Raw genomic sequence first — 72,089 nt, 5'->3', positions numbered from 1 at the left:
ACTAGAAAATGAAACTCTTACCTCTTCTTGGATTTTGAATTTCCTAAGGCTTGATAGTTGTTAATACTCCTCCATAGCTTGAATCTATTCCCAATTCCTCAAACCACCAAAATCCTGAAGCTTGTTCTTGCCATTTTCCCTCTAGAACTAATGAGAAGCTAAGTGAATATGATGGAGAGAGTGTTTAAACGTGTATGATTTTTCCTTCAGCCAAGAGTTATCTAACTAATGCCCAAAGACCACTCTACCCCTCCCTCTAACTCACTTCTATACTAAATCTCAAGGGCAACCTAGTCATTGCACCCTTTTGCAAAAATACAACCTTTAACTTATTATTTCAGTAACAACACCAATTCCCAGGTTACTATTAGTTACCAGTCTCACAACCAAACACCAATTTCACGACTCTTTGCTAACACCACTGGACAGGATCTCCTCATGCAGAAAACACCGCACAAAGCATAAAATTACACCCTTAACGGGTTCAAATTACAAAAATGCCCTTAATAGCCAAAGGGGCCCACATGCATATTTAATTAACCTAAACATGCATTTCTAATAACATAATCATTAATTTCACAAATTACATAATTAAATCAATTATTGCTCTCCCGGCACGCTAATCAAGTCCCTAAGCCTTATTAGAAAAATTTGAGATGCTACAACTATCCATTTCTTACAAAAATTTCGTCCTCGAAATTTATTCAAACATCTCAGGATATTAACTCCATAACCCTGGCTATAATCCTAGAACTAGGTTCTTTACTTTGCCACTACTTGCAAAACTTTCACAAGAAGGATAGTTTGAGTTTGCATGTCTCTACCTCTAGTGCCTAGAGTTTCACTAGTTTTCCCTTGTACAACAAGTTCCCTTTAACTTCCAGGACATTTTCGCCCGATCAAGGGAAGTACTCACACTTCTCCCCTTAATATTGGCACCAGTAATAACTCATGAGACTTTACCCACCCATGCTGGGGTAAAGCTGAATTGTAGGCCCCCAGCCTAGTCCTTATTAGAATCTTTCAGATTTATACTAATTTAGTGTAAAAATTTCTTCCTCCTTTCCCAAACTCCTTTACCCTACCGAGTCCATAATATTCAGGGAAGCACAACGCCTGCATTCCTGGAATCCTACGTTCCCGTACACAAATTTGCAAACTCTATACTCTTCAGTAAAGTAAACACTCAAATCATGAGTTACTCTTTCGAGTGAGTCATTTATAACTGTAACCGTTAATTCTAGGTTCCATCCTTATACTCTTCCCCTTTTATGACCATCTTCCCAAACCTAGGAACCTAGGAGTCTCAATCTAACATTGTCGACTTTGATGTCCAGTGGGGAAAATATGGTCTTCTTCCTAGGAGTCTCAGTGTAACACTCCCTCTTTGCTATCGCTGACACCAACCATAGTATGTTAATCCAATAGGTACATTCACAACTTTTGTATTTACTTACCTCATCTGTAACCCAAGGTGGTCCACCCCCAGGGTTCATAATCATATCCCTTTATACTAACTCCAAGATACACTAGAATCATAATAACCCTTCTAGCCTCTGATTATTACCTCTAATTTACTAAATGATTTGGTCGTGCGCCTCCTGATATACAAAGTGTAGTTTCATCATCCATTCAACTTCTTGGATGTAATAACCGTAAGCGGTGACTTAAGGTTCATCCCGCATCTTCCCCTCAATGCCAGTATCCTTCACATCACTCATCTAATCTGCATAGTTTAACTCATCTATTCCAAAGTAGTAGGATTCTTAACCTTTTCTACAAGATCCTCTTCCTACGTTTCACTGTTCATTCATAGGAATATATTTTCCAACTATCGACAGCAAGTTCCAAATCAAACTCAGTCATTACTTCATTCTAACCGTGGTTAACCAGCATGACTATCAGCTTTCCATCCATTGTGGGGAACAAATGATCACCCTTTCAGTTACACACGATGCACCTTAACTCATAACATACTGCATCGGAACTCCACATTCTAAGCAAAGATGATGTCTCTTGCATCGTTGTTCTGTACCAGTCCATACATATGAACTTTAATACAGTGATATGTGAATCAATCTTTATACTAACTTCTGAAAATCTGATACGCAACCATCTAATCAGATGAACTTTATGTTCTCATGTTACCTTCGTCAAAGTATGGATGTCCTTGAAGATGCCTCCTATAGTAGTAGATGTGTCCCTCTGGTTTTACTATGCGTTCCTTTAGTAATTCCCTTAAGGTTTCCATCTTAATTACCTTATACATGATCCCATTACCTCCCATAACATGACCTTGAACATCTTCTTGAGAAATTAGAACTTGTCCCTCTTGGAACCTTACCTGTAACCTTGCTTCCTTAACTTTGGTACTATCAATGAAGGTGTTATTCGTGTTCTGCTTCTAGCTGGGAGTAGTCTGAAACACCCTTGATCAATCTGAATATGACTCATCAACATCATCCTTGTACTCTCTACTTATCGAACTTACCTGGGTCGCTGAAGCATTGGTCAGTTTAAAAGCCTTTACAAATAATCCATCATATCCTACTTAGTACAGGAGGAAATCCTTGAAACGCCTCTTACCTTGATCCTTAACTGGGCAATTCTTGAAAACATTGTCCTATCCTCGCAATCGAGTAATGAAACCTTTATTCTAGCCAATGGATATCTATCCCTTACAATCACTCTCTTGATTGCCCACATACGATACACATCCTCATAGACTTGGCCTTTTTTTTTGTCAAATCGTATTGACGTGTCCCATGATAAGATGCTCCATTTGATCAACCCTCAAGTCAAACACTTCCTCAACTGAACCCTAATTCTTCTCGCTAAGCTAATGCTCTACTTCATAATATCTCGGATACCCCTTCTATCTCTGCCTTAATCTCATTGCACGCAATTTTCCCTAAATGCGGCAATTATCCCATCGAATCCTCATGAACCCATCTAAAACCTTATATGCCGATCTGGTATTCATGTGGTCTATCTGATATAACCTTAATGGTGTCTTCCTCAAAAACTAGGCACCCAACAACTGTAACTGGGCCCTTTCCTTTTAACCTCAGAAGTCACCATCTAATTCTTCAATCCATGGTTGTCCCTTATTTAACCGGCAAATCCACATTCAAGATCACCTCATATATCTTGTAAAACCAACTCAATAAATTCAATTTATAAACACGAACAAGAACTATAAAGCCAACCAATCGCCTCCAAGGGCCAACCCCGGGCTCTAACCATATCGAAATGGTCAGTCGAGGTAGGGTAGGGTTATCTTTACTCTTTAGTTCTTTCGTCTTTGTCTTCGGGAAACTCTCCTTGATGAGCCCTATGATTCCTCATTAATAATATGCCTTCGCTCAACACTAACCCACTTGATGTCTCCTGCGCCCAATGCACACCATGTAACCCCTCCAGACCTCACCATCGTCCTAACAACCACCCTGAACACTATGTACTCTCTTGTTAGGACCAAGAGTAATAGAACCATCGGAGGTCTTTCTTTCGTGGTTACTCGGCCTCTGCCCCTACCTGCTCCTGTAAATGAGGATACCTTTGGACGAGATTTCTGCCCATCGGCACTCTTACTTCATGTCTCGACTCTGACGTCTTCTATAATAAGGGCCATCTATACTGCCCAAGTGTAGGTAACAATCTTCTACACTAGAGCGATCCTAACACACTGGCCATCCGAGGGTTCAATCCTCGAGTGGATCGCTGCTTTCGGGTCACATTCATTGGTACCAAACCAAATGTAGATTTGGAAAATCTACAAAGCTCACTAACATACTCTAAACCGAGTTCATAAAATCATCAGTCTTAGCAACTCAAACTGCGTCACTGTAGTGCCTTTCGTTGAACCATTGTCTGAGTTTCCTTCCAACTCACCATGACAATATTCTGAGTCTGGGATATAACTTCCCACCACGTTCGGGCATCCTCCCACAACACGTATATTGCAGAAGCCACTCCATCATTGCCTTTCACTCCTATATAGCCGAAGTCGAGGCTAACCATGCTCATCCACTGTTCAATTCTAAACGGGTCCAAACCTCCCTCAGAGACTGGAGGTTAACACTTCTGAAGTCTTTCATATAGTAATTCCCATCTATTTCCACCATTAGGTTAAGTCGTAAGTGGTGCCATTGTTGCTAACCCAAACAAGGCAGCGTTCCCTGACGAAACCCACTGTCTCAATCACCTAATCTCTTCCTCTTGCCTTTACAATCCTGTTTGTATGCCAGCAAACACCTGCCGCCAATCCTAGGGCCGGGGGATGATTCTGGGCTCAACTTCCATCATCCACATTGCCTGATCCAATTGATTTCCTCAGATACAAAACTTCCAAATCTATCTGCAGCCAAAAACCTGGCCTACCAGCCCTGATACTCTCATACAATGATAAACCATAGTAAGGCCAATCAACATAATAGCCATATAATACACATACTACAATACAAAACCGTAATGCTCCAGCCTAAATCATCAAACCTCATTCCCACAAAACAAATACATATTCATCATGCACCCTATTCTAGTAGACAAGGAAACTCACATAAGCAGTTACACAATTATTGCATTTAATACAAACCCTGAGTCAAGCTTGTAAACATTAAGTACAAAGAGTTGGTCTTTCATTGAAATTCTTAAAAATATTACATTGGGATCCCCAAAAAATGTTTTCAAATACATTTACAATCTAAAGGTACAGTACAGTCAACCTAAGCGACAAAACTGAACGTTTACCACGTGTTCCTTAAAATAACCCCAGCCGTGGTGGCCAGGTAGGCCAAACATGTATGCACCGCTCCACGCCCTCCAACTTATGGTTGTTCGACCCAATTTCCTTGCTCTTACCTGGACCACAGAGCACCCGTGAGTCGAGGCCCAGCAAGAGAACTTCAAGAAACAACATACAATAACAATATATCTTCACGAAACATACTTAATCACAACAACAAACCGATACCAGATCCTATTAGAATGCACAAGGATACAAAAGTTGAACAGCTAAAAAGCATAATGGAATAACAACCTGGTAGTACAACTGTACAATAACACATCTTTACCATAACACGACAGTACAATAACTCAATACGATAATGTAACGACCCAAATTCACTAATAAGGCTTAAGGGCCTTGATTAGTGTGCCTGGAGGGCATAATGGGAATTATGTGTGGTTTTAATGATTTAGGTGCATGATTATGATTTAAAACATGTTATATGATTACTTGAGTATTTGAGATGCATGACTATGTGTGTTAGTATGCATGTAGGCCTTGATTAGGTTAGAAGGGCATAATCGTAATCTTGGCCGTTATGGGCATAACTGCTTTGATATATGTGATAATTGTCGAGACCACATTATTATGTGGATATATCTTTGATCCGTGACTCGAGACGATCTTAGTGAGCAAAGTAGCGGAAAAGTCATAGCGGGGATTTATACCCGGCTCGGGGTGAGCTCAGGGGTATAAATGGGAATTTAGCGGATATACTGGAGTTTATTTTGACGTTGGGGAATATTATTGGCGATTAATTAGGTATCGGGAACTGAGCGGGAAATAATAAGGATACTCGAGGAATTAGCGGGAATTGGGTGAAATGACTAAAATGCCCATAAGTGGACTAAAGGGTTAGAATTAATAGGGAGGGCATAGTGGACATTTGCTTTACAGAAGTTAAATTATACTAAGGCTTTATGTTAGTGGAATTTTTAGAATATCAAAGAAGTCTGAAAAAGAAGGAAAAGGAAGGGAAAAGAAAGAGGGAAAAACATAGAGAGTTTCTCTGAGTCGGTTCAGGCTTTCTTCATCTGTTTCTTGAGGACTTTTTGGAGTAAAGCTCAGAGGAGAGCTGGGGTAACTAGACATCAAGGATCTTGACCTAAGACTAAGGAATTGGCAGAGGTTTAGCAGGGTTTCATTAACACTTGAGGTAAGATTCTAGAGTTCATCCATTTCTATTTCTGGTTTTTGAGTTGTGGTATTTAAGTTGAATTGAATGGAACTTTGGGGAATTCAGGCTTAAGGCTGAGGAGTAGCAAGCCAAGGAAGCCTAGGGATAGCTTGTGGGAGAAATCCTATCAAAGGTATAAACTCTAAGCTCTAACTCTGATGTTCAGCTGGTTTTTTTGTTGGGTTTTAGAGTTTAGAGGTGACTGTGGTGAATTCTGAGTTTGTGGTTGCATGTTCTTGGGTTTTAGATGTTTAGGGTGCTTGGGATGAGTGGAGTGTGTTCATGAAGTTGTTTTTAAGTTTGGGTAAGAGTTGGAAGAGGTTTGGTTGAGGTTGGTTCGAGAAAATCGCAGAAGAGAAATTTTGGTGCTGGGCTGTCTTTGACTAGCGCTACAGCGCTAGCCTTTGGGCACTGTAGCGCTAGGCCATAGTGCTGAGGGGAATTTGGCTTCTATCTGTAGCGCTGTAGCGCCCTCCCAAGAGCGCTGTAGCGCTACCCTGCCTTCTGAAGGGGATTTTAGGGTTATTTGCAAGGGTTTTTGACCTAAGGTTTGGGGTTTGGTTCCACCACCTTGTTTGGTGGAACTAGGACTTCCCGAGGGCTCGGGATTGGCCCCGGGGCTAGGTTTTGAACTTGAGGGTTGATGATGACTTTGGCAGTGATTGTGCTTAGGTGAGCGCTAGAGCTCGAGGGGGATCGTGCTCAAGGAGTCTAGGGATCAAAGCTTGTGAATTGAAAGGTAAGAAAACTGCACCCGGTTACATGATTGTGATGGGACTAAGTGCTCCCAAGAATTGTATCGTGTCAATGTTGGTATCACGCCATGGGACATGTAAAATTGGCCTAAGAGTGTCGTGCATACTATTAGCGCACAGATCGCGATTTGGCCACTGGGAGCCATGAACACTTGGATAACAGAGGGAGCAGCCTGTGAGCGCTAGCCCTGGTTATCGTTAAAAACTGTGCATGTTATGAATTGATATGCTTAACATGTGGAATACTTGACTATATTGAGTGGTTATTTGACTTAGGCTATGTGATGCAATGTGAGATATTGACTTGAGTGTTGAGTGCTTATGCTCTGTTGTTGTTGTGTTTTCTTGCTGGGCCTTGGCTCACGGGTGCTACGTGGTGCAGGTAAAGGCAAGGGCAAGCTGGACCAAGCTTGAGGTGGAGAGCTCTAAGGTGTAATGTACATAGCTAGCTGTTCGATCACCATGGTCAAGGAGTGGTCCAGGACAGGGATTACCTAACCACTTGTTTTGCCTTAGTATGGCTAGTTATTGTATCTGAGTCTTACAACTTTTGTAAACGATCTTCAAACTTGTATTTCTGGGATCCCGTGTAATCAGATAACGTTTCTTAATGAAAAACATGGCTTTGAGACCAAAACGCTTTTAACCCTATTTCCTTTGTAGCTTCTGTAACACAATTTTAAATAAATGACTTGATTAGCAAGTCTGGCACTTTATAAACACACAGTGTAACGGTCTTGGCTATCCAGGGCGTTACAACTTGGTATCAGAGCATCCTAGGTTTATGGGTCCTGAAGACTGGCTGGATATGTACATTCGCCGCGAGAGACAAGCTCAACTCAGGGTTTGGTAATTGTGTATACATGATTTTGTGTTTAAATGATTTGAGTGAGATATGATTGCTGATATCTGTCTGATGGATAGGGAGCATGAGATACTGATAGGGCCTGGCCCTTGACTATTGCATGATGTTATTGAGGCATGCTTATTAGCATTGTTGTGCATGTGAATGAATATTTGGATAAATTGCTATACTTGATTGCTTCTGAATGGTTGGAGTTCCAGTGATGGATTATGAGGAATTATTACCCTGTCATCATAGCCTAATTGCCGAGTCGTTGATTGCAGATTGACTTGAATAGTTATGCGTTCAAGGAAATCCACATGACTAGCCGGCAGGTTTGGGGCAAGAGAGGATGACCAGGGCCCGACCCCTCCGCCAGTCCCTAAGAACTAGCAGCAGTTAATGGCAGATATGCAAGCTAGGCTTCAGAGCCAAGATGAACATATCCGAATTCTGCAGCAGGCTCCATCTGGGAGTGTTGCCCCTACTGTGCCACCGGTAATGGTACCTGTGGTACAGCCAGTTGATATTGGGAATAAGTGGGAACCGTTGTATGAGCTGTTCAGGAAGCAACAGCCCCCGATCTTTGAGGGTGGACTAGATCCACTGAAAGCTGAGCAGTGGATGACTTTGATCACTACCATTCATGATTTTATGAGAGTGGAAGGACATGACAGGGTGGCTTGTGCCACTTATATGCTGAGAGAGGATGCCCTAATCTGGTGGGAGGTGGCATCACAGACTAGAAATGTTGCTGTGTTGACATGGGAAGAGTTTAAGGATCTGTTTAATCAGAAGTATTATAATGTCGCCATCAGGGCAGCGAAAGTGAATGAGTTCGTGGGGCTGGTTCAAGGCAGCATGACAGTTACAGAATATGCTCTGAAGTTCGACAGACTTGCGAAGTTCGCACCAGACCTTGTGCCTACTGATGCAGCTAGGCAGGACAGATTTGTCAGAGGGCTGAATGTTATGATAGCTCGAGATGTAAGAATTACCACAGTTCCTGGAGTGACTACTTATGCCCAGGCTGTGGAGAGGGCTCTTACCGCTGAGGAAGCGAAGAATAGGATATGGAGGGATAGTGCAGCAAGAAGGGAGGGCCGCAGGGCGGTGCCTCCATACTCTGGTTCTAGTAGGGGCGGAGGCCCCAGTGATTTGAAGAGAAAGACTCTTGATGCTCCAATCGCTCCTAGGTTTGAAAGGGGAGGTCGGGGTACTCAGGGTGGCCGTCAGGGAGGCGATGATTCGTGGAGGACTTACCCAGAGTGCACGAGGTGTAGGAGACGCCATCCGGGTGAATATCGGGCTAAGGCCTGCTATGTGTGTGGGGTGGTGGGACACCTCAGGAAGGATTGCCCGACGGTGAAGAAGGGGGAGACAGGAAAGGTGGACAGCTTGACTCCAGCTCGAGTGTTCACTTTGACGCAGGCGGAGGCCGAGGCTAGTCCCTCGGTAGTGATAGGTCAGCTGTCTAGTGCTAGCACTCCCTTTACTGTTTTGATTGATTCTGGTGCTACGCATTCATTTGTATCTAATAGGGTGATTGATAGACTATGTAGGCCTAGTGAGTATAGTGCTTCAGGGTTTGGGACTATATTGCCTACAGGAGAACTGGTAGTGTCTAGGAGGTGGATTAGGGCACTGCCAGTGTTAGTTGATGGTAGGGAGTTATCAGTAGACTTGATTGAGTTGAGTATGGAGGACTTTGATATGATTCTAGGTATGGATTGGCTGGTTAGATATGGAGCTACCATTGACTGTAGGAAGAAGATGGTGACCTTTGAGCCAGAGGGCGAGGATCCCTTTGTTTTCGTGGGAGCGGTGCATGGACCCTGCGTACCCAGGATATCTGCATTGAGAGCCAGAGATTTGCTACAGGGTGGATGTATAGGCTTCTTGGCTAGTGTGGTGGATACCACCAAAGTTTCACCAGTTGCACCGGAGGAGACCAGATTGGTTTGTGAGTTCTTAGATGTGTTTCCTGAGGATTTGCCTGGGTTGCCACCGCGTAGGGAGATTAAGTTTGTTATTGAGTTAGCACCAGGGACAGATCCAGTGTCGAGGGCACCATACAGGATGGTACCGGCGGAACTGAAAGAGTTAAAGATACAGTTGTAGGAACTTCTGGATTTAGGGTTCATCAGACCTAGCTACTCGCCATGGGGTGCTCCAGTTCTGTTTGTTAAGAAGAAGGACGGGACTTTGAGGATGTGTGTTGACTATCGAGAATTGAACAAGTTAACTATTAAGAATAAGTATCCCCTACCGAGGATTGATGACTTGTTCGATCAGCTGCAGGGTAAGACGGTGTTCTCAAAGATTGATCTTCGATCTGGTTATCACCAGCTGAGGATCAAGGATGAGGATATACCTAAGACGGCCTTCCGAACGCGGTATGGGCACTATGAGTTCTTGGTCACGTCCTTTGGTTTGACCAAGTCCCCGGCAGCCTTTATGGATTTAATGAACAGGGTGTTCAAGGACTTCCTAGATCAGTTCGTTATAGTCTTCATTGATGACATCTTGGTGTATTCCAGTTCAGAGACAGAGCACGAGTTTCATCTTCGACAGAGGTTGAGGGAACATCAGTTGTATGCTAAGTTTAAGAAGTGTGAGTTCTGGTTACCTGAAGTGACATTCCTTGGACACATTGTTCGCGCAGATGGGATTAAGGTGGATCCGTCTAAGATAGAGGCAGTTAGGGATTGGCCGAGGCCAAGGAATGCCTCGGAGGTGCGGAGTTTTCTTGGGTTAGCAGGTTACTACAGGTGGTTTGTAGAGGGCTTCTCGAAGATAGCAGCACCGATGACAGAATTGACAAGAAAGAACTTGAAGTTTATCTGGTCGGACAAGTGTGAGGACAGTTTCCAAGAGTTGAAGCGACGACTTATTACAGCGCCAGTGTTGAGTCTTCCTTCGGGGGAAGGAAAGTTTGTTGTTTATTGTGATGCGTCGAGGTTGGGTTTAGGCTGTGTGTTGATGCAGAATGAGAAGGTCATAGCCTATGCATCATGATAGTTGAAGGAGTATGAGCAGCGATATCCTACTCATGACTTGGAGCTGGCAGCAGTGGTTTTTGCACTGAAGATTTGGCGGCATTATCTATATGGGGAGAAGTGCGACGTATACACTGACCATAAGAGCCTGAAGTATTTCTTTACACAGAAGGACCTGAATATGAGACAGAGGCGTTGTTAGTCCTCTTTCTTTTCCAAACCATCTCACCCTTGTTAGTTCATGTAACGCCCTGGGTAGCCAAGACCGTTACACTGTGAGTTTATAAAGGTGCTAGACTTGCTACTCAAGTCATTTAATTAAAAACATGTTACTGAAACTATAGTGGAACTAGGGTTAAAAGATTTTGGCCTCAAAAGCCGCATTTCTTATAAATAACATTTTCTATTTACACGGGATCCCAAAAATAATAAGATTAGAACCATTTACAAAGATTCAAGATTTAAGTACAGTAATTAGCCATTCTAAGGCATAACAGACTATTAGGTATTCCTTGTCTTGATCCACTCCTCGCCCATGGCGGCCTAACAGCTGGCTATGTACATTCAGCCCGGCATCTCTCCATCTCAAGATTGGTCCAACTTGCCTTTGCGTTTACCTGCACCACGTAGCACCCGTGAGCCAAGGCCCTACAAGAAAACACAACAACAGAGCATAATTAATCAACAGACAATCCAATATCTCATATCACATAAACATGCTCTCAATAGTCTAAGCATCCATGGTAATCAAATATTCAACATACCAAACATATCATTTCATATCAATAATCAATTCATAGATGATAACTAGGGTTAGTGCCCTTAGGCCGCACCCTCTGTTTATCCCACTGACTCCAGCCCGCTTAAACCGAGCTCAGTGAATATTAAGCTGTCCTCAGCTACCAGTGGCTAAGTCGCGCCCTGTGTGCAAATATTGTATACAGAACCCTTAGGCCATTTATCACATGTCCCATGGCATAGTACCATCTATGACATTATACAGATATCGGGAGCACTTAGTCCCATCACAAACACATAACCGAGTGCAGTTTTCTTACCTTTAGATTCGCTAGCTTTGTTCACTTTGATCCTCGAGCGCGATCCCTCTTGAGCCCTAGCGTACACCTAGTCACAACCATAAATCAGAATCATCCCCAAACCTCAAGTCCAAAACCTAACCTCGGGACCAATCTCGAGCCCTCGGGAAGCCCCAATTCCACCAAACGGGGTGGTGGAATCGAACCCCGAACCCTCGGGCAAAAACCCATGAAAATAACTCAAAAACCCCTTTCTGGAAACATGGTAGCGCTATAGTGCTCTAAGGAGGGCGCTACAGCGCTACAAACAGAGCCCAAAATCATCCCAGGGTAAAAGGTCTAGCGCTACAGCGCCCAAAGGCCTGCGCTGTAGCGCTAGTCACAGAACAACAAATGTTGTTTTTCCCTCCTTCGATTTTCCCCGAGCCAAACCTTACCAAAACTTCTCCAAACTTCAACCAAACTTATATCAAGCTTAATAACATGTCTAACTCATGCCAAGCACCCCAACCATACAAAACTTAAGCATATGCACCCCTAATCCAAGATTTCACCATAGCTGAACCTAGAATTCAAAACTCAGCAAAACAGCCACTGAAACCACAAAGTTCAAACTAGAATCCCTTACCTTTGCTGGATGAGTTTAGCCTAGGTTTTCCTTCTCACAAGCTTGACCTTATCCTCCTCAAATCCTCAGCCTCAACTCTTTAGGATTCCCACAGAACTTTTCTTAGAAAACCAACTCAAAACCAATACCAAAAACTGAGTGTTAACCTCAAAATCTTACCTCAAGTGGATGGTTTGTTCTTGCTAAATCCCTGCAAATTCTTCAAGCCAGATCAAAGACCTTATCCTCAAGCTTCTGCTCTGATTCTTCCTAAGTCTATGCCCCAAAATTCCTCAAGAGATGGTGAAGAAAACTTGAACCGAGAGAGAGAGAAGAGTAGACTTCTAATTCCCTTTCTTTCCTTCTTTTTCTCTTTTTCTTTTCTTCAGAATTCCAACCCCTTCTACAAATTCCACTAAGTATAAAGCCTGATAATACTTATCCCTTATAATCCAAATGACCCATTTGCCCTCCCCTTTATTTCTAAATCTTTTAATCCACCTAGGGGCATTTTGGTCATTTCACCCAATTCCCGCTAATTCCTCGAGTGTCTCTAATATTTACCGCTTACTTCCCGACACCTAACCAAATACCAACTATATTCTCCAATTTCCAAATAGACCCCAATATATTCTCTAAATTCCCATTTATACCCCCAGGCTCACCCCGAGCCGGGTGTAAATCCCCGCCGTGACTTTTTCGCTAAACCACTCACTAGGATTGGCTCGAATCACAGATTACAAATATATCCACATAATAATGTGGTCTCTACAATTTATCACATATATATACAATTATGCCCTCAACGAGCCCAAAATTATGATTATGCCCTTCTAACCTAATCAGGGCCAACATGCATACTAATACACATAGTCATGCATCTCAAATATTCAAATAGTCACATAACATACTTTTAATCATTAAATCACATATATTCCAATTATGCCCTCCCGGCACACTAATCAAGGCCCTTAAGCCTTATTAGTAAATTTGGGTCATTACAGTTCATAATAATCGGAGAAGTACAAGGTCCCCAATCTTGAAACTCCAGGTTCCCATATTTAGATTTCTGAATTCTTATGTCCTTTAAATAACACAGAAACTCTTATCCTAACGATCCTTAATAATTTCACTAGTCCTCCGAGCCAATTCTTAACCAGCATACTTCCTGTCCCTTGTTTCATTTTCTCAGAATTAGTACTTATCGTTCTTTTATCCCACAATATCTTACTTAGAGCCACTGTAGCCGTCGACCGACATTCATTTCCGTGAAAATTCACTCCAGTGACCGTATTTACCTCAAGGTCCCAAAACTCACATATTCGATGTAAAACACTCAAAGTCTGAGTTATCCTTCAAGTTGTCATTCTGTCTGAAAGTAACCAATAATTCCAAATCCCAGTCTTATACTCATCGCTCTCTATGACACTTTTTAGAACCTAGGAACTAAAGGGTCTCAATCTAACACTATCGACTTCGATGTCCAGTGGAGACGTACAGTCTTCTTTCATACACACTCCCTCGTTTGATATCTCACTCACACAAACCATAGTGTGTTAACCCAATTTGTAAAGTCACAACTTTTTGCATCCACTTACCTCATCTGCGATCTGAGGTGATCCACCCTTACTCTCCATAATTATATCCCTCCATACTAACTCCAGGATACCCTACAGTCATAATAGCCTTTCTGGCTTCTGATTATCATCTCTCACATATTAAAAAAAATTAGGCAGTGTGCCTCCCAATATACAAATTTTTGGTCTTAACACCCATTCAAAGTTCCTGAATACAACAACCATAAGGGGTGGTATAAGACTCATCCAGAATCTCCCTCTTGGCGTCGGCATCCAACAGATCACTCATTCGATCTTCATATTTTAACCTATCCCTGCTAAAATAGTAGGATTCTTAACCATTCCTACACGATATTCTTTATGTATTTCATTGTTCATAGAGGTATATCTATCAACTATGCATCACAGATTCTATACCAAACCCAGTCATTACCTGACCTGACCTTACTGTAGTCCATTACGAATCATACAAATGGCACAGACTTTTCCCACCCTAGGTGTCAGCCGCCACGTTAGTTTTCTCTAAGTAAAAAGGATTCCAATGTGGGTCCTTCACTAGTTCCCACTAGCGCTTTTATCTCATGGTCACCCCCCTATGGGGGACAAAACGCTTTAACTTTCATGCTAGTGTACGCACTTCTTTTCCATAAGTGATGTCACCTCATCCTAACTGTGGCTATCTAGCATTAATAAACACCCCTTGTAGAACATCTATGTTATTATTCTTTCATCTACCATGAAGCACAAACAATTACCTTTTCAGTCTACACACGGGCGCACCTTAGTCCTTGACGTGCCGCACTATAATTTAATGTTTTGAGCAAGGATAGTGTCCATCATGTTGTCCTCCTGTATCAGTCCATCACATGCATATTCTAATACCATGGCATGCTAACCAACTTTTATTCCAACTTTGAAAATTCGGTATGCAACTATCCAAACTGAAAAACTCTAGGTGCTTATGTTACTTTAGTCAAGGTAAGGTTGTCCTCGAAGTTGCTTCAAGTAGTAGCTGATGTGTCTTACCAATCTCACCGTGCTTCTCACCCCTAAGGTGTTCCTTTAGTAATTTCCTTACGATTTTTATCTTAACTGAATCATACATAATCCCATCATTTCCCATAATGATGTCATGCAAATGATTTACATACGACTTTTGTCTCTTTTCTGGAAAACGTGAAACAAGGAGGTAAATATGCGCGCTTACCTTTCTCTTTAGGTGCTAAATCAGTTCGTATAACAAATTCAACAAGATCTAAACGACAAGTTAAACCATCCTTAGTTTTATCGAGAATATCAAGTAATGTACCTATAATACTTCACATACATTTTTTTTCTATATGCATGACATCCAAACAACGTCGAACAAGTAAATCTTTCTAGTAAGGGAGACTAAAAAAATTGATTCCTTTGGAAACATCCATTTAGTTTCTTGATTTTCTTCATTTTTCCATACATGAAATTAATTTTCTCTACTTCTTTTAGAATTTTTTGCCCCAAAAGTGGCAAAGCAGCAACACATTGTTCGTTATCACCATCAAATGATTTTTTTCCCCTATAACAATGATTTAGGGGCAAGTATCGTCTATGACCCATATAACACATTTTGTGCCCATTCGAAACACGAAGAGCCCTTGTGTTAGTGCAACATATTGGAAATCCTTGGTAACCTTTTGTGCTTAACCTTGATAGATTACCATAAGCCAGGAAATCATTAACAATCCATAACAACACATCTTTTAAGTTAAAGACTTCCTTCTTAATACCTTCATATGCCTCAACATCGTTTTCATGCAAATCATTCAAATCATCAATTAATGGTGCCAAATAAACATCTATATCGTGTCCCAGTTGTTTTGGGCCTAAAATCATTAATATGAGCATCAAAAACTTTCTTCTCATCACTAACCACGGAGGAAGATTGTACATAACAAGGAAGACATGCGACAAACTATGCCTACTACTTAGAGATTTATGTGGATTTACACCATCAGCAGCTAGACGTAGACGAAGATGTCTTGCTTCAGTTTTAAATTATGGATTTAAGTTATTAACTTTTTTCCAGGCCTGCGAATTTGTAGGATGTCGAAGTTTACCATCTTTCACTGGCCTAGTCTCATGCCATATTAAATTTTCAGAGTGTTCTGCACTTCGATATAACCCCTTAAGTTGCGGAATCAAAGGCAAGTACCACATCACTTTCTATGGAATAAGTGTCCTTATCTCCTTACTCTTCTTAGGTGTGTAGCAGGATAAATCACATTCTGGGCAACTGTCCACGTCTGCATAATCTTTGTGATATAACACACAATCATTCGGACATGCATAGATCTTCTCGTACTTCAACCCTATGCAATTTAAAGTTTTCTTCACTTCATACGTAGACTCAGGGAAGCAATAATCTGACGATAAAATATCCTTAAAACCAGCTAAAAATTGACTAAAAAATTTATCGCTAACTCCATTTTCTACTTTTATGTTGTAAAATTTCACCATCGTTGGTAATCTTTATTTCAGACAACCATTGAATAATGGTTTATCTCCATCTGTAACCAATTTATCGAATTTGAAGGATCTTCAACAAACTCTTCTTTTGCTTCATCGAGCAATTGCAAAGGATGATTGTCAAAATCATTATAACCCAAATCATCAACCCTTCGCCTCTTGAATGGATATGGATTATTATTTTTCTATGATTCTCCATGACAATACCATGTATGATAACTTGTATCAAATCCCCAAAAAAATACATGATTCTTTATCATGGGATTTCTTTTTGATCCATTACCACAATCTATACATGGACAATGAATTCTTTCCAAATCACTACAATTTGTTGGGCAAAATTCTAAAAATTGGTTGAGTCCGTCTTAAAAATTTTGTGTTTCTATATTCTCAAGAATCCATGATTTATCCATATTGATAATATCTACTTAATTCCTAAGTCAATAATGAAAAGAAAATTAATTTAATATTACATATATTAACCTATAAAACATGTTCAATTAATATAGTAATATTAAAAAAAATTAGGCAGAGTTTCTTCTGTTTTTATAGCATATCTGAAGTTATAGCTACCTATAAATTCAGTTCAAACAAAACATACAACAAACAACATGCATGTTCTCAACCATAAGCCACCGCAGCACACAGAATTCGTAGAGCCTACTTCACTATGACATACATGTTCCCAACCTTCTGTTATCTCCGCAGCACACAATTTTATCTCATAATCTACTTCACTATGAATGAATATCTAATATATTGAAACTCCTCTAACAATAGTTTGTAAATATATATAAAAAAAATTAAGTAGTAATTATTACTCACCTTCAAAATTAATCTTCAACAATTTCAACACACAGCAAATTCAAACAAATATTTCCTATAATAAAAGTTCAAACATTGGTTAGTAAATATATGGTAATTGAATTGATCCTAAAATAATATAATTAACAAAAAAAAACTTTTAAAAAAATTCATTATGTAAATAATATACAAAAGTATGCAAGAAATAATATTATAATATAACATAATTAAAACAATAGGTAAATAATATAAAAAAAATACCCAAAAAAAATGAAATATATTAAAAATAATAATCAACTTTTAGTGATCAATATCTATTTTGAACAATGAAAATATCGTCTAATCCTCTATAAACGTTAGAAAAATGCTTGAAAACCACCCTATAAAAATACATTGAAACCTTATTAAACTCACTCAATATTTCTTCATTTTTTCCCTAAAACTTCAAAATAAATTAATATTAGATATATTTACATGATTTAAATCATTAATATGCAAGAAAATGAAAAAAAAAAAACAATGAAGGGGACTAAGGGCGGAGCCGTTCTCTTCTTTCGTGTATCTCAAATGGAAAATGAGGGGAAATAGGTCTCGGGTTTGTTTTGCAGGGAAAGAGGACCTTTCTCGGCGATTCTTTAGCCAAAACTGCTGAGAAAAGTGTATTTTCTCTGTGGTTTTCTCTAAAGAACTGCAGAGAAAAGTCATACACTTTTCTATGTGTTTTTTTCTAAGGAACCACAGAGAAAAGTCCCCTCCTCCCTACGCTTCAAACTTTAGAATGCATTTTTTTTAAACCGCAATAAAATAGTACGCGTGTATTAAATGTGATATTTTTTACTCATTCGAACTTTTTCTCTGCTCTTTTTCTTTAAGGTATAAAGAAAAACGTGGAGAAAGCCTATATTTATAGTAGTGAGAAAAGTAAACAATTCACTTTCTTAATTTTGAATTAAGACATAAATGACTTGTTTCAGAAAATTATCAATTAACAATTTAATTGGCAATAAAACAATTAATTAATATAGTTAAATTTTCTAAATTTTATTTTTGTAACCATTACAAACTTCTCTGTTTTTAAGGAGGAGAATATTCTCTTCTTGTTTCTTAAACAAAATAATAGAGTCATTCAACTAATAGCCCATATATTTCTCATTAGTATCATAACATCAAATATTATAATATATATTTATTTAAATTAAATAACTAATCTTATTAATAAATAATATAAATTAAACTCTCATTGTTGCATAAAACAAAACTCATGGCAACAACTTAACAAACTCAAGTCTGGGATGGTGCGCCGCGACGCTCAGTGCCATGACTAAACCTGGAATCGCATTAGCGTTGCAGTGCTAGGGGTATGCACCGCGACACTTAAAGTTGCAGATGCCCTTTTCGCCAAAAAAAAAAAGTTGGGTGCTATTCAATCTAATTGAACAACATCTCATTCAGAAAACATAATTCAAATTATAAAATAATAAAATTAAAGAATTAAAAGAACCTAAAACCCAAGAAACACAAGATGGGTGTACATTGAATCTAATTCAAAAAATTAAGAACAAAACCAAAAACAAAGAGAATCATATAGTTAACGATCAATCCCATTCATCACATTCATTCAACATATTCAAAATATAATATAAATAAGAACAACCCGTAAGCCCACTCATAAATCATGTGTTCTACGTGTTCATATATTCAAAATAAACACAGATCAAATTCATGACACATGAAGACAACCATGGCTCTGTTATCAATTGTTGGTTTTTGATCATGTGATTGACAGTGTAGCGGAAGCATGAGATAACATTTCAATGCGATAATAACAATTATTAAAGCATAAGAATGAATCACTTTGGGAACCATAATCTGAATAAACTAGAAACTTACAAATACCTTTTCTAGATGTAGAACACATGTAGATCAAATAGCGTCTTAGCCTCCTAACCCACCATCTTCCATTCTATGACTCGTACAAAGAGAAAGAGACAGGTGGATGCCTATGCTATTTGCTAGGATACACAAGAACACAATTTTGAATCTCAACACATGAGAGAGTCTTTTTCTCACAATTCAGAGTGAACAAGTTATCTACTTTTCTCTCTTGGCAAATAACGTTAAATGCATCTGTTGTCTCTATTTCTTTTCTTGATGTTATATTCTATTAATATAACAATAGAAATAAGACCTAGCCTTAATCTCATTGGGTCTTTGCGTGGGCCACAGTCCATTTGGATTGTGGTTGCTGCCAACTACGAGGCTTTGGGGCTTGTGATATTTTATCTCTATAGAATGCTATTTGTTGGGCCTTTATCATATTATTTTATGCAGTATACAATTATACCACAAAATTAAGTATGAGATTTCACAAAATTATAAATATAATTTTATTTTCCATTAAATATTATTTCATAAATAATATTTTAAATATTATTTCACAAATAATATTAATTTGTGAAATAAAAAATATTACTTTATTATTTTTAATTATTTCATTTCAATACCAATGTCCTACCTCTATGTTATTGAGCTAGTACGGGGACAGTATGGACCCGTAGTTCTAAGCTCCAATAATTAAATTATTTCCACTAATTCTTAGTTCCATTAATTAATTTATTAACTATGAATTATTCCATTAGAAATTATTTGTTGAACTCTCAAAATTACAGTCTTAAATTTTTAGAAGCAATAACTATAAAGTCGTCCATTGATTTAGTCATTTGCATGAGTTATGATCCTCTGGTAGTTGTTCATAATTAGAGCTAGGTCTGAATTTCCATTAACCTTTCTAATTATGTCTTTATAAATTAGTTCAATTGATCCTCTAAGGAACATTATTATATAAATTTAATTAAAGAATGAAATTTCTGTTCTCTAAGAGAAATTAAGCGCTCTATGATCTAGCCCCAAATCAACACTAAAAAGAACAACTAATCTGCTTTCATTTAAGTAAGGAGCCAATTCCATATCTGTGAAGTATGTGTCTAGCCACTTGTTGTTCTTTAACTCCAAGATTTCAGGAATTTGGTCGTAAGAATATTGAACCTTACCCGATAAGTTAAAAGTAAAAAAAGCACAAATAGGAGTTCATTACTTATTTCAGGATTGAGGTCAAGTCTCAAATGAACTTCGATTAATGAATGTTGAGCTTCTGTATTTTAACGAAGATTATCAGAAGTTCTTTCTTTTATCGTGTCCCAGTCCAATACAATCTATATTGTAAACGGTACCTCTATCTTTTTGTGTCACTAATCTTAAAAGTCTGGATAAACTGATACATCTTAAAGATGAGATAGACCACGCTCATAATCTTTATTAAATAAAGCCCCCACTTTATTTAGCAATTACGAACAATTTTTATATCATTATCTTGAATTAAATCCTATTGTGTATATATATATATCATTATACATATATTTAATTCAAAACCACATCAATAATATTGGATCTTTATGATAAATGGCATGTATAATTAAATACAAATATGATTGCAAAGTATTAACTTTGTTTAATTAACAGTAATCGTTCATACAAAAATACGCTTTAAGGGCGCAAATCCCAACAACCATACCCCGCAAGACCTGGTCGCAAAGACCAATGCACTCACAGAGCCCAACTTGTCCAAGCGATAGGCACAACCCACCTCACTCAAGGAGTAGGTAGACTATCACAAAAATTGTTTTTGATAGCCTTGACCATCCTAGCAATGTTTTAGATGGGGATGAGCGGGCCAAGCCCATGCATGGCTGTAATGACTCAAAATTCTAACTTGTTGACTCACTAGAATACAACAGTTGATTCTATTGGTCAACACCCTTATACAAGTTCAACTCTTTTAAAAATTCCGTCGTTAAGAGACTAATACATGCATTAATCTTAAAAAAGAAAATTTAAAGAAAATGAAACTTAAATGAATAAGTGTTGGGATCCTATATAGTTTAAAACATAAACATAGTTGTTCAAAGTGCACAAAAGAGTAAGGCTTAACAATCAAGTCACCTCATAAGTTTAAAAAGGAAAGAAACATAAATTTAGTAAAATGACTCATTGTGGATAACATTGGAAACCCCGCCACCCCTACAGGTTGGTTGATCACAGTATGCATACGTAGATGAAATCCCCTGCAATGCACTTACACCGAGATATTTAGTCTTTATTCTTAGATGCACACATAGTAGCTGAGTGAGCTATGAAGCCAAGTAAGGAAGCAAACCAGTAACAAACAATTTCTTCAACAACATACCATATCATTGTGATCATGACTAGTATTCTCAAACTTAGCATGTTATTGTGACCTAAGAAAATTACTATGTACATGCCCTTAGTGAATCTAACATTTGCAACATTTGATAGCATATCCCATGCTTTACATGATACATAACATTATACACATCATCATACATATAGTGATTGTGAATTCCTTTCATTGAGATAATCAGTCTCTAGACCTCTGCGGTCAAGAGTAATACCACTGTCCATACAAAATGATAAACTCCACACTTCCCATATGACTGTTCTATAAAGTGGGCATACAAAAGTACGACTATATAGATAACCTCAATCTACAGAATCTATGAGAAAGCATGAAGGCATTGCACTATATTTAAACCAAATAGGCATATAAGCAATGTTAATATTAATATGAATCAAATCAAGGACGCAACAAAAGGTGGTGGGAGGGGGATTTTGAAAAATCATAAATACCAGCCAGGATCAAGACATATAAACACACAATAAATCAACACATACAATGAAAAGTAGATTACCTCTTGAAGCCTATCAAGATTTCTTGAGTCTTTTAGTATAATCAACGATCTTCCTATCCAATGAAGACTCACACCTTAGCCTTCCAAGTCGTTCCTCTAACACACAAGGACGTGTATGGGCACGTAGGATTCACAGGTTGATCATTTACGCTTTCTAGATGTGCTCAATGCATGAGATATAGAGTGTTTGGAGAAGAGAGAAGGCTTGTAGAAAGTTCTAGAATTTTGAATCGTAGAAAATGCTATTGGTACTTTTCTGAGAGAGCTTGATAACAACAATCAACAACTTCTTAAAAGAATCACTTTTTTTAGGTTTATAAAGATAAAATAAACTAATTTTATTTTTCTTTAAATTTATTATATCAAACTGATCAGTTATAACTTAATTTAATTATTTATTTTAATCAAATTAAAAATAAATAATTACATAAGAAAATAAATTTGAACTTTAAAATTCAAATTCCAGAGATAGTCTGGCACCAAAGTGGCGGCACTCACTTTGGCAGACAGTGGGTGGCGTGTGCCACTATAATGGCATCCCTAATGTTATCCAAAAAACTGGCATAGATGACGTGGCAAGTGATTCCTGGACACGTGGCTGACACTTGGAGGAACTCTGCTTGGATATCGACCAGAAGACACATTATGACCAGTAGGCGGCCTAGTCTTACCTGCGACCAGTCTGGTCGATGGTTCCGCATGCAACATGACGTTTCCATAAAGATCTTTGTAAATCCCGAAATTGACTCCCATAATCTCCTGAATATCTGATTATTTAGGAGAGAATATCTGTAACAAATTCATGTAATCCCCCTTGAGCCTATAAATAGAGAAAGATAGCTCAAGGAAGGGACTTTTGGCTTTCAAATTATTTGAGACTAGAGTAATTCTATCTGAAATATTGTATTGTTCTTCAGAGGTTAGTGAAACTCATTGAACCCTAGTTCTTTGATCACTCCTTTGACTCTCATATCAATAACAATCTAAGTGGACGTAGGTTATTACCAGACTCTGGGGCCGAACCACTATAAAATATCACGTTCTTATTATTTTTGCTATTACGTTCATTTCAACGCATTTACCTACGTCAAGCGTATTTTGAATCATTGTCAGTTGACTAAAATCAGGGTCAACATTCTGGTGCTTTCATTGAGAGCTTGATATATCACCATTGAAAAAAAAAACCAATGGCGAAAACTACAAGGAAAACTGGATAGACGGCCCCTGCTGCACCATCAAACCCGCCTCCTCCTCCTCTTGCAAGCTTGGCTGAGGATGAGCCACATTTGGAATTTGAGGAGGAAGAAATGGATGACGCGATGCTGAAGAGTACTCTGGGGGCGTTGCATGAAGAGCTGGCCAATCTGAGGGCCAGTCAGGAAATTGCTGCCGAAATCATGGCGCGGCAGCAGCAAGAGATTGAACGGCAGCGCGCGGAGTTAAGTGAAAGGCAGGCGGAGATGGACCTTCGCCAGAGCAAAGCCATGGCAGCCCTAGAGGTAGCCTTGCAATTGGCTAGGAATTAGGCCGCACCTGTCTCGTAGCCTGATCAACCTGCGAATGGGCCACCCCACAGGGGTCCCAATCCTAGTCCGCCTATCCAATCCTCGAGCCCGCAAAGGCCCGAGCAGCCTCAGGTGCCTCATGACGATGTCCCACAGGACCCTAAGGCACAACCTCCATCCCAAGCTGGTCACGGCAATCCCCCGCATCAAAGGCAGAATAGGACCGAGCGTCAGCCTCGCAGTCCTAGGCGCCATAGGGGCGATGAGCCGAACCTTCCAAACAGAGGTCAAAATCCTCCTGGCAACAGGAGGAACTCAGAGTTAGGCTCTGTGGTCCGGGGTCCCCCACGGCATGATAATGCACAGGGACACAACGACCAGCGCAGGCCACCCTCTAACGCTTGGGACGCTTCAGCCCGGGATGGAAATCGAGGGAACAGTCGATCCCACCATAGCCAATCAAGATTCAGAGATGGCCATGGGTATAATGAGGCCGACTCAAGCAAAGGAAATGCTAGTCGGAGGAATGAAGAAAGAGGTGGAGGCAGGAGCCAAACACCTCACGATGACCAACCCAATAGACGGGATGCTGGGGGGCAGCCCAGGCAAAATAATGTCTTCAACCGGCTCGAAGCTAGCGAGCAGCGGAGAAGAGAGGAGGACTTGAGAGATGTACTCAACGATCGCCGCGAGCGACATGGCGAGAACATCCCCCCAGCAACAGAAGCCACATCGATTCCTGCCACTGTGCAGGCCCAGATAGATGCCCTCAACCAGGCGGTGCAACAGCTGGTCAGGGGAAGAACATCTCATATCGACCACGCAGGAGGAAAGGCACTCCTTTCGTCCAAAGGATAGCTATGGCAGAGACTCCTAGCAAGTTTAAAATGCCTACGCTTCCGAACTTTGATGGGTACAGTGACCCGATATCTCACATTAATAAGTTTGAGATACAAATGGACATTCAGAAAGTGTTCGACGATGCCCGGTGCAGGATCTTCCCTGCAACACTTTCTAATGCTGCACAGGAGTGGTTTTTTAAGTTCCCTCCTACAAGCATAGTTTCCTGGGAGATGTTCGTAAGGGAGTTTTACGGACAATTCTATGCAGGTCGTGTGCATTCGACCAAGGCAAACCAGCTGGTTGAAATTCGCCAGCAGGATGGAGAATCGCTGAAAGACTACATCCAGCGCTTTATGCGAGCAACGGCTGGAGCGAAAACAGTGGGGGACGAAGGCAAAATGATGGCCATAACCGCAGGGGTTAAGCGTCGCTCCCCCCTCTGGAAGAGCCTCCGCAAAGATGGGGTTAGAACTACCCAGGAATTCTTGGATCAGGCTGATCGTTACATCAAGCTCGAAGATGCCATAGCTGATGATGGAAAGCCTTCAGGCAAGGATAAGAAAGCGGCCGAGCCCGCCAAAGCCGCCAATGGGTCCAAACCTAACGGCAACGTCAAAGGCAATGGGAACGGTAACGGCAATGGCAAGAATGGTGGAAAACGGCCACACAATGAGCCTTCCACCTCCGACAATAAACGAGCCAAGGGTAACCATTATGAACCTCGGTTCACTAACTACACTACCCTTGTTGAGTCTCGGGGTGAGGTTTATTAGGCCACGAGTTCCAGTGTGCCTTATAAGAAGCCTACCCCCATTCGAAAGGATATTTCGAAGAGAGACACTACCAAGTTCTGTCGTTATCGTAACGACTACGGACATGATACCAACGAATGTAACCAGCTGAAGGATGAAATCGAGTTCCTTATTAGACAAGGACACTTGAGAAGATATGTACGAGCCTCGGGAAACTCCCAACGAGAAGCTCCAGGTGGCAACGAGCAAGCGCCCTCACGCCAGCGCTCGCCACCTTTGCAGCCTGCCCTTGTGACTGGCACACTGTTAACAATTTGTGGAGGCCCGTACCTCGCGGGAAATAGTGGAAAGGCCAGGGAACGATACGCTCGGACTCTGCGCCACGACTAGGACATCGAGATGATGACTGTGGAGTACCGCGCACCAAAAAAGGCTCGGTCAGAAGAGGGCGAGATAACCTTCTCTAATAGCGATGCCCAACATGTCTTGTTCCCACATTCTGATCCGCTGGTCATGGATATCCAAATGGCCAACATGATGGTGAAGAGAGTACTGGTCGATACAGGAAGTTCGGTGAATATCCTATATAAGTCTTCGCTGGAACGCATGAAATTATCCTTTAAGGACCTGGAGCCTTGCAGCCAAACAATATACGGCTTCTCTGGTGAGGGACTCGCCCCCGCTGGATCAATCAAACTACCAGTGACGACAGGTACAGCGCCTGCTACCAGGACAGTACTCGCTACTTTTGTGGTAGTCGATTGTCCTTCGGCGTACAATGTCGTCATTGGGAGGCCTATACTGGTTGATCTACGGGCCCTCATCTCTATGTGGCACTTAGCCATGAAGTTCTCGACAGACGCAGGGGTAGGACGCGTGTTGGGGAACCAGAGGGAAGCTAGAGAGTGCTATAACGCCCCAGTCACGAAGGCAAAAAAGGGAACATCAAAGAGCACTACCTCAGATAGGCTGCAAATGGCAATTGATACACAAGCCCAATCCGGTGATGAGGTCACCAAATAGGGTGTTGCCCAAAGTGAGGATAGAGATTTAGATCCTCTCTTTGGGGATTTTGAAGAGAACGTTGGACCCATCGAGGACCTGGAAGAGGTCCAACTCGACGAAAAAGACCCGACCAGAGTCGTGAAGGTCGGAAAATACTTAGAACCAACAACGAAGCATGCACTGGTGGAATTTTTGCGAAAGAACCAGGAGGTTTTTGCCTGGTCACACAAAGACATGGCTGGGATAGACCCTGCAGTTATCAGCCATGTTCTAAACATAGACAAGACTTTTCCATCCGTGCAACAAAAAAGAAGGCTGCTTGATAAGGATCGGTCGAGAGCCTTAAAAGAAGAAGTTGAAAGATTAAAGGAGAATGGGTTCATCAGGGTGGCATTTTATCCATCGTGGGTCTCCAATCCAGTGCTAGTTCCCAAGCCTAACGGCAAATGGCGAACCTGCGTGGATTTTATAGACCTCAATAAAACCTGCCCAAAGGATTGCTTCCCACTCCCAAGAATCGACCAGCTGGTCGATGCTACCGCAGGACATGAGATCCTCTCGTTTATGGATGCATATTCAGGCTACAATCAGATTAGCATGCATCCCCCTGACGAGGATCACACCAGCTTTCAGACCGATACGGGCTTATACTGTTATAAAGTAATGCCCTTCGGACTAAAAAACGCAGGTGCGACTTACCAGCGGCTAGTCAACCACATGTTTAAAGAGCTGATCGGAGTAAACATGGAGGTGTACGTAGACGACATGCTGGTAAAGTCTAAAATGGCAGAAGGACATGTGAAGGATTTACAAGAATGTTTTGATGTATTGAACAAGTACCAGATGAAACTAAATCCTCTCAAATGTTCCTTCGGAGTTGGATCAGGGAAGTTTTTGGGGTTCATTGTAAATTTAAGAGGAATCGAGGCCAACCCCGACAAAATAAAAGCCCTGATCGACATGAAATCGCCAGAGAGAATCAAAGATGTGCAAAGTCTATCCGGGAGAATCACAGCCCTGAGTAGATTTATTTCGAAGTTAACGAACAAATGTGTCCCTTTTTTCAATCTACTTAGAGGCAATAAGAAGTTTGAATGGACAGGAGACTGTGAGCAAGCTTTTCAGGCGTTGAAGATTCACATGGCACAGCCTCCCGTTTTATCCAAGCTGATCGAGGGGGAAACTTTGTTCATTTACCTGGCGATCATGGAAGTTGCTGCTAGTGCGGTACTAGTTCGTGAGGAAGAAGGCGTACAAAAAGCGGTCTACTATGTTAGCAAGAGGCTGATTGGGGCAGAACTGAGATATCTGCCCATTGAAAGGTTAGCATATTTCTTAATCCTGGCCTCAAGGAAGCTACGTCCTTACTTTCAGGCCCATCCTATCACAGTGCTAACCGACCAGCCCCTTCGGCAAGTCCTCCAAAAGCCAGAGGCGGCTGGGCGCTTATTAAAATGGGCAGTCAAACTAGGGAAGTTCGATATCACATATTCACCACGAGCAGCAGTAAAAGGACAAGTCTTGGCTGATCTTATTGCAGAGTTCACCGAACTCCCAGACAGCGAGCAGTGCGAACAGCCTAGTGCGTCTGAGCCTCAAGAGAAAGCTCCTTCGTGGAAGTTATTCGTGGATGGATCATCCAATGAATCCCACGCAGGGGCGGGAGTGATATTGATAACGCCGGAAGGGCATCGATTTCACTGCGCCATTAGGTTCGACTTCACCGCGTCAAATAATGAAGCCGAATACGAAGCCCTCCTCGCTGGACTTAGAATGGCCAAAGACATGGGCATAAAGACACTTGATATTTACAGCGATTCACAGCTGGTGGTGAATCAAGTTCTAGGGGAATATCAAGCGCGGGGCTTAAAAATGGTGGCTTACTTGAATAAAACCAAAGACCTGCTAGCCCAGCTTACGAAGTATACCCTCCAGAAAAGACCGCGGGATCAGAATTCAAACGCAGACGCCTTAGCCAAACTTGCGAGCGCGAAAGATGCTGACACTTTGAACATTGTGCCAGTAGAAAGATTGAGTGAGCCGAGCATACAAGCGGTTGAAGCCAGTATGGAGATTCGAATGGAGGATACATGGATGGCACCTTACTTAGAGTATCTGACAAAGGGTGTGCTACCAACAGATAGAAACAAAGCCAGAACTCTACAAAGGCTGGCCGCTAGGTACATACTGGTCGATGGTGTTATGTACCGGAGAGGGTATTCAATGCCACTACTCAGATGCATTACACCAGAAAAAGCTAAGGAACTAATGAAAGAGGTGCATGAAGGCTTCTGTGGAGATCACGCTGGGGGGCAGAGTTTGGCAAAGAAAATTCTAAGGCAAGGCTACTTCTGGCCGACTATGAATGAAGATTCGATGGAGTTTGTTCGAAGATGCGATAAATGTCAAAGGTTCTCCAAAATTCCACGGGAAGCTCCAAATGAGTTGAAATAGATGCAGAGTTTGTTGCCTTTTGCGGTATGGGGGATAGATTTGATTGGATCCCTGCCAACGGGAAAAGGCGGAGTAAAGTACGCAGTCGTGGCAGTTGATTACTTCACTAAATGTGTCGAGGCTGAACCACTCGCTACCATAACAACCAAGAAAGTTCTTGACTTTGTCATCAAGAACATCGTTTGCCGGTATGGTTTGCCCCGAAAGATCGTTTCAGACAACGGAACCCAATTTGACAGTGACTTATTCACCGACTTCTGCGAAAGGCACAGAGTTATTAGAAGCTCTTCGTCAGTTGCGCATCCCCGAGCAAACGGGCAGGTCGAGGCCGTAAATAAAACCCTTAAGGACACCCTGAAGAAGAGGCTTGAAGACGTTGAAGGAGCATGGCCAGAGCAGCTGCCTGAAGTCCTCTGGTCGTATAGAACGTCTCACCGAACAGCGACAGGTCATACCCCATTTTCCTTGGCCTACGGATATGAGGCTATGTTACCTATCAAGTTAGATCCCCCCTCACATCGACGCCTAACATACGACTAGGACCAGAATAGCCACCTGATGATGGAGTCCCTAGACTCAATTGATGAGCTACGAGAAAAAGCCCAACTCCGAGTTCCTGCATACCAGCAAAAGGTCGCCCGGTACTTTAACTCAAAAGTAAAAGAAAGAAAATTCAATGTCGGTGACTTGGTGCTACGACGAGTTTTCTTGAATACCCGCGACCCCACTGCTGGAGTACTCGGACCTAATTGGGAAGGACCTTACCAGATTGAAGAAGTCCTTCATCCGGGCACCTACAAACTTGCACGCCTAAACGGAGATCTCGTTCCACGTTATTGGAATGGAGAACACCTGCGCAAGTACTATCAGTGAACAGTCCTTTTTAAAGGACTGGCTTGTATTAAATTTTACTTTTTACAAGTTTCGCAAAAAGGGTTAGCCACGTTGTATGGCTAATCGCATATATATGTAAGATCCTTTTTTTTTTTGGGATCACTCGTAAAGACATGTTTAGTCCATTTTTAATACGAGATTATAAGGGACTATGCGCAGCCAGTCATTCTTGCCAACCTTTGTAAATTTATTTTTACAAGTATTTGTTCATTATGTGTGTTGTTTTGCTGTATTACAAGTATTACGTTTCCTATCGAGCAGAAATGTTCGAACAAGTCGTGGTCAAGGCAAGTGACCCAGGACCTAAAGCTCCTTGATCACTTGGGGGGCATATAAGGCACATCGATAGCAAAGCGTACCATGAGGTATGTAAACACATGAACAAAATAAGTGAAAGCATGCTAGGGTACTTAGAGTATTTTTCAAAATTCATATTTTGTTAAATCAAAACAAAGTACTATGCTAAGTTCGGTCATACGGACAGATGTTATAGTAAATGAAAATATTATAACATTGTAAGGCAATCTTTTACACCACAAGAATCACTGCTTGGATGTAATTGTTCGAATAAAAGGAAAGTTTGCTGCCCATGCAGCAAATCCAAAAAGATAGTCTTTACATCACGACCCGTGGGTCGTGTAATTGAAGAAAAATAAAAAGAAAATAAGTTTAAGGAGCAGCAGAAGCAGGAGGGTGTTGCTCAGCAGTCTAATTGGCTTCATCCTTAACAACTCCTCCTTCCTCTGCGCCAGCGGCCGGCTAGGTGCTTAGGGAAGCAGGGATCCTTGCTCTTTCCTCCTCTTGATGGCCTTTGGCCGAACCTAGTCGATGGTAGCCTGGGCACGGGTACGAGCAGTAGTTGCGGTCAGTAAGCCCTGTAGACAAAGGATAAAGTCAAAGTCTGTTGCAAAGAATAAAAGACTAAGGCCAAAGAGATAAGAAACACTTACGCTGGCCATTTCGTTTAGGGCCCTGTTCAGAATTTGGTTGACCCCCATTTTTTCTGCCTCAGCCATCGTATCCTTACAACGATCGTACTTCATGATGTGTGCAAGGCGGTCCTTGGCTGCTCATAAGGCGCGGTTTGAGAGTTTGGCCCCAAGAGCTTCGTCCCGCTGGGTCTGTTCTTTGGCGGCTGCAGGTGGAGGGTTCGTCGTAGCAGGCGGGGTTTCCTTCTCGACAGGAACTGAAGGCTGGGCAGAAGTTTGCCCAGTTGGCACATCCTTGGGAGGATCTTCTGTTCAACTCTTCTTGGCAAGAGGTCCTTGGCTCGATTCGTCGTTATGCCTCCTAGATGTCTTTCGCCGAACCAGAGGAACTTCTTCTTCCTCCTCGGCCTGATATAGATCGAATACGTTGGGAGTGGCCATATCTGCATACAAGTAAACATATGCAAATGATAAGATAAAGGCAGATAAAAACTCTTTATAAAACAGAAAAGAGGTCACAAAGTTTAATACCCATGCTACAACTACTGGTTGCTCTACCATTGACTCTATTAGTCACACACTCACTATCTAGCACGAAGAAGTCTGACCCTAGATTTGGAGTATACGTAAAGTTTCCCTCCCCGTCAAACAAGTAACAGGGATTTGGCAAGCTATTTAAAAGCGAAATAAATGTATCGTTTTCATCAGAGGATTCCCCCAAGTCCACAACGGATTCTGTTGCCTTTTTTTCCCCTTGCCTTGGGGTGCAGAAGGCCTTTCTGAGGAAGGATTGCCAGTGGGTTCCCTGATTGTAACCCCCGTCGGCCTCCTTCGCGGAGGAGACGCAAGAGGTTGCTGCTCGGGAGCCCCCTCGGCAGTGGCATCGGCTACCACGGGTCCTCTTGTTTCATGGCGAGGAGCCAGGAGGCCAGATAGCCTCAAATTTTCATCAGTAACTAGGGACTTGACGCTTTTTTCTGCGTCTGTCATCCTGGCCAACGCGGTGGACCTCAACACCATGTCTGGTGTTGGGGTCGGACGTAACCATGGGCCTGAAAGACAAAGTATACTTTAAGAAAAATGAAAGGAAATTCGCTGATGGAAAGTATCGACCAGTAAAAACAGCATTTACCTCCTCAGGCGAAGGCCAGGTTGTTGCTGGTCATGTCTGGAGTAAGGAAGTATTCCCTGCTGTACTGCCCCACGTTGGATATGTGTGTGGTGTCACTCAGGAACATCCGGTTTGTCTCCTGGTGACAAAGGTGGAAGAAGCCCGTCCCATACTGTTGAGGGTTGGACTTAAGGTTGAAGAGATAATTGACCTCATGGGGGGTAGGTTCTGGCCATTTTTTAAAGTTTATACAGGATATAGAGTGCGGCCAGCATTCTATATCCATTCGGAGTAATTTGGAAGAGGGCAACACCAAAATAGTTGGCCACCCCCTGATAAAAAGGATGTAGAGGGAGGTTAGCCCCCACCTCTATATGATACCTAGACCAAGCACTATAAACACCTCCGGGAAGGTTAGCCCTTTGGTCTGCAGCAGGAATCTTGAGATTGACCCCTTGAGAGGATACTTCCTAAGGTAGTTGGCAAGCATCCGAGGAGTGACTTGGTTGGTCGGGAAGAGGTACCACTCGACATCAGGCAGATTCTGGTGACGAGGGCGGGCTCTAGTTTGGATATTAGGGTCAGGAACAGGATTTTATCGACCGCTGGTCGAAGGAACCCTAGCCTGTGAATCAGGCTGGGCAGGAGAGTTTGGGCTGTCTTCTGAGTCAGGTCTTTTCTTGCCTAAGGATTTAGAACGGGCCATTTGAGGAGGAGATGGGCGAGGTCTAGGAGAAGATCGTGAAAAAGGGATCTCGTGAATTCTGTCGGTCGATTGTTCTTCGCCTTCGAGCAGCTGGGCAAGAAGATCGTCGTCGATGGGCCGTTCACCTCCCCACAAATCTGGCATTAAAGTCTGCAAACAGAAGAATGGGGAGGTGAGGATAGAGAATTTTTAAGGCTTTTTAGAATAACGCTGGTCGAGTATAAAAGTTAAGCTTTTATACAGCAGCATTCTAACAAAAGCTCAAACTTTTCATACGAACAGTTTGAGAAACGGATCAAAGGGTGAAAGCAAAAAGTTTATCATAAAATCTTTTTCAACTCCCCTTAGGGCGGGAAAAACCTATTTTTCGGCTGGCCTAAAAGTCAAATTTTTACTTCGGTTTTACGTCCTAAAAAGTATGATCTCAACTATCAAACTAACTCGTAACATTCTTTTTTACCCACAAGACATTCTACTGACAAGCATCTCAACCCAGAATTAGATAAAACTCAACAGTTAAACATACAAGAACATGCATTACAATAATACGAGACATAAAGATTCGAAGACTTACCAGAAAGAAGGTCGAGAAGATTGGCAAAAGTTTTCGGAGATCAGTGAACTCTCGGACTGAGTTTTGAGAACGCAAAGGGACTGTCTCCAAAAGAAAATGGAAGCTCTGGTTTTAGGGTTTCTTGAAAGACTAATGGCGTGTGTAAAAAGAAAAAGGGAACTTCGGAGATGTTATATATAAGTTTTTATGTGGCATTAAAAGGGATTAATCATCAGTTTCCCCTTTTTCGAAGTATGGGGAAGCGGGATAGCCGTCGAATTATTACTGGGGAAGCGAAAAGACATGATTAGACAAGAGTAGGTTGCTTTTTCCAAGAACACACGAAGGGTTCTGACACGTATGGCGGGGTCATCGAAGGGTCGTTTCCTCAAAAGTTTATTTATTGCTCCTAATAAATAAACTTGGGGGGCAAATGTTATCCAAAAAAACTCGCATAGATGACATGGCAAGTGATTCCTGGCCACGTGGCTGACACTTGGAGGAACTCTGCTAGGATATCGACCAGAAGACTCATTATGACCAGTAGGCGGCCTAGTCTTACCTGCGACCAGTCTGGTCGATGGTTCCGCATGCAACATGACGTTTCCATAAAGATCTTTGTAAATCCTGAAATTGGCTCCCACAATCTCCTGAATATATGATTATTTAGGAGAGAATATCTGTAACAAATTCATGTAATCCCCCTTGAGCCTATAAATAGAGAAAGATAGCTCAAGGAAGGGACTTTTGGCTTTCGAATTATTTGAGACTAGAGTAATTCTATCTGAAATATTGTATTGTTCTTCAGAGGTTAGTGAAACTCATTGAACCCTAGTTCTTTGATCACTCCTTTGACTCTCATATCAATAACAATCTAAGTGGACGTAGGTTATTACCAGACTCTGGGGCCGAACCACTATAAAATATCACGTTTTTATTATTTTCGCTATTACGTTCATTTCAACGCATTTACCTACGTCAAGCGTATTTTGACGCCGTGTCAGTTGACTAAAATCAGGGTCAACACCTAATTTTTCTCATTTGTATGTTTAATTAATTTTAAGACAATATATTTATTCTCAATAATAAATATCAGTTACTAAAAAATTAACATTTTCTTAAAAACTATTAGTTTGGATAATTATTATATAATAAGTTAATTGTTGATGCAGTTTTTTGGCAACAAGGGATTAAGAAATCCGACAATAGAGAGATTAGGCTTTTGGTAAACCGAATGTATGAGAAATAACAAAAGAAAATAATGAAAAATGCTCACACAATTTTACGTGGTTTAGTGGTTAAAATCCACCTAGTCCACGAGTCACTCTTATTGATCTGTTTTGCACTCTTGGTGAAATTGTTTATGACAATTTCAGCAGAGTATTTTGCATATAGAAAGTCCATCCTTTTTTATGTCCATTGCCCTTGTAGTTACAGGACTGTAACGCCCTACTTCCTTAGAGCCGTTACTAAGTGAGTTTTTAAGACAAAACAGTGTGCAATGAACTCGCTAACCGAGGTTTTTGAAACAAAAGTGTGACTAATTAAAAGTTAAGGCTGTAATCTTTGAAAATGCATCGTTTCATCAAAACTTCTATTATTAAACAGTTGGGATCCCAAAATAAGGTTTGAAAACTAATTACATCTTGAAATGAGGTTACAGTTTGAGAAATTATAAAATTATAGATTATTACAGCCATTTTCGAATAAACCCCCAACCAAAGCAGTCGGGCAGGCCAAACATGTACACGTCGCTTCACGCTCTCCGTACTCATGGTTGGTTGACTCAGTCATTGCCCTTACCTGCAACACAGAGCACCCGTGAGCCGAAGCCCAGCAAGAAAACTCATGCAGGACATAACATATGCAATGTATACAGTTTATCATAACAGATAATCCACAATAAACAAGTCAATCATTAGACTAAGCAAACACGGCCAAGCCGCCCCAGAGCCTTACCGAAGCCTGGGGTATCGGTTCTCACCGCGAGGATAACTCATGTATCCCTTGGGTCCCACCCTGAATATAGCATCCCATGTGCTAGGTGTTACTTTCGGCCCACGGCCGCCCCGGCTTACGCCGTACTCGGCCCATGGCTGCCCCGGCCTACGCCGTACTCGGCCCACGGCCGCTCATTTCATCATAATCACACATATAGTACATTCGAAATAATCATTCACACACATCATGATTCATTTAAGTTTAAACATTTGCACATAATACAATCTGGGGCCATGCCCTAACCTCGGGTGTTATAGTTTTCTTACCTGCATTCCGAGCCTCCTGATGCACTAAAGCCACGAGCACGGTCCTCTAGCACGAGCCTCTCAAAGAACCTAGTCACAACACACAAGAAACATCCCTCATTACTAATCAACCCAAAACCACTTTCCGGGACCAATTCCGCACTCTCGGGACCCCTAAAACCTTAGAACAACACCCCGGAGGCATCCCCCGAACCCCCGGAGCAAAGGCCTAAAATTGCCTAAAAATGATGCCCTGAAATTAGCCTTGTGCCGCGGCACCACATCCTTGTGCCGCGGCACCCATCAGTCAGAGGCTCCCTTGCCGCGGCACGAAAAACCTGTGTCGCGGCACGCCTTCGCAGACCCAGAATTCTGGGTTTTCCTCCTGCGTTTTCTCCGAGCTAAACCTTACCAAATCAACCCAAACTCACACCCAAGCCCCAAAACCAACTCAAGACTCCAAATAAACCATCCAACAACCCATAAACATCACCAAAACATCTAAACACCCAATCAAATCCCCAAAATCCACATCCTTGATTTCAATTTCAGAAAAAAATAAAAAATCAAACATCAAACTTAACCCATGCTCAAATTCTTAACCCATAACATAATCAAGCCTTAAATGTGTATAAAATTCCTTACCTCATATGGAGAATCCATCCCTAAGCTTCCTTCATCTCCTAGGTCTCCAACTTCTCCTTCTCTTCTTCTTCTTCTTCTTCCTCATGCCCTAGCTTTTCCCTCTCTTTTCTCTTCTCTTCAAACACTATCAAGACCAAAATGGTTAAGCCCCAAACCGTGTACCCCATAAAACCAGCTGCCATTTATCTAATTCCCAACCAAATGACCATTTTGCCCCTCCTTGCCTATCCTTTCCCACCTAAACCTCAAGGGTACTTAAGTCTTTTCATTTCTATTTCATTTCTACCATTTTCTTTCTAAAACTTGTTACTCTCAGCAGTAACTAATGGTTACCCAGGTTACTAAATCTCCAATAACCATTACCCGCTAAATCTCAACTTAACCATAAAATTCCCGAGGTACCCCTAGGCTCCTCCCGAGCCGGGTATAGAAATCCCGTTGTGACTCTTGAGTTAACTAGCTCTCTAGAACTGTCTCGGCACGTGCATCACAATAATACAACCACACCCACGTGGTACAATTCACAGAATACAGTTATCACATATCAATACAGTTATGCCCAACATGGCCAAAATTACAATTATGCCCTTCTAACACGATCCGGGCCTACATGCATACTAGTAAACATAGCCATGCATCTCAGTTAAACAAATAGCCAAATAACATGCTTTAAATCATAATCATGCATTTAATTCATAAAATCACACATAAATCCCAACCTGCCCTCCTGGCACACTAATCAAGGCCCTTAAGCCTTATTAGCGAATTTGGGTCGTTACAAGGACATTCTCTTGGACAGTTTTGAGTAACCGTATATTAATATGGTAACTTAAAAATTTGGGTAACTTCCCATTTACGTAAATATATGATTGCCTACGAAGTTTATATCTGTGATATCAGGTAATAAATGCATAATAAAGTCTGGGCCTTTATGAGGCATATAAATAATCTCTGAGTCTTTTGGATCCTTCACTGTGCATCATAACCAAGCTTCTGCGAACTGAACATATTCTTCGAGCTGGTTGTTGTAGGGCTAACTTGAATTGACACGAATCATGTTCAAAGATTCATGAAGGCGATCTGGGAAGTTGTGTATCTCAAACTAAGTTGTTGTTGCAAGAAGTGATCTAGAGTCTATCTAGTTGTCATAGGATGTCAAGTTGTCTTGAGCTATTCTCTCCAGAATTAGCATGATACTATATGTACGCTTTCTTCATACGCTTGTCTGCCAGCTGTACCCCGTGGTGAGTAATTACACTCGTATTTTTGGGGTAGAACAATAATAATTAACTCTCTTTAATATTAAGCCAAACACTGATTAATATTTATTTTAACTAATATAAAGTTTTTAAAATTAAAAATAATTTGTTAAAGAATTTATTAATTCATAATTAATTAATTACACATAATTATCACTTTGCACTGAAAAATTAATTCCTTTGCAATTTAGTCATTTTCTCTATTAATCTTGCATGTGACATCCTTACCCTTGACAATGTAGGTCAGAGGTGACCCAGGACAATGGACCTGTAATACGAAGCTTTGATAAACCAAATTATTAAATAATCTCTTTAATTCAATATTATTAGTTATTAATTCCATAATTATTTGACTATAAATATGGAATTTCACTCTAACTAATTGTAGAATTATATTTATAGAGTTTTCTCTTGTCGTCCATTGATGTAATCAATAAATGTAGTTTTTTCCTCCATTTATTAGTTCGCTAATTATAGTTGGTCAAAAATTACCCTTTTACCCTTTAATACACCTTCTTCCTTAAATACCATTATTTCACCAGTGAATAATTAATCTATAATCATATTATAAATTTGAGCTCAATAACTATTCAGTTCCTGAATTAACCCTTAAGGGAACCAATATTTCATCCATTAGGAAATCATGGATATTGATATTGAATCTCCCAAACAAAAGTCACTGGTGAACCAATATAGATATGGATATGGATATGGATATGGATATTGATATTGATATTGAACCAATATAGAATTTTCTTATATTTATATAAATTATATAAACAATAATAATATTCAAATGTAATATTTAAATCAATAAAAATGTCTTTTCACATTCTTTTAGGCCACAAAACCTAACGAGCATTTCATTACATCATAGCAAGCCTGAAGGCATTGCAATATGTTTCGACCAAACAAGAATATAAGAATTTCATCATATCATAGCAAATGTGAAGGCATTGCACTATATCTTAAAAGGCATGCATCCAGAGCATTTCACTTTCAGACAATAAAACACACATATACAATCCTAATATCCATAACTATCAACATACACTCCCAGAGGATGCATCACAAATTTTATATCTCCAGTATACAATCATATAAATAATTCTAGTATCATACACATATAATAAGAATTTATTTTCTACCTGTCCTAAGTTACTAAAGTCCAAACATCCTTACCTCAAGTCCTTAGCACAACAATTTAGCTTCTCTTTTCTTTGGGAGTGGCGATCATTTCTAGGTCCAATAATTCCAAAACACGAAACATAACTTAGTTTATGTTTTCACTAAGTCTCTTAAGAAAAGAATTTAAGCAAATCATATCCAAAAATCCCAACCTCAGGGTAAAATGACAAAAATACCTTCTCGAAAACCCAAACTAGACTTAGAAAATTATTGTCCTTAATAATAATAACCCATTCTTAATCTAAGTCTAAAATCCAAAGTCTAAACTCCAAGTATTTTCAAAATACAAATTCCCAAGCCTTGACCCCAAATATTTTGCCCTAAGCCCTTTGGATAAATCCTTACTCTTAAAATATTTTATAACATTTGAAAATATCCCTAAGCCATAAACAATTCCTGAGCCCAACCATCAAAGATTCTGAGCCAAGCTAGCAACCTACGTGCATGGCCTATGCACGACCCATGCATGTCTCAACCTTAAGGCCATGTCTAAGGCTCACCCAAACCTTACTCTCTTGCCAACTTCATCATCACCATCATCATAATGATTAACACAGCTTCACCGTAGCCGCCACCATCCTCACCACCCACGGTTGTGACTCTCTCACTACCCGAGCATACATCCAAGCCTGACAGGCTGGTGTCCCTCTTAACATGAGCCCACACGTCCACACACACACACACATGCATATTTGAGGTGCTTGCCCCCAACCCGTCCCCTTGCACCAACTCACCGCTGACCGCCCACCATTAATGCCTGCGGTGGTGCTTTCAAATGGTAACCACCATACTCCAAAATAATAACTACCCCAAGAATTTTCAAAACTATTACATCTATCTTATAAGATCAATTAATTATCATTTCTCAAACATAAATAAATATCAAAACTTATAACTAACATCAATTAAAAATAAAATTCATCAAATCAAATTGAGAAACTCCAAGAACAAGCTCTCACCTCTAGGCCAAACACTTTGATGCTCGTCCTCTATTATTTCCTTTCTAACCACTACAATAACATATGTTACAACGAGAAAATATCAACACAAAATATTGCGAAAATAATAAAATATTTTCAATTCATAAGTCTCAACAATTCATATAAAAACCCCTTTTAGAAAGATGTGTGCGCACACTAAAAATAATTACAATAACACCTTAAAGTTTAAAAGTGAGTCAACAGAGTTTTAAACTTCAAATAAATATCATTTCAAAATGCAGTTTCCCCAAGGTTGGGCCACATGTACATCCTGCATGGAGACTCCAGTGTTCACTGCCCCATATTGTCTTTGCATTTAACTACATCTGAAACAACTAGGTAAGCGATAACACTAAGTAAGATCAATCTTACAACATAAAAGCATAATAGAAAACAAAAGGGCAATGACCAAGTCATTGACCGAGAATCAAATATTCTTACCAGAATTAGGGTTCCAGATAAATTTGGGCCCTAGGCAAAATAATTAAAGAACACCTAAGCGTCCTTGCAATATCAATTCTATCCCAGATAACAGAAAAAAATAGTTACAACCTTGAAGAAAATTAGTTTAGAGAACATATACTGAAATATAATTCTAACCCTAGAAGCCAACTTGGGAGTTGCCAAAAAAATTGGGGCATAAAAATGTCCCCATAAACATGTATAATTTATTAGTAGTGGAAACATGAGTCTCAACACTAGTAACCTAGTCAAGAATCCCCGACAAGGGTAATTTATTACTATCATGGGTGTAAGTGAATTAACACTGGCCCATCAAGACTCCTAAGTTTTCCAGTGTACTTATCTATTCGCAAAATGTCACAGAATTGAACTGAATCGATAATAATTGTCACAGACTTGAACCGAACCAAATAATAATTGCACGGACTAGAACCGAATTGAATAATAATTGTCACGAACTTGAACCGGACTGAATAATAATTGTCATGGACTTAAACCAAACCAATGATAATTGTCACATACTTAAACCTGACCGAATAATAATTCTCACTGACTTGAATCAAGCAGAATAATAATTGTCACGAACTTGAATGGGACCAATAATAATTGTCATGGACTTGAACCGGAGCAATAATAATTGTCACGGACTTGAGCCAGACCAAATAATAATTGTCACGGACTTGAACCAGACCAATAATAGCCAAATGGCACAGGCATGAATCGGACCAATAACAATTGTCACAAACATGAACTAGACAGAATAATAATTGTCATGGACTTGATCCAGACCAAATAATATCTCATGTCGAGCATAAGAAACCCTTAGTCATTGTCCCTAAATGAGCCTTCTATCACTATTGTAAAAGTTCTATTTCTAGCAAACAATACACTAGTCAATTTCATGTTGTAGCCACGTAAATCAAAGATTGACTTACAAGTCGTCCTTAGCTATGTGCAGAAAAAATCCTATCCATGGATAGTCCCTGTAACATCCTCCTGATCATGGACCGTCACACTATGCAGTTTAAATAGTGCTTAACTCGCTAAACAAGTCATTTGAGTTTAAATTGTGTAATTAAAACATACCACATGTTTAGGTACTAAAAATTTCGGTCAATAGTCAACCATTTATTAAAAGTGTTTAACTTCCATACATGGGATCCCATCGTAGTTAAAAAACAGTTACAAACCCAAAAACGAATACAAAAGCCGACGTAGGCGGCAAAATCAGGGTCCAACCCTAGTTCCAACTCATAACCTTGACCGTGGAAGACGAGCAGGCCGCATATGTACACTATACTCCTAAAGCTCTCCAACTCATGGTTGGTCCAGCTTTTCCTTTCCTTTACCTGCACCATATAGCACCCGTGAGCCAAGGCTCAAAAAGAAAACATAAACATGCTTCTAAGCAATACATTATCGGATCATAGAATCATAACTATAATGCAAGCAGTAATAACTCAATTCATGCATGCAATCAATTCGTATAAGTTACGATTGAGTCACACTAGGGCTTTAGTGCTCATCTCTTGCATAGCCAGCCTTTGAGATGAACAAGCGGGTCTGATGCTTTACATTATAGATGTCCCTAGGGGTGCTCAAACATATATTTCACTTCGGGTCGGCATAACCCTATCGACCAACGTTCAGTATTCTATTACGGCCCTCGACATCTAAGTCGAGCCTTTAAACTCTCGACTCATAAGCCGAGTCCTTTAACCTTTAACTAATAAGTTAAGTCTTTCAATCTTCGACTAATAAGTTGTGCTTTTAACCGTCGACTGATGAGTTAAGTCTTACCCTTCGACCGATAAGTCAAGTCTTAACATTCAACTGATAAATCGAGTCTTATCTTTCAACTAATAAGTCGAGTCCTTTAGAACATCTAACTGAGAAGTAGAGTCCTTTAGAACCGATTGTACCCTTGACTATTAAGCCAAGCTCGTCATCAGAAAACACAGATAGACCTTCAACTTTTAAGTTGAGCTTCCCCAATCAGATATACAACTCAACAGTTATTGCATGACATAGGTAAACATAACAAATTCAATATATTTAATAAAACATTCTCAGCATTACATTAATTATGTACTATAATCGAGTTGAGCCCTAAACACAGTGCGGGTGCAGTTTTCTTACCTCAAGTCCGAGTGTAGTGTATATTAAGAAAGTCCCATGAGTACGATCCTGGTTCCAAGCCCTTAGCAATAACCTAGTCACAACCAAGTAAAGAATAGCATAAAAAACGAGTAGGTAAAGGCTTCAGGACTGAGTCCTAACCCCCGGGACATCGAATCCTACTAAACCATGTAGTAGGATTGATCCCGAGCCCTTATGTTTGAGTTCCTGCACTCAAAACCTCCCCAAGGCCCAAAATCCCTTCAGCGCCATGACCCCCAACAATTTAGTCGCGGCACGCTCAAGTCAGAGGCCCTAGCCTCTTCCCTGCCTACACCAATGCTGCGGCGTGCCCTAGCAGGTGCCACGGCTCAAAAGCCCTAACCACCACCAGCTTCCCCTTCGTTCAAGAGAGTCGCGGTGCCCCAAGAATAGGGTCGCGACTCGACCTAAAAACTCTATTTTTCCACCATTTTTCTCAATCCAAAATCCTCTATAAAGCTATCCAAACATAGCCCAATCTCAAAACAAAGTTCTGAAATGATTCAACAGTCCAATATCATCGAAATCCATGAAAAACATGGCCAAAAACCTCCTCAAATCTCAAAATTCAAAACTAAGGTTCTAAACTCTGAAACTTAACTAAAACTAGAGAAAATTAAGGGAATTAGAGCTAGAAATTGTTACCTTGGCTGCCCTAAGTGATGCCAAGTTTCTTCCCAAGAAATCCTGAGCGTAAACTTGTCTCGATTCCCCTTGTTTGAGTCTGTCATCCTCACAATTCAGAGAAGCTCCTCAAGCCACAAGAGAGAGAGAGAGAGAGAGAGTATCGTGAGGGTGAGTGCTTGCTGAGAGTTCTTTTGTGTTTGTGAGGTTTACTTAGACTCTAAGTAACCTTAAGCAAATCCCGAGGCTCGGGGTCCCAAAAACGTCTCCAAGGGAAAAATATTCAAAACTTAAAAATATATCGTCAAATATTTACTCTCATTACTCGATATCCTGGTAATGATCTAAATACCCAAAATACCCCTTGACTGACCCTAAGTCGGGTATTAGGTCCCGTTGTGACTTTCCCGCTAACTTGCTCTCTAGGATCGCCTAGTGCCGAGTAACCCAAATATCTCCACATAATAATGTGGTCTCGCCCATATATCACATATATGCATATATTCCAAATATACCCATAACGGGCCAAATTACGAAAATTGACAGTCTAATAAGAAACTGGCTCACATGCATATTTAATAGACCTAAACATGCATATCTAGTCATATTATAATATAACTCAAGTAATCATATAATCATACACATACATATCCCATATACAGATAATTCTCATAAATTGTCATCTCGACTCCCTAATCAAGGCCCTAAGCCTTATTAGGTAATATGGGACATTACAACTATCCTTTCCTTACAGAAATTTTGGCCTCAAAATTTTACCTGCATATCTTCCCCTAGCTCCCAAGTCGCCTCCTTGACCTTGTTGTTCCTCCATGATAACTTAGCTAATGGTATAGTCTTGTTCCTCAGGATCTTGTCCTTTCTGTCTAAAATCTAAACTTGTTGTTCCACATAGGACAAATCTATCTCCAGCTTCAGATCATCATAACTCACTACATGAGTCCCATCTAATACATACTCCTTAACATGGAAATATGTAATACATTGTGCACACTAGACAATGCAGGGGGTAAGGAAAACCTGTAGGCTACCTGAACGATCCTCTCCAGGATCTCAAATGGTCCAACGAACCTAGAGCTCAGCTTGTCCTTCTTCCCAAACCTATTCACCCCACCTAAATCTCTACGTTCCTTCGCTTTGGGTCTGAATAACTCTTCTGTTTACTCTGAAAAGCGAGCATCCAAGCTCTGATCTTTTCAATAGCTTTAGTGGACCTCTGTACTGCCTCGGGACCCAAATATTTCCTCTCACCCATCTTATCCTAGTGAATGGGTGACCTGCACTTCGTACCATACAACATCTAATAAGGTACCACTCCAATCGTCGACTGGTATCTGTTATTGTAACGACCCAAAAATCACTAATAAGGCTTAAGGGCCTTGATTAGTGCGCTGGGAAGGCATAATTGGCTTAGGTGTGAATTTATTGACTTAATGCGTGATTATATGATAAGCATGCTTGTATGAATATATGAATGTAAATGTGGTTAAATGTTATATCTGTGGGAACCACATTATTATGTGGGTAGATTTGTAGTGTACGACCTGAGGCGATCCTAGGGAGCTAGATAGCGGGAAAAGTCACAACACGACTCAATATATGACATTGGATAAGTCAGGAGTATCTTAGGTATCGAGTAGCTATTTAGACTATCGGGTTATGGAAATAAATATATGGAGATATATTTGAGGATAGGAAGCCTAGGCGGGAATATTGGGGAAATTTACCGTTTTGCCCTCGGGGACGTTTCCGATACCCCGAGCCTCGGGATTGACTTAACTGGCTAAGATTAGACTAAGTTAATGAAAAACAAAAGAATAAAACATAAACCGACCTTCTCAGCTCTTCTCTTCTCTTCTCCTCTCTTCTCTTTCCTCTCTCAAGAAAACTACAGAAAGTCTAAAGGAAATCAGCTGGAAAATTCTGTGTTTGAGCTGAATTCAAGAAGGTTTAGCTTAGTTCAGACTAAGGGTCACTCAACCAAGATTAAGGGATCAATTGAAGCTGAGTGCTTGGGTTTTAGCTTAGAGGTTGTCAAGGAAGTGGTTCAGCAAAGGAGGTGTTAAAGCGAGGGCTCGGGAAACGGATTGTGCTTGAGGAACGCCACTCGTAATCAGTGAACGTAGAAATTAAAGGTAAGAAAACTGCACCCAGTTGTATATTTATAATGGGACTAAGGGCTCCCTAATATGTATGCTTTAAAGGATGGTATTATGCCATGTAAACAGTAAACCAACGGCCTAAGAGTGCCAAGGGTTACACTAGCCCATAGGGCGCAGCTTGGCCACTGGTATCTGAGGATAGCTTATTATGCACTGAGCTCGGTTTAAGCGGGCCAAAGTCAGTGGGGTAAACAGAGGGTGCAGCCTAAGTTGTCGGCCCTGACTATTATGTGACCTGATTGTTATTTGTGATTAGTTGCATCATTGGTTTTGAATAGGTGCTGAGTGGTTAATGTTGAATATTAAGTGTTTGATCATGATTAAAGGATTTATTATCTGTTATTGTTGTTTGTGTTGCATATTATGTTTTCTTGCTACGCCTTGGCTCACGTGTGCTACATGGTGCAGCTAAAGGCAAGGGAAAACTTGACCAGCCCTGACTTGGAGAGCTCTGTGACCTGAATGTACATGACCAGCTGTTCAACCGCCACGTTTGGGGGAAAGGCAGGAACATGAGAACCAGAAATGTCTGTTTTTCCTTTGAATGGCTAATGGTTGTCTGTATTTTGGAGATTCTGTAAACCTAATTTTAAACACTGTTTCTTTTTGGGATCCCATGTGTAAAACTGTTTAATTATATAAAGTGTAACTTTTGAGACCAAAACCTTTTTAACCCTAGCACATTCATGATTAGTGACACATTTTTAACTAAAAGACTTGATTAGCAAGTCCCGCACCTTTAGAAGTACACAGTGTAGCGGTCTTGGCTAACTAGGGCGTTACAACTTGGTATCAAAGCATCCTAGGTTTAAGGGTTCCTGAAGACTGGCTGAACTTGTACATTCGCTGCTAGAGATAAGCTCGATTCAGTGTTTGGTAATGTGTATAGGTTCTTATATGCTTATATGCCTGAAATGAGTTATGAACGTTGTTGTTTATTGGATTAATAGGAAGCATGAAATACTGATGGGGCCTGGCCCTTGACTGCTGCATGAAAATATTAAGGCATGCTTATCAGCATCACCGTGCATGTAAATGACTATTTGAATGATTAATTGTATATGGTGTATTGGTGAATGCTTTTATCTTAGCTGTGGTGTGGTAATGTTAAGGCATGCTTATCAGCAGCCGGTGCATGTGGATGAATGCCTATATTTTGAATGTTTGTGATTGGTTATGTTCCTTTGATGGATTTTGGAGAAGCTTTTGTCCTGTCATCATGGTCTGACTTCCGAGTCGTTGATTGCAGATTAACTTGGATAGCTATGTGTCCAAGAAAATCTACGCGACTAGCCGTTACTAGGTCTGGGACTGGGGGTGATGACGAGGGCCAGATTCCTCCGCCAGTCCCTGAGAACTGGCAGCAACTTATGGTAGATATGCAAGCTCGATTATAGAGTCAGGATGAACATATTCGTCTACTGCGACAGCAGGCTCCATCAAGGAGCACTGCCCCTATTGTACCACCTGAAGTGGTACCAGCGGTACAGTCTGGGAAGGTTGGGAATAGGTGGGAGCCGTTATATGAGTGGTTCAGGAAGCAGCAACCTCCAATCTTTGAAGGGGGACCTGATCCACTGAAGGCCGAGCAATGGCTGACAATGATTATTACTATCCTAGATTTTATGAGGATAGAGGGACATGATAGAGTGGTCTGTGCCACGTATATGTTGAGAGAGGATGCCCGCATCTGGTGGGAAGTGGCTTCACAGACCAGGGATGTCACTACTCTGAGTTGGGAAGGCTTCAGAGACTTGTCTAGCCAGAAATACTACAATGTTGCTGTTAAGGCAGCACAAGTTAATGAGTTTGTGGGTTTGGTGCAGGGCAATATGACTGTTATAGAGTATGCCCTAAAATTTGATAGGCTTGCAAAGTTTGCACCAGATCTTGTACCTACTGATGTTGCTAGGCAACATAGATTTATCAAGGGGATTAATGCTATGATAGCCCGGGATGTTAGAATTACAACGGTACCTGGAGGAACAACTTATGCCCAGGCCGTTGAGAAGGCTCTTACCACTGAGGAAGCGGAGAACAAGATTTGGAGGGAAAGTGCGGTGAGGCGCGAGGGCTGCAGAGTGGTGCCTCCTTATTCAGGGATAGGTAGGGCGGAGGCCCCAGTGACTTCAAGAGAAAGGCTCCTGACACTTCGACCACTGCTGGTCCTGATAGGAGGGGTTGGGGTGGTCAGGGTGGCCGTCAGGGTGGCGGCGAGGCATTACGGGCCTATCCAAAGTGCCCAAGGTGTAGAAGGCGTCACTTGGGCGAATGTTGGGCCAAAGCTTGTTTTGTGTGTGGAACAGTGGGGCATCTCAGGAAAGACTGCTCAACAGTGAAGAAAGGTGATGCTATGGGTTTCAATAAATTAAGCTCGTGGGAATAAGGTGCCTTGCGAGAGTAAGAACTCACGTGACTCAAAGAGCTAGTACAGGTATGAAATGCACCTACTAACCAAGAGGAATTAGAATACGGATACGACATCCATGCCAGACAAGTAGTGGCAGTACAATAATGGTAGATGGTGAGGACTCCCTCAGCACACTTATGAGGTCCGTACCTGACAAGTAGTGGAGGCATAATATTTTTTTTTTTTTGGTTACCCAGGGTATCAGGGGCCCCACCCCCACTAATCCCTAGAGGCCCTGGTGCCAGGTGGTAACCACCTGAGAGAAATCTGCATGTCCCCAGAAGTCTATCCTTTTGTGGATAACCCTCCTTTTTTAAGTAGGACCGCCCTGACGTCGCTGCGGCCGGAGACTTGGCATAATATGGTACCAAGACAGGAGTACTTTTGCAGGCCCCTGACACGTACTAGAGCCGACCACCACTCCTTCAACACAACTGCGACCTATGCCACAACCCTGACAGTGTACCTATGTGCCATCTTGTCCGCTGGGACCACGATGTACCAAGAGCCATTAGAGCTTTGATATAAATAGACTTTCACCCCTCCAGGAAAGGGGTTGGAAAACTCATTGTACACTTAGGCTATTGAGCAATATACAAAGGCTTACTCCATTGTTGATCTGTGTTTTACCTTTCCTTAAGCTTATTCTAAGTTCTTATCTAAATCTAAATCTAAATATCTCCATACTTATCTTTGAGTTTTCCGATCTAATTTCGTTGACGAGATTTCACCATCAACATTTTGGCACCGTCTGTGGGAAGAACAAGCATCAAGCCAATGTTCTTTCATCACTTCCAACAAAGAAAGATGCTAAGCCGTTCAAAACACCTACGACAACTAGAATATGATGAGGTTCATCAGGATGGAGTAGAACAGAGGGCTTCCAAGAAAGACCCCCCTCCGCCTAAGCATGGAAGTAGGACGGATGAAGCTCTGCCCTCGTGGGAGGAGAAGGAAGTATCGTCGCTGGCTATTAGGCCCGACGGAGGTCATTAAGAGCCGCCAGTGCATCCACTTCATCGGCCCCAGGTGGCACCACGCTCAGGCCACCAAGACCCAGGCCCATCGACACACGGGCCAGGCAAGGGACCCAGGGTGCACTCGGTAAGTTCCAGCTCAAGGACTCGTTTCTACATGGATGAGATTCAAGAGTTACATAAAAAGACTCGAAGGCTGGAAACCTCGATAGAGAGCATGCAGGAGGTCTTAAATGACCTACTGTAGGGAAAGTCGAGCATACCCCTTCCTAAGCATAAAGAGAAGGAGCATGAAAATGGGGAAAACACTACCTCCGTCGACGATGGAAGAACCCAACTTTCCACTAGTAAAACTCCCCAGACAAAATTCCATGAGGGACCTAGACCGATGAAATGCCCCCAGGAGCAAAGGCGGAGGGAAGACGATGGTCGTAACAACAAAGAAGAAGTCACCTAAAAAGAGGAACCCTCTGGCCTAAGGGAAAAGCTCCATACGAAGAGGTCAAAAGTAAGAAACGCACGCCCCGCGGCTCCCCCGAGGAGCACAACCATGGCAAGGGATCAGCTTGAGAACCCGCCAGACTCCTTATGTAAAAAGAGGAGGGAACTAGACATCAAAATGCAGCGCCCTCAAGGCAAGATAACCACCGTGCCTGGGGGGCACAGAGATGATGAATAATTTGACCATGATTCGCCCTTCACAAGGGAGATCCAAGCTGAGAAAATCCCCGCCAACCTCAAAGAGCCTCACATGACTCCATACGAGGGTACAACAGACCCAAAGTATCACTTAGACTACTTCAATAACTTGATGAGGTTAAGAGGGGTCAGCAGGAGAGAAAAATGTCATTTCTTTGTTGTTACACTTAAAGGTGTCGCATACAAGTGGTTCAAGAGGTTAAGGCCAAGAACAATCAAGTCATGGAAGCAATTCTCTGGCGAATTTCTTCAGCAGAACCATGCGGTTTGTGATTACATTATGCCAATTACCAGCCTCGCTAAAATAAAGCAAGGTGAAAATGAAAGTTCGAAGAACTATATCCATAGGTTCAATATGGAAGCAACAAAGGTGGGAAGTTTAACCACAACCGAGCTCAAGATGGCTATTATAGCCGAAGTTCGTCCAGGAAGCAAGTTATGGGGTAACATGCTCAAAAGAGAAGTTTTGAATTTAGATGATTTCTTCAAAAGAGCGCGGAAGTACATACATGTGGAAGAGGGCCATAAGAACTCGCATGTTGAAAAAAGCGAACCTTCCTCCAGTCGCCCTACTACCAATACATCTGAAGATTCCATAAAGAAGGGGATGTCGTGCTAGAGGGGACGCTGACCAAGTTTAAAATTGGATAAGGACCATCTAGCCATAAAAGTCCCAACCTGAGGGGAGATCACTTCAAAAATCATAAAAAGTTCTCAAAGAAGACGCTTGCGAAAAGGGTCTCAAAGTAGACGCTTGTAAAAATGGTCTCAAAGTAGACGCTTGCAAAAAAGGGTTTCAAAGTAGACGCTTGCAAAAAAGGTCTCAAAAAAGACGCTCGCAAAAAGGGTCTCAAAGTAGACGCTTCCAAAAAGGGTTTCAAAGTAGATGCTTGCCAAAAAGGGTCTCAAAGAAGACGCTTGCAAAAAAGGTCTCAAAGAAGATGCTTGTAAAAAGGGTCTCAAAGAAGACGCTTGCAAAAATAGTACTATGCCTAGTGACGAGAAGGATTCTTCTCGCAAGAAATAATAAGCGCGTGCAAAAGTATGTAAAAGGATAACTAGAACCCAAGGGGTCAACATATCCTTATAGATACAATCAAGGTGCACCAAAGAGAGACCTACCAAACCCCCTTTCGTGTGGGTTCCAAAGAACCTCGGGCATGATAAATACAAAAAAATAAAATAATAATAATAAAAAAGGAGAATAATAAAAAGGAAGAGAAGAGTCAACAAGAACGCCTAAAGGCCACCCTATAGAGTGGGGGGCAAGTGTGGATGCCAAAAATCCACCAAAGAAAAAAATCTATAGTCCCTGGTTGGAGCATAGGAATAACAGTCACTTAGTCATGTTACTGGGCTCATGCCCATAGGTCTCATGAGACCACATTCTGGCCAAAACTCTTAAAGCCCCGTAAGTCTATGCCTTTCTGGAGACTAAGTCACCTTATGCCAAGGAACCACGCACCATTACGCCTGGCTAGTCGTGCGGATTTTCTTGGACGCATAGCCATCCAAGTCAATCTGCAAATAACGACTCGGCGGTCAGACCACGATGACAGGGTAAAAACTTCTCCAAAACTCATCAATAGAGCATAATCAACCACAAATAACCAACATATAAGCATCCATTCGCAAACACTGGCTGCTAATAAGCACGCCCTCAATCTCATTACAGAATAGCTATAAAACAAGCATTCATCCATGCACTATATCCATTTTATCATCCATATACTTATTTACATGCACGGCGATGTTAATAAACATGCCTCGATATTTTCACACATCAATCAAGGGCCAGGCCCTATCAGTATCTCATGCTTCCTAGTAATTCAGTAGATAACCACATTCATAGCTCATCTCAGGCACAAAATCACATAAACACGTATATGCACATTACCAAACCCTGATTTGAGCTTGTCTCCAGCAGCGAATGTACATGTCTTCAGGAACCCTTAAACCTAGGACGCTCTGATACCAAGTTGTAACGCCCTGGATAGCCAGGACCACTACACTGTGTACTCATAAAGGTGCAAGATTTGCTAACCAAGTCATTATTTTAAAAATGTGTCACTAAACATGTAGGAGCTAGGGTTAAAAAGGTTTTGGTCTCAAAAGACTCATTTCATATATTTTAACTATTATAAACACGAGATCCCATAAGAAAACAGAGTTAGAATAAGTTTACAGACTCCCAAAGGTACATGAGTATTCACTAGCCATACTAAGGCAAAACAGACAGTCTTCAGGTTTCATGTCCTTGCCCAAACCTCAACCGTGGTGGCCAAGCACCTGGCTATGTACATTTCGCTCGCTATGCTCTCCAGTCAAGGCTGGTCTAATTTGCCCTTGCCTTTACCTACACCACGTAGCACCCGTGAGCCAAGGCCCAGCAAGAAGACATCTTATACAACTCAATCAATGATAACAGACAATTAACTCATTATGCATGTATTCCCATCAGATAATCCACAACAGATATTAAGCACATACCATCAGATTCAAGACACAAACTATCACTTATAACACTCATATCACATAATATTCAGGGCCGACGACTTAGGCCGCACCCTCTGTTTAACCCACTGACTCCGGCCCGCTTAAACCGAACTCAGTGCATAATAAGCTGTTCTCGACTACCAGTGGCCGAGCCACGCCCTGTGCGCTAGTGCAACCCTTGACACCCTTAGACCGTTGGTTCACAAAATGGCTTGCATGGCATAATACCATCTTTTCAAGCGTTTATAATAGGGAGCCCTTAGTCCCATCACATATATTCAACCAGGTGCGGTTTTCTTACCTTTAGTCTGTACAGTTATTGAATTACGAGCAACGCCCCTCAAGCACGATCCGTTCCCGAGCCTAAGCCTTTATCACCTAGTCACAACCAACGTATACGGTTTCATTAATTCTCAAATATAGGTTTCGGGTTACAAAACTAACTCCCGGGAACCCAAATTCCACCAAGCACGGTGGTGAAACCAATCTCGAGCACACTAGACCACTTTCCCATGCCTAAAACCCTCAAAAACTCATGTGCGCAACCAAGGGCTGCGGCCTTTGATGCTTAGCAGCGGCCCTAGCCTCAAAAGAGAACCAAGCCCATGCTGAACAACACACGCGCCGCGGCCCTTGCCTTGGGCGCTGCGGCGCCCTCCCATGGCCGAGCCTCCTTGGCCCTTTTTCATCCTAGGGCCGCAGCGCTCTAGAACAAAGCCGCGGCCCTCCCCTTCGTGCCCAGAAAACCCACCATTTCTAAGCTTGAAACCTCACCTCAAACCATCCCAAAGCTCCCCAACTCATAACCAATTAATCCCAACTCCTTTAACATGACTTAAACAACATAACTTCACAGGAAACACAACCTAAAACACACTAATCTTCTCTTTTAAATTTCTGAAACCCAAGAGCTATAAACACTCAAACCAGCCATTCAAATCCAATTTAAAACCTCTAAGCCATGAGTTGAAACTTACCTCTTCTGTTGAACCACTTCACCAAGCCAAAGCCAAGCTAAGTCTCCAAGTTTCCTCCTCAATTCTGCCTTAAGACATCAAAACCATGTTTGCTTCAACACTTAACCAAAACCCAGAATTCTAACCACAGAGAAGAAGATTATATTGCTTACCTTAACCCTGACTCAGTTCTTGATTAATCTCTGAGCTAAGCCTCCAAATCCCCACCTCAATCCTCAGAAATTCCAGCTTGATTCCCTTAAGTTTTCTGTGTTTTCCTTCCCTTTGTTTTCCCTTGAGAGTGAGAGAGAGCTAAGATAAAAGTTTTAGTCGGTTTGTATTTTCTAAAGGCTTCCTTATGTCTATCTTACTCATTAAGTTAATCCCGAGGCTCGGGGTGCCCGAACCGTCGCCGAGGCCAAAATGGTAAAATCCCCCAATATTCCCGCCTAGACATCCTAACCTCGAATATATCTCCATATATTTATTTTCATGTCCCGTTAGTCCAAATCGTTACCCACTATCTAAAAATACCCCCGACTTATCCAAAGTCATATCTTAAGTCCCGTTGTGACTTTTCCCTCTATCTGATCCTATGATCTTCTCGAGTCGTGCTCTGCGAACCTGCCCACATAATAATGTGGTTCTCACATATATCACATATTTATTTCATATTATCACATAATATCATCAACTATCATATAAAAATTACTAAACATATAATTACTCATTTAAATCACAATTATTCCATTAATGCACTCTTGGCACACTAATCAAGGCCCTTAAGCCTTAATAGCGATTTTGGGTCGTTACAGAGACTGTCCCTCACAAGGCCCGCAAGGTGTGAGACGGGGCATGCGTGATGGCCCTGCGACACCCTTGGCGCGCGACGTGGTTCCAGATACGAGGCTGTCCCTCGCGAGGCTCGTAATGTGCGAGATGGGTCGCACGAGATGGCCTCACGACACCCTTGGCATGAGGCGAGGCTCCTGATGGAAGGCTGTTCCTCGCGAGGCCCACACGGTGCAAGATGGGGTGCACGAGATGGCCTTGCAATACCCTTGGCGCAAGGCAAGGCTCCAGATGCGAGGGTGTCCCTCGCGAGGTCCGCAGGGTGCAAGATGGGGCGTATGATATGGCCTCGTGATACCCTTTGTGCGAGGTGAGCCTCCTAATGCAAGGTTGTCCCTCGCGAGGCCCATAGGGTACGAGATGGGGGCCTGATGCACATGTGAAGTGTCGAGGCAAGGAAGGGGTCTGTGGCTCGAGACCATGCCTCGCTTAGTGTTATCCCAGCGCTTTTAGCGCGAGGGGCAAGGTCGGGCTTCGCCGTTTCCATCCCAAGCCCATGGTTTGAAGGGCACAAGGCGGGATCCTCGTGCAACTAGAATTTTGAGCATCCAGATTCATAGACCTTTATTTATGTCACCACGGGACCATATATTTTTCCTTGTGGATTTTTGGCATCCAAACTTGCCCCCAGTCTACGAGGAGGTCTTTAGGCGTCCTTGTAGACTTACTACGATGCCCTACTTAATTTTCATGAATTTGATACTTGCACTATTCTTGGGGGCATATAAGGCAATGAAGGGTGTCATTCAGCATTAGTGGGCTATGAAGACCCTGTTATGCAAGATGGTCTCGCACAGCGAGAACTTTTCACATGGTGAAGCTTGCCTCCTTTTCTTCGTGCTTCATCTGTTGACATCCCGGGACCTTCATCGAACTTCCTTCAAAGGACAAGACTTATACGAGGCTTAGGGACACGTTAAACATTTAGACAAGAGTGTTTGGGAGCACTAGGCTATAGTTGGTCTCACTATGCAAGGGCCCTCTCGCTTTGCGAGGCTTCTCAACCGTCTTTTGTATTTTCGTGACTTCATTCTTCATTTATGTTAGAAGGTGGCATTCATATTGATGTCCAATGAAGGAATAGAGCCCAATTGAGTTATAAAGCCAAGGGCAGCCTTGACGAAGGAGGGTGGGTGCCTTTGCCATGCGAGCTCCTCTTGCAAGGTGTGAGGTGTCTCGTCCCTTCGTCGCCCTGAGTTATTCATTTTAGACATATTTACTTGGTGATGCCATAAGTAATGTCTAAGGCAGGAATAAAACTCAATGGAGCCAAAGTCGAGGGAGAATTTCCATCGTTCACACTTGATAAAATATGAGTCGAGATGCCTCTTGCCTTGTGAGATGGATATTACCAAAGAGATATCCATAAGTTAATTTTCATTGCGACCTCGCAATGCGAGCACATCTTTCCATGGGCATATGACACGAGGACCTGTTGTCCCGCGACCCTTTCACATGTACCAGTACGCAAGATGATTTTATATGCCCACATAAGTATTTGGGGAGTGTAAATCCCTTTCTCTTTCTCTCATTGGCGTGAGGCTTTGAGAAGTCTTGTTTTCCTTAATCTAGGACTCTCATGAGCCATTCCTTTTTTTTTTCTTTTTGTAAGGGATTTTCGCAAGTCCTCATGGTCAATAGCTTTATTTTGAAAGGGTTCCCTTTGGGTCCCCTCTACTACATGTGATTCGTGTCTGTTAGTGCACCTTGGTTACTTGTAAGGATATGTTGACCCTTTGGGTTCTCGCTATCCTTTTATATATTTTTGCGTGTGCTTATTATTTCTTGCGAGAAGTGTCCTTCTCGTCCTTATGCATAGTACTTGTTTACCCAAAAACGGCTGCTGATGACGTGGCAAGGATTTCTCACACGTGGTTGACACGTGGCAGAGTCAAAATAAGGAGATGTTGTTCAATTATCTACCAGCTACACCTTGCTGCGTCAAACCTCGCGATTAGATACGACCAGGTTAGTCATATGATTCAGTTTATTTCCTTAAAAGATTGTAATCTTGTAATAACTACGTTGATTATTTCCTCTTTATCACCTTGATACACGGATATTAAGGAGAGCAAGGCCTATTGGCTCATGTAATCCCCCTTGAGCCTATAAATATGCATGAGAGAGCTCAAGGAAGGGACTTTTGACTTTTGAATCCTTTCTCTGAATACTGAGAAAAAGAACATACAGTGCGATTATCCATCATCTTGTTGTAATTCTCCCAAGGTTTGTGAAACTCAAGAACTCTAGTTCTTTGATCACGGCATTGGAATTCAATATTAATAATGGCACTAAGTGGACGTAGGTCATTACCATCAATTGGGGCCGAACCACTATAAATCATTTGCGTTTGTTCTTTATCATTAGATTCCATTATTTACTATCATCTCATTTCTTATCATATTTTAGACTCCGTGTCGTTGGCTAAATCGAGGGTCAACATTCTGGTGCTTTCATTGAGAGATTGATCAAGAAGCTGTAAGAGAATCTAATGGCAAAGACATCTAAGAAAGCTGGACCGGCCGCTGGCACTGCATCATCTCAGCCACCTCCTCCAAATGTGGTGGAGAATGAGCCATATTTAGAGTTTGAAGAAGAGGATTTGGATTCAGAAACGCTAAGGGCAACACTAGGGGTGTTGCAGGATGAGTTGGCCAATCTGAGGGCCAATCAGGAAAATGCAGTAGAGACCCTGGCACTGCAGCAAAGGGAGATTGAGTGTCAGCGTTAGGAGCTGAACGAGTGGCAGGCAGACATGGACCATGGCAGAGGGATGCCACGACCGCTCTTGAAGCAGCCATACAATTGGCTCGAGGATAGGCTATGCAGGCCTCTCAACCGGATCAGCCACCGAGTGCGCCACCTCAGCGGGCTCCCAATCCCAGTCCTCCACTCCAGCCAGCAAGCCCTCAAAGTCTAGAGCAGCCACCTGTGGCTTAGGATGATGTCCCAGCTAGGGATCCTAAGCAGCAGCCTCCTTCTCAGGCTAGTTGAGGCAATCCCTAGCACCAGAGGTAGAATAGAAGTTAATTCAAATTGATTGATCGTTGTTTTTCTTAAAAAAACGTGAGACATTGATAAAGGATTAACGCGAACTAAGCTCTACCCTGGATGCAACCAGGTTCTAAAACTTAGAAGTTGGTTTAAATCAATTGGTCGTTGTTTTTCTTAAAGAGCACGAGATATTGATAAAAATTAACGCGAACTAAGTTTTCAAACTAAGTTCCTGGACATAACCAAGTCATAAAACTTAGAAGTTAATTTAAATCGATTGATCGTTGTTTTTCTTAAAGAGCACGAGATATTGATAAAAATTAACGCGAACTAAGTTTTCAAACTATGTTCCTGGACATAACCAGGCCATAAAACTTAGAAGTTAATTTAAATCGATTGATCGTTGTTTTTTTTAAAGAGCACGAGATATTGATAAAAACTAACGCGAACTAATTTTTCAAACTAAGTCCCTGGACATAACCAGGTCATAAAACTTAGAAGTTAATTTAAATCGATTGATCGTTGTTTTTCTTAAAGAGCACGAGATATTGATAAAAATTAACGCGAACTGAGTTTTCAAACTAAGTTCCTGGACATAACCAGGTCATAAAACTTAGAAGTTAATTTAAATCGATTGATTGTTGTTTTTTTTAAAGAGCACAAGATATTGATAAAAATTAACGCGAACTAAGTTTTCAAACTAAGTTCCTGGACATAACCAGGTCATAAAACTTAGAAGTTAATTTAAATCGATTGATCGTTGTTTTTTTTTAAGAGCACGAGATATTGATAAAAATTAACGCGAACTAAGTTTTCAAACTAAGTCCCTGGACATAACCAGGTCATAAAAACTTAGAAGTTAATTTAAATTGATTAATCAGTGTTTTTTCTTAAAAAGCACAGGATATTAGTCAAAAATTAACACGAACTAAGTTTTTCAAAGTAGTGACTAAAATGCGTAGAGGCAAAGGGAAATAAACCAATTAAAAGAAAAAATTGATAAAACCAATTGTCTCGAGGTGGAAAAACCTCATGCAAAGTTACAAACAAACAAAAAATGAGAATGTTAAAGGAATGGGTGCGAAAAGGAAAGGCCCTAAGCTCCACCAGGCTGCCCCGTGGAGGTCGCTGTCTCGCCCTCCTGCTCGGCTACGACGGGTGCCTCCCCGGTCTCAGAAGGTGCCTCCTGCTGGAGGCGAGCTTTGAACCCCTCCAGGAAGACCTCCCCGTCCGTACCTAAGAAGGAGAAGTCGCCGTCCGGGTTATAGGCCCAGCAATGGTAGAGCATGTCCTCCATGGCGGTGCTGGAAGCTGCCTTCTCCGTTTCCAAGGTGGCCTTAGCCTCCTCGGCCCCAGCCTTCGCAGAGTCTAGCTCGACCAGCGCGGCAGCGAGGGCGGCTTTGGTAGCCTCGGCCTCTTGAAGCTTGGGACGGGCTTCTTCCAGCTCGGCCTGTACGGCCGCCAGAGCATCCTTGGCTTCCTTTTCCTTCTGTTGGGCCGTCTGCAAGGAAGTTTGATGGGCGGCCAAAGCCGCCTGATGCTCGCCCCACATATCCTCGAGCTGGGCCTTGGACCTGGCTATGCTCCGGTGAAGGGCCAAGATGCTCTGCAAAAACAGAGGCAACTGCCTTAGAGAAAAAAAAAAAAAAAAGAGAGGAAAAACAGGGCAAGGCATGATAATCAAAAATAAGGGTAAAGTGAGCTTACCGTTAGGGCCATGCCCTTTAATGCGATTCTCGGAAGACGTACCGTCACCAACCACGATGTTCCACGTATTCGGCGCCTGCATAAAATGTGGAATGTGAAGAGTTCGTGGGGAAGCCTAAAAGCCCCTACTGTGGCCCTACACGACGTCGTGTACCACAAGCAGGGGCTTGGGGGGCAAATGTACGCCCTAATTTTCCCACGGGCTATTAGCGAGCTGAGATACGGCCTAAATCATATCAGCCACGTGGATCCCCCATGACCGGAGCTGCTGTCGCCAGGTCCTACCTCGTTAGCTCGGGTATCCAAAGGGTTCACCAAGATTACTTAAGGACTGAGTCTGGACTCTGAAGGCCATAGGTTGAGGGAAGCATCCAGCTCGTGGTACGAGCTAGAGTTGGAGGCTATGACCTTTTGTAAAGTCAACCACGCAAGGTAAACGTGCATATATCAGACATCACGTGTCTGATATATCCCTGACTTCTCAGACACGTAGCATGAACGTGCGTATTCAGGCGCCCACGATTGGGTTGGGTCGTGCGGCCCATTATCCCTCTTACCTATTGATTAGACCACACTTCATGTGTCAGGTTTTAGTAATTAATCATGAATGTCACAGAAGTGATATGATAGGTAAGAAGGTCACGGGATGACCTTCTTACCAACTCCCAGGTGCCCTCTCCTATAAATATGGAGACCCTGGGAGTTGCAAAGGGTTGGATTCTATTATGTAAGGAAATACCCTGTAAAAGAATATCAGGCATATATCAATAATATTGACTGGTGGAGTAGAAGGATTTTAACCTTTGAACCACCTAAAAAACGTAATTGTGTCACCAGTCCATTTCCAAAAGATCATTCATCTATTTCGGTTCATAGTTAAGCACTAATCCCTTCCTCTTATTTTCTTAATTACCTGTTGGCGAAGAACTGCGTCAACAGATATGTTTTCGATGCAATTTCAATGCTCAGCACTAAAACTGAAATTTGACAAAAACTTTGAAAGTTTTTCTTTTCACTCAAATGCCAATTTCATATGATTGTTTTTTTAAATTTTTAAATTTTTTTTTAGATCTACAAAATTAGAATGAGAGAGAGTTCGGACTAAGAAAGAGAATATTTGAATGTCAAAGATATTTTTGTCCAAAAATTTAAAACTGTCATATATTTGGAATAACATCTTATGTTGGCATTTTAAAAAAAAAATCACTATATACATATCCCTTGAAATTTTCTATTTAAAATATATGAAGCTTTTATTTTTAAGATTTTGCCGTCATTGTCTCAATGATCGTTTAAATACAACTTTTATCCAAAAATAAAAGACATTTTAGCGCCAATGTCCTCCAGACTAATTGAAACGAAGTATAGATAATCTTGCAAAGTCAGAACTCAGCCAACTATCTTTCCCCAAAAAACAAAATATCTGATTTTGGCTCTCCTGATGTTTGGAGTAAAAAACCCTTCAGGTTTAATATAGGCATATGAATGATCCCAGCAATTTCTGTGGGTACAAAATGATCACATTAAAGTAAATAAAACGCCAAGTAAAGGAAGAACCAGAAGTCTTTAAGTCTTTGGAAACCGTACAACTATTTCTCTACATCTCCAAGGTACACACCTAAACATTTTTATACATGCACAAGAATCTTTAGATATACATATCATCACTCAGAGACAACTTCCCTAAACAAAACAAGACCCCCCCTCCCCCTCCCAACCACACTCACTCCTTAGATGAACTAAAATACCTTCAAACGGTTAGATAGCATATAATAGCTTTAGCCAGACAGGAACGACATGGCTCGTCTGAAATCCAGAGATTTGAGGGCTGACCCCGGAAAATGCTTATTAGGAACCCATAGTTCGCCATCAGGAGGCAGCAATATCTGAGGTTGCTTGGTCTTCTTGCCTTCACTAGCATTTATAGGTTCATCTTCTTTCTTTTTCTTCACGTATTCAAAGAACTCTGCAACTTGGCGAGCATACCTTCACCCAAAAGCCAAAGTTGGAAACAAGCAATAAGTATTCAATGGGGGAAAAAATAGACTTTTCAAAATGAAAATGACATCAGGGAGCTAGCAACTGTAAACTTACTGCCTCTTTGCATCAATGTCTGTACTGAAATCAATGTTGGGCTCACAGTCGAGAACCAAAGCAGGTACCTAATTATACAAAGATAAGTAAGCCAAGTTCTACTGCTTACAAGAGGATAGATTCAAGACAAATATAGATATACCTTTTGAATACTCGAATGCATATGATTGCCCTCTAAGAAGAATACACGCCCCCTAATGTCAGGATGCAAAGAGTTGTCTGAATGTAAAGGTAGCTTATTGACAGCTAAGACCCCATGATTGCCACTTTCATATGGGAAAAGCCAGCTCTCGTGCTTTTCATGCAAGTCACGGAGATAGTCTAATGTCACTCCTCCTTCCTCGTTTCTTTTCCGCAGCTTCATTCTCTTGTGACAAGTATCAGGACTTGCTCTAAGGTAGATGAAAGCATCTGGAATAAGCCCAGGCAAGCATGAGACAACTGGATCAAACCAGGAGTCATAAATACTGATCTCCATCTCATTCATCCAATTTGCTTCATGAACAGCTCGCACAAAGACCTTCATTAAACAAGAGTGAGATAAAATGCATCAGCCTTGAAACTTCCCCTAAAACTAGTCATACTTCCTCCGAAAACCAAACATGAAAATGAAAGCACTGCAAAATTATTCCATCAGTTTTAGTCGACTTAGACAGACTTGAGAAACCATCGAAATCTTCCTATAGACTAAAATTAAGTATTTTACTTGATACAGTACTTCAAAACAAGAGAGATTTAAAAACAAAAAAAAAGTAATCCAAAATTACTTCAGCTCGCCCTGCAAATGAAGAATGAAACAATTGTAAAATCATTACCATTCTATCACTGAAAACACTCCTTTCCATCAACCTGAGGGGCTTGATACCACCAGATGACTCTCTCTCCTGCATCACCCTTGTCACAAAAACATAATTCTGGAAGGTGTAGGCATACCTCTGCGGCTCAGCATAGAAAGCATCTAATATGTTAAAGTGATCGGGTCCAACATCCTGCCACTTATTAATAGGTTCTGGAACCACCTCAACAAGATCGCGCAGCTCAATTGTTTCATTAGCTATTCTCTGCAGGAATGTTGTCTTTCCAACGCTGATATTCCCCTCAACACAGAAAGTAAGTCGTTTCTTCTGGCCTAACATCGCATCCGAGTTGGAACCGTCCTCCTTCAAATCTTCATCAACACTCTCTTTGATGTAAGTAGTTATACTCTCGGCATGGATACGGTGAATGATCCCTACAGAACTCTGCAAAAACTCCACCATCTTTTGACTAGATTTTCCAAAGAACTGCAAGCAGCACAGAATACATGGTAAAGACAGTTCCAGAGTCAATACACCATTCAACATATAACAACTCGTGGTAGTAAAATAAAAAAATAAAAACTGCCTAGCTTGCTTAAGCAATTTTTACAATTTTAAAGCGTAAAATCATGGCAGGCAAGTTCACCAAGCTCAAATTAACATTTCTAACAACGAAAAAAAAAGCTCATAAATTCCACGCCAAAAGGATTTATCCAATATAGTAAAGCACATCAATTTTTCAATATTTAACAAAACCCACCAGAGATATTCTTACGATATATTTGACAAGCTACAACAGTAAACCACAAAAAAATACAAAGAAAAACGAATAGCTTGATAGCCCAGTCCAGTACCTTATCTTTATACAATTGCTTGAGTTCAGCAACACCGGAAATCCCGTTCTCGACCAGCTTCCTCAAATTCCTCGGACCCACACCAGGAATGGTCAACAAGTCCGGGTTATCGGTCAAAGCACCACCACTGGACGAGCCTCTTTGCCTCCTATGCAACCGCACTAGCTTCTCCTGCGAACCCGTTTTGGCCTCTCCACCTTCATCGTCACTAAAACACTCTAAACCCTTTTCCGACTTCTTCGTACCGTCCACGGCAGCCGTAGACAACGAACCGTCGGAGGCAGTTCGCAGCCACGCGGCCCTGTACCCGGGTCGACCGTTCTTACACACTACCCACGCCCGAAACGGAGCCCTGTTCTCGAAAGAGCATCGGCAAATGCAGCAGTTTCTGGAAGCAGCAGCGGCGGCAGCGAAGCGAGAAGAAATGGCAGAAGCACGTGTCTTGGAAAAAGAGCCGGAAAAGGCTGAGCCGCTAGCAAAAGAAGAGATGGCGGGCATAGAGAAGACAGACGAAGAAAAAGAAAAAGAGACAGAGGGGTTCCTAAAACCCAACGAGAGAAAGCTTTTATCGATGCAGAAGGAAAATGGACCGAGAGTAGGACTACCCAGAGTGCAAAGAACGGGGCCAGAAGGGCTTCTCCTCAACAGTTTCTGCATAACTCTCAAGCATCTCAAAAACCCTTTTAGGTATACTCTGTAACTACATGTATGGCTCTAAAGGGCGGGAAGAAGAAGAAGGAGGAGGACTATTATCTAAACTCACTCTGTAGTGGTCCGACTGTAGACGGTTTTGAATTAAATTGGGTTTGTTTTGTCAGGGTTTTGAGAATGGAATAGCTAGGGGAAATGGATATTTTATTTATTAGGGTTTTCCATTAATCGAATTTTTAACCATTAAAAACTAATTAGTGGGTCTTTGGGTTTGGGTTTGCGTTTGGGTCATAGACCAGAGACAGAGAGACAAGGGTTTTGTTTCTATTTTTTGTCTTTTTACGGGGCTCCTGGGTCTAGCCTAGGGTTTTAGTTGTAGCCCATTTTGTTATGATGTAAGGCTAAAACATTTTCAAAGCCCGGAGAAGACAAAACACATAGAAAGTTTCCCCTGCTGCTGTACTTCACCATCCACTGTGATGCATCTCGCTATTGGTGGTTGTGCTCATGACACGTTTACATAAGTGAGTCAACAATCCATGACTGGTCTGATGTATCGGGTGTGAAATGAGATGCTCCCAGCTGTGTGAAGTGCTAGTTTGAGATAGCTTTTAAAAAAAAGTTAAAAATACTTGTTTTTTTGTTTTAGAAGTTATGAATTAAAAAGTGTTTGATAAAATTTTTAAATAAATTTTTAAAACAATTTAAGTAAAAGTTTCCTGTAAAATTTAGTTTTTTCATGGAGTAAATTTATTGATTTAATGAATATTTTATTGGACTAAATTATCATTAATCTAATCAAAAAATTCTCATTTTACCTACTTTAATTTTAGAATTTTTTTCTATCTCAACATATTTCATCTTTCGTAAAATAAAATTACTACTAGCTGACACTTCTTGCCAACATCCATCTCTTCGTAATTATTACTGGTATGTATTTTCTATATATGTTGTTCATTAATCTATTATACTACTTTTTTTTTATTTTGCCATAGTTTTTTAAATTATTTTGTCTCTATTAGGTTATATGTACTTAGTTAATATATCTTTTTTTTTCTTGCCATGAATTTTCGAGCCTTACATATTCTATTGTTTCATAAACTATTAAGATAACATGTATTAGTTTGTATAACATATATATTTATATAGGTATATATATATTTGGTACAGGATTGCATTTGTTTCATTTGTTATATATATATATATATATATACATATATTCATAATAATTTGGTGCTTAAACAATTTTGATCAAAGCTTTAATATTTAACAATTTTGCCGGTAGTAGCAATGAGATAAGTTATATAACGAGATTTCAAAATCATAGTATATAGACAATATAAACTCTAACACATGAACAACAACAATAATAAAGATGATAAATTAGTCTTTGGCCTAGGATTTGACAAAAAGATTTGTAAAGATGATTTCTATTTTTCTTAGGATTAAAATGATTAATTAAGATAGTTAAGTACATGTATAGTGCCTCATTCTTTTTAGTTCAATATTGTTTTGAATAATATAATCTTTTATAAATGAAATTCGAATAAAACATAGCTAAGTACATATACCATTACTTATTATTTTACTTTAATTAGATGGAGAATAAAAAAAATGCGTGTATTAAAAATGAGAGTGATATACCAAGATGTAAAGCAGTAGGGATCCTAAGGCAGTGAATCCATTCTTGGATTTTTGCATCAAAGAGGTTGACGATGGTCATCGCCCTACTACTTATTTAGATAAAATTGGCTATGTAAACTTGATAACAAATATGAAGAGTTTATATTTGTTATCAAGTTTACTGAAAGCAACTAAAAAATAAGTGGGATGGGTTAAAAAATGATTGGAAGCTTTGGAAGCAACTCATTGGCAAAGAAACTGGTTTATGATGGAATATAAAAAAAAAAAAAAAAAAACAATTGATGCATCTAAAAATTGGTGGAATAGTATATTACAGGTACATGTAAATCTTGTTAAATACTTTTATTAAATTAAAATATTATTTTATGAATTTTACATTTAATTAACAAATTCTTTTTGTAGAGTCATCCCAATGCTGCAAAGTTTCACATTCGGGGAATTGAACCAGAGTTAGAGCAACAGCTAGATAGGATTTTCATGAACATTGTTGCTACAGAAGAGTATGCTTGGACACCTTCGTCTGGAATAATTCCATTTGAGTCTGAAAAAACCTTTAATGATAACAGAACCTTATATGAACAACTTGGGAGTAGTGATGATGAGCCAGAGATGGCTAATATTGATAGAATGTCTGAAGAGGGAAATAACAAGAGATCAACTGAGCTACTTGAGAAACAAAATAAAAAAGTGAAAAAGAAAAAGGGAAAATGAAGAAGGGAAGGTCTACAATGATATTTGAACAAATTGGCCGTCTTGTTGATGTTGTGGAGACTAGAAGTAGAACTATTGAAATAGCTAATGTGAGTAGTATATCAAAAGTTATGAAAGTGTTAGATTCTTTACCTGGAATTGAGGTTGGGAGCGACTTGTATTTCTTTGCAACTCGCTTGTTTATAGTGAAAGAGAAGAGAGAGATCTTTTTTTCATTGAAAGAACTCGAACTCAAGCTTAAATGGCTCAAGTATGAGCATGATGCTGCCAGTCTACTATAACTATGATGCTTAAATGGCTTACAGTTTAAGTATTTACTTTCAAACTTTGTGTTATAAGTATTTAAAATATGTTTGTTGAATTATTTCTTTTACTTGTATTGTTCTCAAAACTTTGTTATGACTATTTAATTTATGTTTGTTATATTATTTCTTTTACTTGCATATGCTTTCTAGATTTTGTGTTATGGCTTTTTCATATGTATTAATAATTAAATTAATATTGGCAAGTTTGTTTTACATTATAAATAATAGTAGATACTGATGAGGAGATTGAGTTACAATCAGTATGTGTAACCGCATGTCTTAATCAACATTATCATACAACATACATTGAACAGACTCCTTGTATGAATTCTTCTCAAACTGGTCATATGTGGCTGATGGAAATATTACAAGGAAATGAAAGTAGATGTTATAGGATGTTTAGGATGGAGAAAGATGTTTTCATTAAATTATGCAATGAATTGGAAACTAATTATGGATTTAAGGGCTCAAAGAGAATGTGTTTTCTTGAAATATTAGGCATGTTTTTACTCACGGTAGGTCATGGTGCTGGAAATCGGTTAACACAAGAGCGATTTTAGCACTCAGGCGAGACAGTTAGTCGATATCTCAACAAGGTTTTAGATGTTTTATGTCATATGAGTGTAGATGTATTAAAACCACCTAACCCATAATTTAAAGATGTTCCTGAAGAGATATTGAATGATTCAAGATATATGCCTCATTTTAAGGTAAGTGATACTTCAAAATTATGTTTTATTTTTCTTTTTTATTCAAAGTATAATGTTTATAATTTGATTTTTCTCCTAGAATTGTATTGGTGCAATAGACGGTGTGCATGTGAATGCCATAATTCCTCCTGAAGATCAAGTACCGTTTATTGGTAGAAAATGGATACCGACTCAGAATATTATGGCAATATGTAATTTCGATATGCAGTTTATATATGCATATGCTAGGTGGGAAGGTTCTGCCCATGACACAAGAATATTTTTATCAGCTTTACGTGATCCAACATCAAATTTTCCAAAACCACCTCAAGGTTACAATTTACACACATACTTTAAAAATAAAAAATAAAATCTCTACAATTTCTTTAATTATATTTTTTATCTTGTATTTGACAGGAAAATATTATTTAGTGGATGCGGGATACTGTAATGCCCTACTGCCTTAGAGTCGTTACTAAGTGAGTTTAAAATGTGTAATTAACTTGCTAATCGAGGTTTTAAGACAAAAGTGTAATTAAATCATAATCAAAGTCATAAACTTGAGAACAAATCTTTTATTGAAAATTTATAAGACATTTAACATTTGGGATCCCAAAAACATTGTTTAGAAGTATTTACAACTCAAAATATAATTAGAGTTGACTAAACGACAAAATTCAGGTTTTGTACAAACATCTCCCAAAAACACCCCTGGCTGTGGCAACCAGACAGACCAGACATGTACGCGCCGCTCATCCCACTTGCCATACTCAAGGTTGATCGACTCTTCCTTTGCCTTTACCTGCACCATAGAGCACCCGTGAGCCGAAGCTCAACAAGAAAACCCTCACAAGTAGATAATAAACGTATATCAAATACTTAATATAATATCAAGCCAACACCAGGTCATACATGTACGGCCATGCCGTCCTAGGCGCTTTACTAGGCACTGGGTTCACGGTCTAAACCGTAAGGATATCCCAGGTATCTCTTGGGGTCTCACCCTGGCAACTCACACTCCGCGTGCTAAACGCTGCACCCAACCCCTTGCCGTTCTCAGCCTTCGCCGTTCCCGGCCCTTTGTCATTCCATCATTTACATACACATATGATAAAGCTAAGCATAAATCTAAACACATATAAATTCAATCAAAGGGCCATGCCCTGCAACACAATCATATAGGGCCGAGACCTGCAACTCAATCATATAGGGCCGAGCCCTGCAACAAAAGCTCTATGGGAACAGTAGTTTTCTTACCTGTGTCCCGAGCTTTCTAGGCACCAATGTCCCGAGCACAGTTCCATAGTCTGAGCCTCGCCGAAACCCTAGTCACAACGCATTAACAATTTCATCCATCAAGTTCTAATCCACTAAATAGCTTCGAGCCATAATTCTAATCTCCGGGGTCTTGAATTCTATCAATCCGGGTGATAAAATCCATCCCGAGCCTTAGCAATTAAGTTCCCAAGTCAAAACCCACAAGTCACCTTGCACCTTGGGCTAGGGTCGAGGCCCAACCCCTCAAGGATTGCGGCTAGCCTCAAAATAGATGTAACGCCCTACTTCCTTAGAGCCGTTACCAAGTGAGTTTTAAGACAAAACAGTGTGCAATGAACTCGCTAACCGAGGTTTTTAAAACGAAAGTGTGACTAATTAAACGTTAAGGCTGTAATCCTTGAAAATGCGTTATTTCATTAAAAACTTCTAGTATTAAACATTTGGGATCCCAAAATAAGGTTTGAAAACTATTTACATCTTGAAATAAGTTTACAATTGATTAGTTATAAAAATCATAGATTATTACAGCCATTTCTCAAATAAACCCCCAACCAAAGCAGTCGGGCAGGCCAAACATGTACGCGTCGCTTCACGCTCTCCGTACTCATGGTTGGTTGACTCAATCTATGCCCTTACCTGCAACACAGAGCACCCGTGAGCCTAAGCCCAGCAAGAAAACTCATGCAGTACATAACATATGCAAATTATACAGTTAATCATATCAGATAGTCCACAGATAAACAGGTCAACCATTAGACTAAGCAAACACGGCCATGTCGCCCCAGAAGCCTTACCACAGCCTGGGGTCTCGGTCCTCACCGTAGGGATATCACACGTATCCACTGGGTCCTACCCTGACCATAAGCATCCCATGTGCTAAGTGTTACTACCGGCCCCACTGCCGTTCTCGGCCTTTCGCCGTTCTTGGCTCCATTGCCGTTCTCGGCCTTTCGCCGTTCTCGGCTCCATTGCCGTTCTCGGCCTTTCGCCGTTCTCGGCTCCATTGCCGTTCTCGGCTCCGCATCGTATCATTCCACTATAATCACATATAGTATAACTCAAACAACATTCAAACAAATATCAATTCATTTAAGTCTACACCCTAACATGTAATGCAATATAGGGTCGTGCCCTGCAATCATCTCATCATGCAATATAGGGTCGTGCCCCGCAATCACACTATGGGCCCATGCCCTATCCTACGGGTGTTATAGTTTTCTTACCTGCATTCCGAGTTTCCTGATGCACTAAAGCCGCGAGCACGGTCCTCTAACCCGAGCTTCACAAAGACCTAGTCACACACGTATAAAATATCCTTTAATACTAATCAATTCAAAATCACTTCCCGGAACCAATTCCACACTCTCGGGACTCCCAAATTCCTAAAACAAATCATTGGAAACATCCCCCCGAACCCCCGGAGTAAAAGCTCAAAAATGCAAAATTTCAAGTACTGAAAATGGCCTAGCGCCGCGGCGCTACCCAAGAGGGCCGCGGCGCCCTGCCCAATAGGGTCGCGGCACCCAGCAAGTCAGAAGCCTCCCCCTGCCCAGAAATAGCCTCGCGCCGCGGCGCCCAAGAACAGGGCCACGGCGCTCCTACGCGAACCCAAAATTCTGGGTTATTCCCTGCGTTGTCCCCGAGCTAACACCACTCCAAATCATCCCAAGCAGGTACCCAAGCCCCAAAAATCAATTCAAAACCCCACATAGACCATCTAACAACTCAGAAACATTATTAAAGAAACCCAAACACACAATCAAATCCCCAAAATCCACATCTTTGATTTTCAACTTCAGAAAATATAAAACCCAAAACTCAAACTTAAACCATGCTTAAATTCCTCAAACCATAACAGAAACAAGCCTTAAATTACATAGAATCCTTACCTTGAATGAAGAATCCAACCCTAAGCTTCCTTGATTCATCTCCTAAGTCTCCAATTTCAGCCCCTTCACTCCTCTTCTTCTTCTTCTTCTTCTTCTCATTGCCCTAACTTTCCTTCTCTTTATTTTTAACAAAGCCAACAAATAACCCAAATGCCCAAACTGTGTACCCTATAATCCCAGCTGAAAATTGTCTAAACCCCTTGCCAAATGACCATGCTACCCCTTCAAATAATCCTTTCCCAACTAAGCCTTCAAGGGCACTCTAGTCCTTTCACTAATATTTCAATTCTACCATTTTCCAACTAAACTTGTTACTCACAGCAGTAACTAATGGTTACCCAGGTTACTCAATCACCAATAACCATTAACTGCTAATTCTCTACCTAACCATAAAATTCCCAAAGTACCCCTAGGCTCCTCCCGAGCCGGGTATAAAATCCCGTTGTGACTTTTGAGTAAACTAGCTCTCTAGGACCGTCTCGGCACGTGCATCACAATAATAACACCACACTCACGTGGTACAAATCACATAATACAATTATCACATATATGCCCTCAGCGGGCTAAAATTACCAATTTACCCCTATCATGCAAACGGGGTCCACATGCATATTTATTTCACCTAACATGCATACTAACCACATAGTCATGCATCTCGAATGTTCAATTAGTCATATAACATGCTTTAAATCATAATCACGCATTTACTCATGAAAATCACACATAAATCCCATTATGCCCTCCAGGCACACTAATCAAAGCTCTTAAGCCTTATTAGCGATTTTGGGTCGTTACAATAGATGCTAACTGTAACGACCCAAATTCACTAATAAGGCTTAAGGGCCTTGATTAGTGTGCCTGGAGGGCATAATGGGAATTATGTGTGACTTCAATGAGTAAGATGCATGATTATGATTTAAAGCATGTTATATGACTATTTGAATATCTGAGATGCATGACTATGTGTAGTAGTATGCATGTAGGCCCTGATTAGGTTAGAAGGGCATAATCGTAATTTTGGCCATTATGGGCATAACTGCTTTGATATATGTGAAAATTGTCGAGACCACATTATTATGTGGATATATCTGTGATCTGTGACTCGAGACGATCCTAGTGAGCAAAGTAGCGAAAAAGTTATGGCGGGGATTTATACCCGGCTCGGGGTGAGCTTAGGGGTATAAATGGGAATTTAGTGAGTATACTGGAGTCTTTCTTGACATTGAGGAATATTATTGGTGATTAATTATGTATCGGGAGTTAAGCAGGAAATATTAGAGACACTCGAGGAGTTAGCGGGAATTGGGTAAAATGACTAGAATGCCCTTAAGTGGACTAAAGGATTAGAAATAAAGGGGAGGGCATTAAGGTCATTTTGCATGTAGGGATAGATATGCTGAGGCTTTATGTTAGTGGGAATTGTAGAAAGTTATAGAAGTCTGAAAGAGAGAAAAGAAGGAAAAAGAAAGAAAAGAGAAAAGGAAGGGAAAAACAGAGTTGCACTCCCTCGGGTCGGTTTGTGGTTCTCTCACCACTTTTCTGGGATTTTCTTGGAGCAAAGCTCAGAGGAGAGCTGGGATAGACTGAGTGTTTACCGAGTTTTTCGGAAACGAATACAAACAGAATAATAAAAAGATAAGAACTGTAGAAATACTAAAATGTAACCAAACAAACAGTGTTTTTACGTGGTTCAGGCGTTAACGAGCCCTAATCCACGAGTCGATGTTATTATACTTGGAAAGGATTACAGTAAGATGGCTGGTGTATAAGAACTTCACACACTCACAATGTTTCTCTCGGGTTCTCTTGAAGAAGAAGAAGCTAGAGAGATTTTAGCAGAGTTCTTGCTATGTGATTTGTTGGCCCCCCTTCTTGTAAAATGAAGGGGTCTTTATAGCTAGGGTTTCGGATTAGGGTTTTTCTCTACGTACATGAGTCTTAATTACACCAGCCATAAATAGGGGATACAATTACTGTAGTAGCATGGCTACAAGACTCTATGTGGGTATATTTACGTGAAAGTATGGGGAACACACAAAGTCAGCCGTCTTCTCCAAGTTGTCAGCGGAACAGTAGGCGAAAAGGTACCCTTAGGCGTGCTGGGATGTGTGCGGCTTTGACCTGACGGGCATGTCAGGCGGGATCCTGTGTCAGGCGGATATCATTCCAAATATGCCTCCTCCAGGACTCGATCGTTTGGTTTTGTTCCGTGCGAGGCACGGAACTGTTTCCGCTGAGACCACTCGAAGAGCTTCTCCTGGAAGGGGCTTCCCCGAAGGATACCCCTTCGGGAGTCCGGGAGAGTTGACGAGTTTCCGTGTTGTGTTTGCTTGGAAGAGTAATCCGGACACTAAACGGGAGAGGCAAAGCCTTTCTGTCCATCCGCGAGCTCTGGTCACCTACCGTGAAAGACATCGACAATTCTGCTTCCCCGAGGACATCAATCTAAACGCTATCCGGAAATCTGGATAACATTTACCCCCCAAGGTCACGGAGCTTTGAGAGATCCGGGGGCTTGTACAGTCTTCCGGGTATTTCGGTCTCTTAGATTAGGCGAGGGGCCACCTTCTGTGTTCCCGGAAGGGTTCCTTTTTCCCGCCTGAGTGTTAGTATGAAAAAGAAAGGGAATTTTCTTTTGTTTGAACTCAAGTACTCAAGTGCGGCAAGGACCACGTGTCATGCTGGGAATGGTTCTGCGACCAAAACGTGTGCGTGAGGCGACTGGTTGAGTATGCGTGCGTCAGTCATCTGAGTAATGATTTGACGGTTTTTAATGGTACTCCGGGCCCGAGGTGGTGTAATGATGGGAAATAAATACTTTATTCCCATCCGAGGAGTCATAAATAGGATCGTCGCTTCATCTCCAGCCGTTGGATCTGATGCACACGGAATGGGAAGATCGGGACCGTCCATTTGAGGAATTCGAAACGGCTTCTTCCCTGCTATAAAAACGAGGGAAAGGACCTTTCTTCCTCTTTACGCTCTCAAATTCTCTATCTTTCGGATTTTCAGATTTCCAAACCTTCGAACTCTCAGGCTTCCCAGCTTCTGTTCCTCCGGACTTGCCACTTCTTTTGGTAAGGATCTGGAAACTTTTCTTTTGATTTGGCAGTGGGTTTATTCGTCGAAGTTCCTGGTTTGAATCGTCGTTCGTCTTTGCAGCTTTTACTTCTCGCGATCGTGCTGTGCAGTGATCCAGTTACTCCTTCAACCTCCAACTACCCGAATATCAGTAAGTATTTCTACTTTGCTCTTTCCTCCCAAACCTTAGGTTGTTGGTAGTTGTTAGAGTAGAGGTTTCTGCCATTATCGCTTATGTGCATGCGTGAATAGGGCTTTGGTAGGCATGTGATTGATGTGAGTCGATAAGTAGCCCTTTTTTGCATGCTTTTGGCGATTTGCGTTTGGAAAGTCGTTCCTTGTTTTGCTGTTTTAGGGCATAAGCATGAACGCCTTTAGGGTGTCTTTTCTCTGGAAAAACACTTCTTTTGGTGGGCTCAGGCTCAGAGTCTGAGTCCGGTTCCTTGCTGCCCTTCGGGTGGCATGGTGCCAATCCCTCGGTAAGCTCGGTGGGAGCCTCTCCAAGCAGTTTTCGGGGAGGGTCTCCCCGACGCCTTTGATACCACTAGGGTATGACAAGGGTGCTGACTGCTTAGAGTGTTTTCTTCTTTCTTTCTTTTGTCCAGTGACGAACATCTCAAAGGAACAACTCCTTGCTGTGGGGGAGGCT

The 72,089-nt window shown here is 41.2% G+C and overlaps 2 protein-coding genes across 2 annotated transcripts; one reads left to right on the top strand and one right to left on the bottom strand.

Annotated features, from left to right (window-relative positions):
• Positions 1-58,992: 58,992 nt before the first annotated feature.
• On the bottom strand, positions 58,993-62,147 carry LOC133807177 (uncharacterized). The gene is made up of 5 exons (XM_062245348.1): positions 61,193-62,147; positions 60,357-60,824; positions 59,684-60,061; positions 59,542-59,609; positions 58,993-59,433 (listed from the first exon to the last, which is right to left on the bottom strand). The coding sequence occupies exons 1-5, from the start codon at positions 61,847-61,849 to the stop codon at positions 59,226-59,228; spliced, it is 1,779 nt and encodes a 592-aa protein (XP_062101332.1). The 5' UTR covers positions 61,850-62,147; the 3' UTR covers positions 58,993-59,225.
• A 1,538-nt stretch (positions 62,148-63,685) lies between these two features.
• Positions 63,686-64,198, top strand: LOC133806933 (uncharacterized). The gene is made up of 2 exons (XM_062245024.1): positions 63,686-63,727; positions 63,890-64,198. Exons 1-2 carry the CDS (start codon positions 63,686-63,688, stop codon positions 64,196-64,198), a joined length of 351 nt encoding a protein of 116 aa, XP_062101008.1.
• Positions 64,199-72,089: the final 7,891 nt, after the last annotated feature.

This window comes from Humulus lupulus, chromosome X, assembly GCF_963169125.1.
Source record: "Humulus lupulus chromosome X, drHumLupu1.1, whole genome shotgun sequence".
In the NCBI taxonomy this organism is placed as follows: domain Eukaryota; kingdom Viridiplantae; phylum Streptophyta; class Magnoliopsida; order Rosales; family Cannabaceae; genus Humulus; species Humulus lupulus.
The sequence above is the reverse complement of the archived record's forward strand: the minus strand, read 5'-3'. Positions and strand labels throughout refer to the sequence as shown.

Bases quoted from the DNA above. Each gene is read 5' to 3' on its own strand.
- LOC133807177 (XM_062245348.1), bottom strand. From the start codon at position 61,849: ATGCAGAAACTGTTGAGGAGAAGCCCTTCTGGCCCCGTTCTTTGCACT. The intron at 60,825-61,192 runs GTACTGGACTGG...TGCTGCTTGCAG, and splicing joins AGCAATTGTATAAAGATAAG to TTCTTTGGAAAATCTAGTCA. The intron at 60,062-60,356 runs GTAATGATTTTA...TGTTTAATGAAG, and splicing joins GTGTTTTCAGTGATAGAATG to GTCTTTGTGCGAGCTGTTCA.
- LOC133806933 (XM_062245024.1), top strand. From the start codon at position 63,686: ATGATTGGAAGCTTTGGAAGCAACTCATTGGCAAAGAAACTG. The intron at 63,728-63,889 runs GTTTATGATGGA...TTCTTTTTGTAG, and splicing joins ACTCATTGGCAAAGAAACTG to AGTCATCCCAATGCTGCAAA.